This window comes from Carassius gibelio, chromosome B22 (genome assembly GCF_023724105.1).
Source record: "Carassius gibelio isolate Cgi1373 ecotype wild population from Czech Republic chromosome B22, carGib1.2-hapl.c, whole genome shotgun sequence".
Lineage (NCBI taxonomy): Eukaryota > Metazoa > Chordata > Actinopteri > Cypriniformes > Cyprinidae > Carassius > Carassius gibelio.
In genome coordinates, this window is record NC_068417.1 from 27,983,208 (window position 1) to 28,055,110 (window position 71,903).

The 71,903-nt window shown below is 38.2% G+C and overlaps 4 protein-coding genes across 5 annotated transcripts; 2 read left to right on the top strand and 2 right to left on the bottom strand.

Annotated features, from left to right (window-relative positions):
- Window positions 1-17,246: 17,246 nt before the first annotated feature.
- Window positions 17,247-27,461, bottom strand: LOC127988450 (hepatoma-derived growth factor-related protein 2). 2 transcript variants are annotated; one of them, XM_052591211.1, is made up of 16 exons: window positions 27,234-27,461; window positions 26,649-26,725; window positions 25,998-26,136; window positions 25,741-25,911; window positions 24,940-25,062; window positions 24,766-24,831; window positions 24,484-24,673; window positions 24,204-24,288; window positions 21,836-22,127; window positions 21,617-21,747; window positions 19,865-19,932; window positions 19,693-19,763; window positions 19,171-19,272; window positions 18,245-18,398; window positions 18,043-18,166; window positions 17,247-17,957 (listed from the first exon to the last, which is right to left on the bottom strand). In XM_052591211.1, exons 1-16 carry the CDS (start codon window positions 27,303-27,305, stop codon window positions 17,828-17,830), a joined length of 1,995 nt encoding a protein of 664 aa, XP_052447171.1. In that variant the 5' UTR covers window positions 27,306-27,461; the 3' UTR covers window positions 17,247-17,827. The 2 variants fall into 2 exon arrangements, with proteins under 2 accessions (XP_052447171.1, XP_052447170.1); XM_052591210.1 differs by having other exon boundaries at window positions 21,836-22,133.
- A 1,145-nt stretch (window positions 27,462-28,606) lies between these two features.
- LOC127987447 (UBX domain-containing protein 6-like) lies at window positions 28,607-37,837 on the top strand. The gene is made up of 11 exons (XM_052589779.1): window positions 28,607-28,846; window positions 29,635-29,792; window positions 29,872-29,936; window positions 31,701-31,829; window positions 31,900-31,997; window positions 32,637-32,712; window positions 32,787-32,871; window positions 32,960-33,179; window positions 33,263-33,393; window positions 35,958-36,106; window positions 36,193-37,837. Exons 1-11 carry the CDS (start codon window positions 28,764-28,766, stop codon window positions 36,316-36,318), a joined length of 1,320 nt encoding a protein of 439 aa, XP_052445739.1. The 5' UTR covers window positions 28,607-28,763; the 3' UTR covers window positions 36,319-37,837.
- A 74-nt stretch (window positions 37,838-37,911) lies between these two features.
- Window positions 37,912-50,388, bottom strand: LOC127987446 (chromatin assembly factor 1 subunit A). Its single transcript, XM_052589778.1, has 16 exons — window positions 50,053-50,388; window positions 49,163-49,210; window positions 47,033-47,595; window positions 46,898-46,936; window positions 46,441-46,685; window positions 46,301-46,361; window positions 46,142-46,210; window positions 45,630-45,844; window positions 45,355-45,526; window positions 42,341-42,421; window positions 42,140-42,241; window positions 41,821-42,067; window positions 41,294-41,426; window positions 38,991-39,288; window positions 38,813-38,897; window positions 37,912-38,733 (listed from the first exon to the last, which is right to left on the bottom strand). Exons 1-16 carry the CDS (start codon window positions 50,105-50,107, stop codon window positions 38,609-38,611), a joined length of 2,538 nt encoding a protein of 845 aa, XP_052445738.1. The 5' UTR covers window positions 50,108-50,388; the 3' UTR covers window positions 37,912-38,608.
- Window positions 50,389-50,966: 578 nt separating this feature from the next.
- On the top strand, window positions 50,967-57,543 carry LOC127987448 (secretory carrier-associated membrane protein 4). Its single transcript, XM_052589780.1, has 7 exons — window positions 50,967-51,098; window positions 51,450-51,538; window positions 52,378-52,506; window positions 52,608-52,764; window positions 52,841-52,942; window positions 55,864-55,981; window positions 56,075-57,543. The coding sequence occupies exons 2-7, from the start codon at window positions 51,532-51,534 to the stop codon at window positions 56,255-56,257; spliced, it is 696 nt and encodes a 231-aa protein (XP_052445740.1). The 5' UTR covers window positions 50,967-51,098; window positions 51,450-51,531; the 3' UTR covers window positions 56,258-57,543.
- Window positions 57,544-71,903: the final 14,360 nt, after the last annotated feature.

Genomic DNA, 71,903 nt, shown 5'->3' on the forward strand with positions numbered 1-71,903 from the left:
GACAACTGGCTCCATTATATGGAGATACTTCAGTTTTAAGGCGTAGGGCGAACGGCAGGCAGATGTCTACTGTAGGGCCCAATGAAACGCGGACGGAATCGCGGAATCCAGTCATAAAAATGGAATTTACAGTTTAACGCGGAATGTCACGGAATTGGTCAATTTTTTTTTTGCACTTACATCAAATCGCGAAATGGACTAATATCTGCAAATATTAACCCGGAAAAGTCTATTTAAATATGAATCCTGCATGTTCTGCGTGTCTGTGTCAACGAATGGAGCAGAAGCGCGTCTTCATTCATTAAACACGGAAGCTCGCATAACGCTCGCGCTGATTACATTGTCTTTCCTCTCTCTAAATAAAGACGTGAACACATGAGGAACATCTCCAGAACTGCACTGAGAGTCACTTCATGAGCATCTGACCGTTTGATTTGAGTAAGACTAGCTCATATCACATCATAGACTGTGGTATCACATACACAGAACTGTAAAGGTAAACCCGTCAAAATAAAAGTATTTGACAGAAATCTATTACTATTGTACAGCAGAATGTAGATAGCCCACTACTACTACTATTAAAATGAAACGAACATAATTTTATAAGGAATAATCACACAACATTTCTCCCATGTTTTATTTTTAATAGTAAATCCCCTTTAAATAATTAAAAGATAAATTAAATGAATGTTTTATGCCTTCATTTGATAATCAGTAAAATGTAAATACACAGAATTTCTGAAGGGAAAAAAACATTTCACATAAGGCTATTTTAAGAATTGTTTTTAACTAATTAAGTTGTTTTTATGCATTTATGCACACAGAATTAGGTAACAATAAAACATATGGTGAAGAAAAAAATAAAATGTTTCATAGGCCCCTTAACATGTAATATTTGCCATATTTGTTTTTGCAGTAGTTTTTTGGGGGTTATTTTTCCTGTAAAGATATCGAGATATATATCGTATATCGAGATATAGCAAAATATATCGAGATATATTTTTTGCTCCATATCGCCCAGCCCTAGGATGGATGGATGGATGGATGGATGGATGGATGGATGGATGGATGGATGGATGGATGGATGGATGGATGGATGGATGGATGGATGGATGGATGGATGGATGGATGGATGGATGGATAGATAGATAGATAGATAGATAGATAGATAGATAGATAGATAGATAGATAGATGGAATAGTGCTAATGTTGATCTGAACACTTAGGTCCCCTGTTAAATGGTAAACTGCGACATCTCTTTGGTTGCTTTGACATTTCTTGAAGATTTCATGTTGACTTTGAAAATATTCAATTGGCTAAATTTCTAAATCAATGTTACAATCAACATATATTGTAACATTATATTATCATCCTTGCCATAGCATTCAGAGATGGTGAGAATGTGAAATATTGTTAAATGTAAGTTCAGCCAATCAGGCGTCACACTTCACCATCTAACAGGGGACCAGTGTGCTTTTTTTTTTTTAATGCAACAATCAATATATAATTTTGAAAAACTGACATATTATAACCAAAAATTCCTCATAAAGTAATCTACCAGTAAATTTGATAAAAATTATTCTGACAATAGACCTGACCATTTTTTGCTTAAGTGCTATCTGATATTATCAAGATGAATTTGTTCTGACAGGTTAAATCTGAGTTCTTGTCATCTTTTATTACCATTATCTAAACTATAGCAAATAAACTGTGATAGCGTTTGAAATGTTCAAGGTGTCTGAATTAATGTAGTTTTTACTGTATACATACACAATATACGTATATGTACTTATAATACTGACACATTGAGAAGTGTCATTATAGTTAGTTTGTTAGTACTTAGTTTCTTTATTTTTCAAATAATAATAATAGTAATAAAAAGTAGTAATATAATTAGAGTCAGCCAGCTGTCAACATTTCAAGGGCAGAGGTAATGCCTCTTATAATTAACTATATATATATATATATATATATATAATTATTATTTTTTTTTTTACATTTATTTGACATTTTCTTGGCTTAACCCAATACACTTCTCAACGTATGAATGCAATCAAAACCCATTCCTGAGAAGGTCCTATCAGTGATGATAATTTGATCAGACAGATAGACAGATGGATGGATGGATGGATGGATGGATGGATAGATAGAACAGATAGATGGAATAATGCTAATGTTGATCTGAACACTTAGGTCCCCTGTTAAATGGTAAACTGCGACATCTCTTTGGTTGCTTTGACATTTCTTGCCAATTTCATGTTAACTTTGAAAATATTCAATTGGCTAAATTTCTAAATCAATGTTACAATCAACATATATTGTAACATTATATTACCATCCTTGCCATAACATTCAGAGATGGTGAGAATGTGAATTATTACAGCCAATCAGGCGTCACACTTCACCATCTAACAGGGGACCAGTGTGCTTTACTCTAGAGAAATCACCACTACATGCACAGACCTGTTGCTGTGTACGTTTAGCATGTACAGTTTAGTCTGTGTAGAAATGACCATGCAGTAGTGAACAAAATGGTGACCTAAACATGGAAACATTGAAATTAACTGATTTTGTTCAAGTGAAAAAAATTATTGAACATCATTGAACCAAATTTACACTTCAGATTTCACCAACAAATCTTTTGACATTGTATGGGTAAAAACAGCAGAAAGAGCTCTTTAAGGTAACAATTGCAGGTCAGTACGTTTAATAGTAAAGAGTGCATGTGTTAGATAAAATGAGTTTGGTCCCCAGTTAGATGGTGATGTGCGATACATGTCTGGCTGATTTGCCCTTTCTCGAATAACAAACGCACTTTAAAGATTCTGGAGCTTAAAACTCAACAATTCTATTACTGACGAAAACTGTTCAATTTAAAGGGTTTATCGTGGACTACGGTGTTTTTAGTTTTTATTCGTTTAATACGCAAATTTTACATTATTTAGAGTTTAATGAAACACAACTTCTTTCTGTCAAAAACAATTGTGTTTGACATGAGTAGCATATTTTACTAACTATTCAGCAGATGTTGTAAAAAATGCTTGAAAAAAATCTTACAGGACAGAGACATTTATTACGTCAGTTTTGATGTCTTTTATCTCAAACACAAATTCAGCTGTATTTTATGATGACTGTGTTTATGGAGTGGAATTTTTTCAGTAATTAATCCCTCAATGTTGAAACTTTTCACATAAACTTATTGTATGACTTCAGAAGACTTTGAATACAACACAAATAGTTTTTAATACTTTTATAATCTTTCTTGCACTAAATGTCCATGAGTATGTGTACCCCAATATACTATTTCATCAGGAAATAACATTTGTCCATAGATTCTGCATATTGATGCTAAATGTTTCTCATTCAAAGCCATGGAGTACCTGCATGTGGAGAAACAGTGTTTTCTGTCAATATGTGACGCTTGAGAGTTTAAGCAGTGTGGAAATAGACACACAAGAGATTCTGTTAGAATGAGTTTGGTCCCCAGTTAGATGGTGAACTGTGACGTCTATTTGGCTGATTTTGCCATGAGAAGCCTACTAAGCTTAATTCTATTTAGCCATTTTTTTACATTATTTCTGAATGCAATAATGACATATGAGTTACACATATTATCTGTCTTTATACACAATTTTGACTATAATGTATATTAGTATATTACTTATATTACTAAAAATTACTTAAATTACTTTTGATTGTTCACTAGCAGTATTAATATGGTTTTATTTTTTTACCTTAAAATCTTTTTACAGTGTTTGTTGAATGGGTATTTTAGTGTTATGATCAACATTGGCGTTGCATGCACAGATAGTGAAGATGCTAAATGTAAGGTCAACCAGCATCAGACTTGACCATCTAACAGGGGACCAGTGTGCTTTAGTTTAGTCACATCACTTCTACACTCTAAAAACCCATAAGTTCTAAATACTCAATTTTTTTGTGGACACCAATTATCTAAAAAAAAAAAGAATAATTAAGCAACTCAAATAATGTATAAATTACAAATACTAACTAAAAAAAGAATCAAAAACTCAAAAAAATATTCAGCCTTTTTTAAACCGCACGATCTGTGTATTTCTGAATGTGAAACACTGGAAGATCATCTCATCACAGCTGCAGTGTTGCAGGACATTTTATTGTCCATGATAACACAATCAGCAGGAGAGGGGCTTGTGTCAGTCATGTCTCGCTCAATTCCTCCGTCAGAGACTAAAGTAGACATTTATATGTAATGCCAACAGAGTGGGGGGAACTTTAACATCAGAACCCAGAAGAGTAATTCACCATGGGATCGTTCTAGAGCTGGGCGATATGGCCTACAAAACAAACAAACAAAAAACTAATTTTTTCATAAAAAAATCTGATTTACAATTTTAATTGATTTTCCCCCTACTTAAAATCAATATTCAGATGACAAAGAAGTAGTTCAAAAGAAGTTAAAATTTCATTCTTTATAATTTAACAGTCAAATTTAAAACTGAGACAAGATTATATATATATATCATGCATCTAACCATCCACTCAGATTTCAGATTAAACTGCAGCGCCGCAGTGAGACAGTGTCATGGACGGAGGACAGAGCAAGTGGAAATATATTTTCTAGGCTATATTTTCCGTCTTGTAATGCCACAGGTTTAGGTTATTTATTGATTGATTTAAATATAAATTATTTGTAATAGAGCAGACACTGTCTAACAGTGTCTACACCGAACGTGAGAGTTGTGCCATGCCCCGCTGAGCTGAAAGTGTGTCTAGACTTGATGACATCACACTATAGTGTCACATCATCTGAACGTAGTGTCAGTAAATTTGATCATAAACAGAACGAGCATCAGTTCACTGATGGGGATCGTGTCACATCCAGTGTAGACAACATCAGACACAAATATTGAAGCAGTTATGTTCATTTTTGAAAAACCATGTTTTTAATAAATAGCTAAATAAGCAAAAAATAATAAAAATAAGCAAGCAAGCGCAAGTTTGGGGGTTTGATTCCCCGGGAACACATGATATGTAAATATTGATAGCCTGAATGCACTGTAAGTCGCTTTGGATAAAAGCTTCTGCTAAATGCATAAATTCAATTTTTAATTTATTTTAATTTAAATTAGAAAGTTTTAGGCTGTGAGTGTGTGCAGTTTACACTGTAGAAAATAAATAGAAGCATCGTCAAGTTATTTTTACCACAGGCATTATTTTATTCATAAATTGAAAAACTCCATTAAAAAAACATATGAAAATCTCAATGCAACGGACCGCTCTGACGTCATAATTCCACCACTCTTATTTCAGATCTATAATGGCACTTAATTCTTACATTTTATGTCCTAAAGAACATTTATTCTCACACATGTACACTGGGAAAGCATGAAGGGCTCCTTAATGTTGACATCATGTAAAAAAAAAAATATAATAATAAAAAAACGGTGATGGAGGCAGTTAGTGTTTGTGATTTGCCCTCACATGAAGATCAGACGTTTAGACTGTCATGAATGTCTGTGAAATCCTGCAGGTCTCTGATATGGTGAAACCTAGAAAACCACAAAAACGTAAAGTGTTTAACCGACATTGGAAAAGAGAAAGCCAAGTCTGTGTCCTGTTATGTTAGGTTTGCTCTTCAGCTCAACAGAAGTTACCTGAAGTGTTGAGGCTCACTCTGTTATATTCAGCATCCAGCTCAGCCTGCAGTTTCAGAAAGATTTGTAAAGGTTTACTACAAGTTTGTACATTTCTTTTGTAATTTTAATATATTACAATATTCATGTCTGTGTATAAGCTTAAACCTAATTTTGGATTAGTACTCTTGGAAGCTAGTTGTTTAAAAACAGACCAAAAAACAAACAAACACACGTTTATCAGGGCATTTCCCCAAAAGAGCACTGTATGGCTAAGATGAGCGTAGAAACATTTGACACCAAATGGTCTCAACAATCGACTTGTTCATAATGCTTTTGAGAAATGCAGCCCTGAACATCACAGTTAACATCAGTGACATTCAAATCGTTTGGTGATGAAATGCCAGCTAACGTTAAGATTAGTGTCCTTCTTTGACGTTAACATCATACTGTAAGCATTGATGCTAAAATAGAATCCAAATCAATGCGCATTCAAAAGCGCTTGGGCGCTGTGTAAAAACAGCATTTCCCAAAAATAAAAACATCCCTTTATCGTGATATTCAATAAGACATTTTCACAATTGTTTTGATGTACTTACAAGTTGTTCCATAAGTTTGCTCCAGTCGCTTGTGATTACCCGCCGTGTTGAATGGATTCTTCTGAACGTCGATTAGAACAACAACGTGACGTCACTCAGTAAACTTAAAATTAATAATTTCAATAGAAAACTCTACTCAAAACCCGACGTTAAGCCACACAAAAAATAAAACAATTCCTCATTCAGAAAATGTAATTTTTATAAGTTGCATCAATGATTTAAAAGACTTTAAATGCGGTGTTCTTAATCTTTTTACGTTAGTAGTACAGTTCAGGTTCAGATCTGTTGCTGTGTAAGTTTAGCATGTTCAGTTTAGTCTGTGTAGAAATGACCATGCAGTAGTGAACAAAATGGTGACCTAAACATTGAAACATACATACATATATATATATATCAGTATCTACAATGTGTATGATGGTCTTTCCTGGCTAGTGCATTATGAAAAAGTAAAATAAAATCGGATTATTTGTCAAGCTACATAATCTTGAAGCAGATCAATCTGAATCAAAGTGACTTGTTTTAAAGAATCCCCACACCCCCAGTTCCCCCAGCAGTGTCTGGTAAACTGATGGTCTCCTCTCTTCATATGCTAATAACACTAATGCCTCCACATTATCACCTGGCCTCTCACAGCGAGCAGGTATTTGGACATACAAGCAAAGCCCAGAAAAGAAAGCAGGTCTATTTAGGTGTATTTTATAAATGAAATGATACAAATAGTATTTAATTATACCAGATATTAATTTATTATTATAAAATTTAGGTTGAAACTCAACATTTTTGCAAAGAAGCTGTTTATATTTTAGGCATTGTATATTATTTTATTTTTAAATGCTAGATAAATAAAATAAGATCATAGCAGTAAGTCCGGGGAATACTTTTATTAAGTCAGGCATTTGTTGAACACACTGCTGGGTACTTTTAAAAAATACAGGAGACCTTCTTTCCCATAACATGCACCAGTCCAGCATCAGGTTTATGGTCTCTGGTCTCTCAAACACTGGATAATATCAGTTAAAAAATATATATCATTTCCCTTAGGGCTTAAATGAACCTCCTCATTTAAATATAGCTCAGGTTTGTCAAACACTATGTGTAGATGATGGACAATGCTCCATTAACACAGAGAACAAACTTGGCCATCACATTGTTCACAAACTTCCTGACTCTGTCCACCTTTCCTCCAGTGGTGCCTCTGGTCGATTGAAGAAAGCATAATCTTCATTTGTTCAGTTTCTTTCTTTAAGACACTGTTGGAAGAAAGGAAGGAGGTCACCCCAAACACTGGACATGGGAGGACACACTGAGATTGGTGCCCATGGTTTCCCTTGCTGCTTTCCACCACATCCAATGTAACAGTCCCAACAATCCAGATTCTGCATGCAGCTGATAGAAAATATACAATACAAATTATTAATTATGGCTCAAATCTTTGGAGGTTCCATAATTGCTGAAAAATGTGTTTATAGGATGTTTATTTTATTGTTACATTTCCAGTCTTTAACATGGACAGCCAAAACTCACAGGTTTAAACGTTAAAGCTGGTCCCTGAAACTGAAAGATATTCAAATGACTATACACTAACACTAAGAGGTTTACTTGTCTTGAAATGAGATTGACATCTATTATTCTTGTTGATTGTGGCAATTCCATTTTTGGGAGTATATATTTTTGTATTCAGAACATTTTATTCAAAATATGTTGAGTAGCAACATACCTTTTTTCTTGAGGACTGAACTTTCTGATGAAGTGAAATTCTTGTTTAGAGTGAACAATGTGAACTGTTGACTTGACTTTTCTTAAAAGAAAAAAGGAAAGACAGTTTTGTTAAACATGTTTAAACATAGGTGCAACATTTGTAGAATAAGTGATTAGAAAATGTAGAACTTACTCATGTTGTAGGATATGTTCTCCTTTCTAGCAGCCAGAATCACTTTAATAGTGAGTGAAGGTTCTGTGATTATAAAGCAGCACTTCCTCCAGCTGGAGAGCGATGGGTTACATCAGGATGTGATCACTGTGTGTACGATGCGGTCTGTATGACCGGTCATCTGTATGATCAGCTTCTGTATGACCAGTCATCAGCATGCTGGCCATTCTCTTATGCATTGCATCTCGACCTGACGAGTCACTCTATGTCTTATGTTTTTACTTAAGTTTAACTATTTCTGATGGAAAGAGTGGCTGTTTTAGTGTTATTATCAACATTGTTGTTTTATAGATAAACAGAATATGAAATATTGATAAATGTAAAGGCAACCAAACAGGCGTCACAATTCACAGTCTGATTGGGGACCGTCTTTTACACTTTCTCAATCCTTGACTCTTGGTCAGGAGCCCTTGGCGTAAATGTTTAGTTTGTCCATTTAGTGCAGGTTTTCCATGTGCAGGGTATTTCACTGGTTTCATTGAGATACCTTTGCATCAACAGATGCTGTGGACAGGGACATTTATTACATCAGTTTTGATGTCTTTTATCTCAAACTCAAATTCAGCTGTATTTTATGATGACTGTGTTTATGGAGTGGAATCATTTTCAGTTATTAATACCTCAATGTTGAAACTTTTCACATAAACTTATTGTATGACTTCAGAAGACTTTGAATACAACACAAATAGTTTTTAATACTTTTATAATCTTTCTAGCACTAAATGCCCTTGAGTGTAAAAAAAAAAAAAAAAAATTCCCTGATTATTTTTCAAGCTACATAATCTAAAAGCAAACCAATCCCAGTCAAAGTGACTTGTTTTAAAGAATCCCCACATCCCCCAGTTCCCCCAGCAGCGTCTGGTAAACTGATTGTGCTCTCTTCTTATGCTAATAACACTAATGTCTCCACATTATCACCTGGCTCTTCACAGCAACAGTACCAACAGTATCTGGACTAACTGAGTCTCATCCAATCACGCTCCAGATATCTGGGTTGGGTTGTATATATACTCTTTTCCTGACAGAATCTACATTGAATTTTTTAGTTTTTTTGTGAAATACAATTCCAAAACCTTAAAGGACAAACTGCTTTTTGAGATTCCTACATTGCCTACAAGGGACCACATACAACAAAGCCTACTAAGGCCATTTCTCATCTCTTTTTTCCATTCAACACTGAAAAGGTAAGTTATATATTCTGAATTTAGATTCTGATAACATGTAAATGGTAGCCTTAAAAAATAAATGTCTGCCAAAAATGCAAGCAGACTGTTAAAATTTGTATGTAGTCTCTTAGTAAATGTTAGTGCTGTTTAATCTCTATTTACTGAATATATTTGTTCATTTGTTGATAGATTTTTTTTGTGGTTGTTTCTAAATATTGTTTTTCATTTTGGCAAATGCAGTGTAGCCTACCCTAAAAAAATCTTGAATATTTCACAGGAAAATGAGACCCAGAAGAGTCTGTCCTGAAAAGGACGCTTTGAAATTCATCGCATCTGGGAAAGATAAAGACATATTTCAGTCAAGAGTCAAGAGAAAGGTAAGTTATCATTTAAGACTCGGTCTCCAATACTGTATGACTGCAAATATTAATTAAATACTTGGCGTAGTAGCTTATGAATTTCAAGAAGTGCACTGTGCAATGTTATTAATAGTTCATAGTGTGCAGTGGGAAAAAATAACAACAGAAATTATAGATAATCAGAGGCTTGAATATTATGTGTATTTTAATTTTGATGCACAGTTATAAAGATTGTAATGTACTGATAATCATACTTGATAAAATATAAAATATTGATAATCATTGGAACTCGAAAACAACTGGCACACATATTAAACTTGTATCATAAATGTATGTATTCTCTAAAGCTAATATGTGCGTGTGTATGTGTTTGTGACCAACAGATGGTTGATGAACAGAAAAGAGCACATTTGTGTGCATTTGGGACCACAAACATCACTACAGGAGAAGAAATGATGTTGGACTGCGGAGATCCTGACTGCCCATGGAGACAGGTACATTTCTTTTTCAATTAGCTCATATTTCTGAGTTATTTCATGAATTGTTATTTATTTGTAGTAGTCAAACTTCCTTTGAGTTTTAATGTAAAATATTGGAATTAACCTGGCAAACTTGTTACAAACAATCTTAAATCAGTTTGGGATCAGTAAGATTTTTTAAATGTCTTTAAAAGAATATTCTGCTCACCAAGTCTTCATTTATTTAATAATAAAAAGTACAGTGAAAACTATATAATAGTGATATATTATCACAGTTTAAAGTAACAGTTCTCTCTCTCTCTCTCTCTCTCTCTCTCTCTCTCTCTCTCTCTCTCTATACGTATACTGTATATATAGACAATATATCTATAGATATCTCTATATAGGTCTATTCAGTTTATTTTAAATAAATGCTGTAATTTTGAACTTTATTTTCATTAAATAATCCTAAAAAGTACTATATATCACAGTTTCCACAAAACTATGAAGACGGAAAAGATGCTTTCAACACTGATAATATAAGAATCCTTATTAATGATTGAGAACCAATAATAATTGATCATAAAACAACATCAATTCAGCTAATTCAAATTATTTCTGAAGATCATTTGACACTGAAGACTAGAGTAATGATGCTGAAAATACAGCTGCACTTCACAGAAATACATTACAGTTTAAAGAACATTCGATAAGAAAACAGTTATTTCAAATTGTAATACTATTTCACAATTTTAAATTCATTTTACAATATTTCTGATCAGGTAAATGCAGCCTTGATTAGCAGAAAAGTCTTCTTTTAAAAACACTAAACCAGTCTTCCTGATCCCAGACTCACTGGTCAGGTGTGTTGATCCTGTGAGAGGTGTGAATGTTTGTGGGGGAGAGAGAGAGAGCGTTAACAGGGCTGATAGCACTACAACACAATAGAGATTACTGATCAAAGTGAAGAAAAAACAATCCGCATTGGTATGGTCTTTACTATATTTCATAAAATAGTACCACTTTCCCATAAGATGTCATTGGTTAACACTAGTTAACATGAAAATCACTTTTAAAGTGTTTATTAATGTTAGTAAACATTACTTTCATCATTAACAAATACAATGTTTGATTTTAATAATGTGTTAATAAATATTATTTAATGTAGTTGAGCTAACATTAACAAAAAATAAACAGTTGTATTTTTTTTAATGTTAACAAAGCTTAAATATTTAAACAAATGTATTTCTCATTGTTAGTTAATGTGTCCTGTCCATCACTCAGTGTTTTTAAATCAAACTTAAAGACTCATTTTTACACCCTTGCATTTGAGTGATGCTGTGAACAGTTCTTTTGATGTATGTTTTTAATTTTTTTAAATGTGTATATATACATATTTTTATTTTAATTTTTGATCTCTGTTGCTTTTAAAGTAACCTTTTCTTGTAAAGCACGTCGGATCAATGATGGTTGTGTTAATGTTGTGCTCTATAAATAGAAATTGAATTGACCTGACTTATTGTAAAGTGAAACTTTACACTTAACAAAAAACACTTTATTTTAAGGGAATAATGCATTGGTAATCCAGAATAATGCATTAGTTAATCAATAATTATTGGCTTATTCTGGTCAATAAACTTGAATATCACTTAGTAAGTGCCACTCAATAATTGTGAAAAAGTTAATAATTAATTACTGGTTTCTTTATTCTTAACTAATGCACAATTCTGGATCCTTAAAATGTTAGGTTAATCACTAATTACTAGTGTGTTATTACATGAATTACATCTTTTAATTTGGGTCTGGGTTTGAGTATAAAAGGGGATGCAAGTCAAAAAGTTTAATGTATGCAATAATAAAATTTTAGTCTGTAACAAATATGATTAAAATAATCAATTAAAGCATTAATTAAAATCAGTTTTACAAAAAAGAGCACTTGTTGAAATGTTCTGCATGTCACTTTCAGCGTTCATAACAATATCATTATTAATTCTGTACAGCTTAGTCAGGTGGCCATTACTAGAGATTGATATAAATGAATCTTCTATATTACAGGTAGCAGGATGCTTGGTCCATTACAGACGGATGGACAACACCCTGATCAGACAACTACACCCTACACCCAGGATCCACTTGGTCTGTCTCTACATGTCAGAACGAGTAACTTCAGTCTTCAATGGGATGAAAGACAAACAATATCTTAAGCAGAATGCTGAGCAAATCAGTGGAAGAGCGTCCTACTATTGAGGAAAGCCTTCAGGAAGCCAAAACTATGTGCAAAGACTTATTGTAGAGTTTACAATAAGCATTCAAATGATTAGATATAAATACTGGTGTGAATTTGATCACTGGTCTTATCAAATATGAACCAAAAACAGCTACAGCAATGTCCATATGGTTTCAGGAAATAGTGACACAAATGATGATCTTTCTGAAATAAGGGCTGCCAGCTCAGAAAAGACTTCAGTCTTCAGTCTCGGATACATCAGTAAATCACTAGTGCCATTAAATCAAAACGGTATGATCCATTCACCATAAACAATACTGAAGAGCTGAAGATCATTGTCTTTTCATGTTTTCAACTTTGTAAAGTATGTATTACTGACATTACATTTTTTTCATTCATTCATATATTTATTCACTATATATATTTTTTATCTTTTAATTTTGTTAAATAGCAAAACCCAGAAAGCCCTGGTCAGAAACAGAGAGGAAAGTCATGGAACACTGTTTCAAGATCTACTTTGAGGAAATGAAGGCTCCTGGAAAAGTGGACAGTGAAAGATGCATAAATGCAAACAGGATTCTAAAGGATAATGGAAGAGACTGGAAAACAGTTAAATACTTTGTGCTCAACAGAATAATTTCAGTTAAGAGAAGTTTGGGTCAACAGTACTGAGCCCATAAACCCTGAGAGCTATTTTTAGAGAGATTATGAGAATAAAGTTTGACTTGATTTCATTCAAAATGCTGTTTTGTTTTTTCACAATATCCTTTTCAATGCAGGAAGTCTGCATATATATATATATATATATATGTATGTATGTATGTATATGTATGTATGTATTACCTCCAAAGATCCAAATGGTTATCTGTTTTCTTGCCTTTACATTTAACAATTTACATTTCACATGAATGTTTAGAATATTCTGCCTATTTCTGAATGTAATGGCAATGTTGATAATAAAAATGGAGCCCCTAAATCAAGTGCTGCTCTGAAAAATGGTAGTGTGTTAAACGACTAAAGTGCCAATGCTTAAAGTATTTTATTGTAGCTGTCCATACAACACCTGACACTAATACACACATGGAGGTCAAAACTGAAAATTATTTATTGATTGTTGCATTGAGAATTTTCAGTTGGATCTACAAATGTGCAAATGTTAAAAGACATTCAGTTCATTTAATTTACTGGAGCCAACTGAAGATTTTAATGCAGTAAATAAAAAAATAAAATAAAAACACTGGTCCCCTGTTAGATGGTGAAGTGTGACGCCTGATTGGCTGACCTTACATTTATCAATATTTCACATTCTCACCATCTCTGAATGCTATGGCAAGGATGATAATATAATGTTACAATATATGTTGATTGTAACATTGATTTAGAAATTTAGCCAATTGAATATTTTCAAAGTCAACATGAAATTCTGAAGAAATGTCAAAGCAACCAAAGAGATGTCGCAGTTTACCATTTAACAGGGGACCTAAGTGTTCAGATCAACATTAGCACTATCTATCTATCTATCTATCTATCTATCTATCTATCTATCTATCTATCTATCTATCTATCTATCTATCTATCTATCTATCCATCTATCCATCCATCCATCCATCCATCCATCCATCGATCTATCTATCTATTAAAAAAATGCACAAATTGGCCTCCAAGATCAAACCGGTCCCCAGTTAGATGGTGAAGTATGACGTGATCTGTTTGGTTGCCTTTACATTTAACACATTACATTTATTTATTTATTTATTTCTGAATATAATGGCAATGTTGATAATACCCTAAAAATGGAGCCTCTGAAAAATGTCAGTGTTAAACAGCTAAAGTGGCATAGTTAAAAGGTGTTTTACTGAACTCAATTGAAATTTTTCAATGCAGCAAGCTAACATATAATATTGTTTCTTAAGTTAACATATAATATTGTTTCTTAAGTTAACATATAATGTAGTTTCTTAAGTTAACATATAATGTAGTTTCTTAAGTTAACATATAATATTGTTTCTTAATTTAACATATAATGTTAATGTGTCTGTGATGTAAGAAGAGGTGATTCAGTCTAACAGGCGTCACACATCACCATCTAACTGGGGACCAAACTCATTTTATCTAACACATGCACTCTTTACTGACAGAAGTATTGACATGCAATTGTTATCTTAAAGAGCTCTTTCTGCTCTTTTTAACCCATAAATTTGTTTTGTTGATGTAAATTAAACAAACTAATAATGCTTTACTTGAGAAATTAATGTAATTATTTTTCTTATCGCCTTTTATTGTTTGATTAGCATTAATGCCAACACTTAACTCGAGCCACAAGACAAGATTTTTACAGATACAAAAAAAAGGAATCTTAATGACCAACTTCTGGTCTAAAAATGTTTGACTGGAAAAATCATCTTGTAATCAATATAATTTCAGTTCTACTTTCTGAGTATGAATTATCATATGCAGTAAAAACAACAACACTCAAGCTCTGTAAAAGGTTTTGTTCAACTGCCTGGATTCTCTCCTGCATGATTTTATCTGAGTCTCTTTAGACATTGGAACCGTACATGAATTATGAGCTTCTAGAAGTAGGATCACAATTTGTCAGTCATCACCGATGAGACGTTGAGAGTGACTGACTGAAAGTGAACTCCTTTTCACAAACTGAACATACAAATAAACACATAACAAATAACATAATAGTCGTATTAAGTAGAAACAATAAGTGCTCTCTATATATTCAAAGTTCAAATAGAGAAAGATAACAGATCTATAAATAACTACAAAACCTGTTATAGCCTACATACTAATAACAGTCTAGATATGTTATCAAACCTAACTTGCGAGCATCAGGGAGTCACTCTCAAAATGCGAGGTATTAAAATTGCTTTTAAATACGCGTACATGTTTCGATTTAATGATCGCGGGAACACTCGGCGGTGCTGAGCGTACATTATAGATTACAAGACATTCATTTTGTCAGACACTCTACAACGAATCCTCCTTTGATGTTTCTAATCGGCCATTGAGGGTCATTTTTGTTTGTGTTGAACAGAAAAAAGTCAAATAATAAAAACAATTCCACACAGACTAAACTGTACATGCTAAACGTACACAGCAACAGGTCTGTGCATGTAGTGGTGATTTCTCTAGAGTAAAGCACACTGGTCCCCTGTTAGATGGTGAAGTGTGACGCCTGATTGGCTGTAATAATTCACATTCTCACCATCTCTGAATGTTATGGCAAGGATGGTAATATAATGTTACAATATATGTTGATTGTAACATTGATTTAGAAATTTAGCCAATTGAATATTTTCAAAGTTAACATGAAATTGGCAAGAAATGTCAAAGCAACCAAAGAGATGTCGCAGTTTACCATTTAACAGGGGACCTAAGTGTTCAGATCAACATTAGCACTATTCCATCTATCCATCCATCCATCCATCCATCCATCTATCTATATATCTATCTATCTATCAAAAAAAAAGAAATAAAAAAAAAAATTGGCCTCCAAGATCAAACCGGTCCCCAGTTAGATGGTGAAGTATGACGTGATCTGTTTGGTTGCCTTTACATTTAACACATTACATTTATTTATTTATTTATTTTTGAATATAATGGCAATGTTGATAATACCATAAAACAATTGAGCCTCTGGAAAATGTCAGTGTTAAACAGCTAAAGTGGCATAGTTAAAAGGTGTTTTACTGAACTCAACTGAAATTTTTCAATGCAGCAAGCTAACATATAATATTGTTTAAGTTAACATATAATGTTGTTTCTTAAGTTAACATATAATATTGTTTCTTAAGTTAACATATAATATTGTTTCTTAAGTTAACATATAATGTAGTTTCTTAAGTTAACATAATATTGTTTCTTAATTTAACATATAATGTTAATGTGTCTGTGATGTAAGAAGAGGTGATTCAGTCTAACAGGCGTCACACGTCACCATCTAACTGGGGACCAAACTCATTTTATCTAACACATGCACTCTTTACTGACAAAAGTATTGACATGCAATTGTTACCTTAAAGAGCTCTTTATTTTAGCTATCCTCAAATTAACTATAGTGTCTTGCTTGTTTTGTCTTATTATCTGTGTGATTGCATTCATATATTGAGAAGTGTATTTGTATTAGTCTCAAGCCCCGAAAATATCTGCATGTCATACTAATTTATTAAACATTTTGGATTTCTATTAGAATATTTCTTCAATGGAGATATAGTGTGAATGTTTCAAAGTTTAGAGTTGCATTTAAATACAGTTAGATTGTAAAGAAACACTTGGTACAATTGCCCTAATGTTTCCACACACAGTTGCATTGCAGTCTATGGAGGTCCCCTGTTGGATAGGTAGATGTCACTCAGGTCACCACTTGGCATGTTTTTTAAAAAAAATTAAAAATGCATTTTTTCAGTTATATTATGAAAAAAGACCTCAAATGAAAATTTTGTATGTAATTTTTGTTTCTTAAAAATGACCAGAAACACTGGTCCCCTCCTGGTCAGTGTAGAGCGATAGTCCCCTCTTAGTAACATAGACGTGTATGTGTGTGTGTGTGTGTGTGTACCGTAAAAAGCAGTCTATACTATGAAATATGTACTAGGCAGTACGTTATTATCATATTCTGAACAATATAAAACATGGTCCTTCTATGAAAACATTCAAAGTTGTGGCCATCATGCGGAATTTTTTATTTATTCCTTCACGGATACTAAAAAAAAAAAAAAAAAAATCTCAGACCAAGTTACACAGCACTAGAAACAGGTTTATAATAAGAAAGAGAAGCGTGTTTTATGACATACAAATAAAGAATAGCATTATTATGGGTCAACCTATGCAGATGTAAGCTGTTATAATCAGAATACCAAAACAACGGACAACAAACGGTCTACGGTTTGTTAGTTTAGTGAAAGTCCAAAGACACTGAAGGTTATGAAATCCATACCAGACAGATCAGATGTAGATTGTAGATGTAGTAATAATAATAATGATGATGTTGAAGCCTCATGATCTCTTGCTGTATGGCGTAGTGGGTCAAAGAACACAAAACCAGACTGCTCTGCTTTTTTTTTTTTTTTTTTTTAAAGCATTTTCCTTAATTTTTCATTAAAAAGACCCCCCCCCCCCCAAAAAAAAAAAAGAAAAGGTTTTACTCATAAAAAGCAGCTACATAGTACAAGCAAAGTCTTCAAATACAATAGGGCTTGGGTGTTCTTCCTCCAAGACGTCAGCGTGGTTCTGAAATAAAACGCTCGCCCTCGATGGACCAAACGTGGGGAGTGCAGAATCATCCACATCCAACATTTAGATGAAGGCGCTTGTTTCGCCTCATGACGTCCCGGTTCAAAAGTGCTAACGATGTTCATATCACGTTTTATGTACAACACGAAAAACTCATGTAAGTCACAAAGGTGGGCAGACACAAGTAACACGAATGAACGGAGGAAGTTAAAGTGTGTCTGTGAAGCGTTCAGCTCTCAGAAGACATCTGCTCGTCCTGCGCTCTGCTGTCCTCTTTTACCTCTGTGTCTTCTGCCAGATCGGCCGCTGGGGAGTCAGCTGGGAGCGTCTGCTGATCTGCTGGCTCATCTGGATTGGGCCTGGAAGACGAATACTAAATTAATTGGCAAGTGGTGTGATTATTTTGCTTAAGGACCAAGAAGGCGAAAGGTGGCCGCTCTTCACCTGATGCCGTTCGGGGATTGGTGCTCATCGCGTTTCTCTTGGTCTGTGGGTTGGGGGTTGTTTTCCGATTCAGAAACGTCTTTTTTCTCATTTTCTGATTCACCGTTCACTGGTTTGGAGTCGTCTGGAAGGAACAAGCATGGTTTAAAACAAAATTTGAATACTGCACGTGAAAACGTATTTAAAAAAATGACCCGTTTACCTGTGTTTTGCGCGTCTTGTTCGTTGGCTTCTTGGTTCTTTTCATCTGGTTTTGGTTTAGTGGTCTCAATCTTGCCAATGAACTGGAGCTTTAGTTTATTGTAGACCGCAGTGGCCTTCTCCATAACAGCACTGCTAGCTTTGTATCGCCGAATCTAAAAGACAGAAGACAGTCAGAAGCATCGAGGAACGATGGCTTCGTCTATCGGCCCAACCCTAGTTCAGATCCAAGCGTAAACGACGCATCTGCGTGCATAACGTTACGTTGTATACATGCGCTATAGGGTGACTCACAGAAAACATAACTGTTGAATAAAGTCGTTGTTTTTGTTTTCTTTGAGCACAAAAACTATTTTCGTAGCTTTGTAAAATTACGGTTGAACCCCTGATGTCACATGGACTATTTTAAGTGAAGTGACATTCAGCCAAGTATGGTGACCCATACTCAGAATTTGTGCTCTGCATTTAACCCATCCGAAATGCACACACACAGAGCAGTGAACACACACAAACACACTCTGTGAACACACACCCGGAGCAGTGGGCAGCCATTTATGCTGCGGCACCCGGGGAGCAGTTGGGGGTTCAGTGCCTTGCTCAAGGACACCTAAGTCGTGGTATTGAAGGTGGAGAGAGAGCTGTTCATGCACTCCCCCCACCCACAATTCCGTCCAGCCCGAGACTAGAACCCACAACCCTTCGATTGGGAGCCCAACCCTCTAACCATTAGGCCACAACTTCCCCTAACAATGTCCTTGCTATGTTTCTGCTCTTGTAACTCATTAGAAATATCTAAATTTGTGTTCTGAAGACGAACAAAGGACTTACGGGTTTGGAACGACATGCGGGTGAGTTATTAAATGACAGAATTTTCATTTTTGGGTGAACTATCCCTTTAAACGGATTCTAAATGGCAAATGTTTGTACCTTTTTGAGTGTAGCTATAACATCTGCATTCTTCTGCAAGATTTGAGTGGTTACTTGTACTGAGCTGATGTCGTCCAGGGCCTGCAGACACTTCTCAATGTCCTACAGATCGAAAGGAAGCAGAAGACAAGATGCAGAATGATACCAGGGAATTCACACATCATCTCATTTTCACACGTACAGCCTCTGATATATATATATATATATATATATATATATATATATATATATATATATATATATATATATATATATATATATATATATATATATATATATATGACTAAATTCAACAGCATTTTGAAAGTTTAGAGGGTCATGTGTGGTTCATTAAATACCACTGAACCATATGAACAGGTTTGAATCAACTGATTCAATGAATCAACATCCTAGGAGAGTATGACCAAACTCGTTGCTTGTTTGTACACTAGACTTTGCAGTAAAATTGGTAGAATAATGTTTCCAGTCATTTTAATTTTGTGTTTTAAGTGACATGGGTAGGCTGATGATGTCAGTACTTACTGGGTTGTCAACTTTCAGGGCAAACTTGATTTCTGTGTGGAGCTTCTGGAGTTTCTCTTCTGGAGAGGGTTCTGGATTTATAGACAGGGCGACAGAAACAAGAGTTAAAGTCTGACGGCCTGTGAAATGACTCGAAAGGACTGAACAGCCATGAGAACATGTTTCAATTGACCTTTTTTCTTCTCGACTTTCTTCTCGGATAGACGCGTTGGCTTCCGTTTCGGCTTCTCGGCCTTAGGCCTTGAGGGAAACAGTGGTGTTATTTTCAGTGTTATTATAGTTAACTAAAAGAAAATTATTATAAAAAAAAAAAACAACAACACATTTTTGTTACTTGAAAAAAATACACATGAAAAAAAAAATATATAATATTTTTTTCTTCTGCTTATCTAGAAGCCTATGCAACATTTCTTATTTTAATTTAGTAAACTAATAATAAACTAAAACTGAAAATAACATCATAAAAATGAAACTTATTTTAAAAAGGGAAAAAAACATTAACTAACATTAAGGGGGGGGGGGGGGGGGGGTTTGGGTGAAATGCTATTTCATGCGTACTGAGTTTTTTACACTGTTAAAGAGTTGGATTCCCATGCTAAACATGGACAAAGTTTCAAAAATTAAGTTGTACGTTTGAAGGAGTATTTTTGTTCCAAAAAAACCTCTTCCGGTTTGTCACAAGTTTCGGAAAGTTTTTTTCGAGTATGGCTCTGTGTGACGTTAGATGGAGCGGAATTTCCTTATATGGGTCCTAATATGGGTCTACCGGAAGAGCGCGCGCTCCCGTATAGCAGAGCAGAGAGAGCACAGACATTCACTGATCAGAGCGAGAGCGTCGCGAAATGTCACAAAAGACGTGTGTTTTTGGTTGCCAGGGCAAGACAACCCTACACAGATAACCAAAAGAGAAACAGCATTAAGGCACCAGTGGACGGAGTTTATTTTAACAGAGCATCAACGGAGTTATGCAAGTGTTTTTGTTTGTTCCCTGCATTTCGGATTGCACATCGTTTATTTCTTAAGGATAATGCAGTCCCAACGGAAAAGGGTCACGATCGTGTGCTGGAACCGCATGCGGTGAGTAAAACTGCTTCAAATATCTCTGTGTTGTTAACTTAGCTATCGGCGCGTAAGAACATCAAGTAAACAACATGCGATGTTGTCATCAAACTGCACTTTCCACATGTACAGCTTAAAAAAAAAAAAGACGACATAAAGTGGAACTTAGTCATTTTCCAAAACCGCTAAGCAAATATATACAGTTTCAGTACATACCACATAGCATAGCGCCTTTGCTGATGCTGCTCTTGTTAAATTTCAGCATCTGGATCTGTGTCACAGCTTCCACATGCTCTCAACTCAAAATCCTACTGGCGCTCGTGATTCTTTAGCTCCGCCCACACGTCACGCCTCTAGGCGCTCGTGTTTTTCCGGGAAAAATCGGTACAGACTATCTTTCTCTTATAAATATAATAAAAATAAAGACTTTTTGGAGTTATGAAGGATGCAGTACTACTCTATAGGTACTCAAGATTAACAGGATATTGAGTGAAAACGAGCATTTCACCCCCCCTTTAAACTATTATAGTATCTCAATTATACTGGTTTTTCTTAATTTAAACTACTAAACTAAATTCTTTAAAATAAACGAAAATCTTTTTTTTATTAATTGAAATACAAATAAAACCGTAATAATAAAAATAATATAAAAATATAAGATGTAACACTTTACAAAGAAAAAACTTAAAATAAAAAAACGTTATAGATACAAAAATAAGTTGCATTGGCAACTTATTGAAATAAAAGTAAATTAAAAGGTAAAACAAAATACAAAAAATTATAAGTGACAAAAACACACAATCAAATTACCAATGTAAAACTAAAGGCTAATTCAGAACACTAATAAATATTCCCAAATACATGCCTGGTTTTGTCTTTCTCCTCTGATCTCTGATGCTTCTTTTCTTTGATCTTCCTCTCTTTTTTCTCTTTCACCTCCTTCTCCTTCTTCTGCCGCCCTTTCTGGCTGTCTCGACGTTTGGCGGATTTCTTCCCCTGAAGAGGAAACACAACAACCCACAGTGTCAACATTTTGAGCGGCGACACTAGTAGAAAGAGTCTGGGTGAAGTTCTGCTGACTGGCCTCTGCAGGTGCTGGCGAGTCGGAGTCTGAAGGTGCGGGGATGGGGGGAGGCGGAGGCTTCTTGGATTTTTTGAGAGGGTGATCATCCACTTCATCGTCCGAGCTGCTGCTGCCACTGCTGCTTCCTTTCTTGGCCTTGTTCTCCTTCTCCTTTTTTCTTTGCTCTTCCTCCTCTTTCTCTCGCTCCCGAAGCCGACGGAGCTCTTCAGCCTCCTCTTTCTTCCTTCGCTCCTCCAGTTCCTTCCGCCGTTCCTCGTCTCTCTTCTTCCACTCGCTGACACGGTCTGTCTCACTGTCACTTTGAATAAAAAAATTTAAACTCAATCATCCATGTGTTCCTCAGAAATTCACAGAATACTTGTTATAACTATGTTCTTTCAAGTCATAATCATGTGAATTGTATTTTTGACGTCAAATTAAAGGGATAGTTCCCGGACGAGCCCCCAATTTCCAAGCGTGTACCATCAACTTCTTTTGAATTTTATTTGGTAATCCACTTTCAGGAGCTGACAGTGCCAAAATAATAAACAAATTGTGCTAAATATTAAACCCTGTAAATTACCTATCCAAAATAAAGAAGCAAAAACAAAAAAAAAAAAAAATTACAATTCTCTTAACCTAACTACCTAATCCAAAAACAGAGATCCAAACATTACAAAAACAAAAGGTGGCGTCTAGCTCCCTACTTTCCCAAAACTATTAACAATATTCACAATAAAGATTTACAAAGAATTCTGTCATTAATTACTCACCCTCATGTCGTTCCAAACCTGTAATGGTGCGTTCACACCAGACGCGAATTAAGCGTTAAGCGCGATTTACATCTTGCTTGGAAGAAATAGATTAATTGAATAAAGACCAAAAGACCAAATATTACCTGTTAGATTTACCCAAAACAAATTATATTTAATGTTGAACTACTAAAGAGACATCAGTGTCAGCGGCAAATGTCAGAAGGACTAGCCGAGTCGAGGCTGCTCTTGGCATATACATGAGCACTGAGCTCCCGTCTTCATAAATAAACAGATTTGACACCATAACAATAATATTTTGAAAATAATCAGAATAAATGGTGGTTGAAATCACATTGTTACGTGAACTCAACTGGCAGAAGCCCCTCCCATAATGCGAATTCACGTCGTTAAGTGAAGTTGCAAAGTTAATTTCATGCAAGAATTAAGCGAATAAACTCAAAACGTTCAAACGTCCAACTACACGCAAATAAATCAATCTATTCACGCAATTCGCGTCTTGTGTGAACGCACAGTTAGACACCAAATTAAGATATTTTTGATGAGTTACAAGAGCTCTCTGACCCTGCATTGACAGCAAGGATCTTACAAGATCAAGGCTCAGAAACATAGCAAGGACATCATTAAAATAGTGCTTAAGATACAGTTTAGAAGATTTTCTTACACAACCATCAATTCACTTTAGAAGGCCCTTGTTAACCCACTGGAGCTAAGTAGAGCACTTTTTATGATGGATGCATGCACTTTTTTTGGGCTTCAAAATCTCGGCCCCCATTATAAAGTATTATAGAGCCAGGACATTTTAAATATAACTGATTGTATTCCTCTGAAAGAAGAAAGTCATATAGAGCTAGGATGGCTTGAGGGTGAGTAAATCATGAGGTAATTTTCATTTTTGGGTGAACTATCCCTTTAACTGATTTATGACGGAAAGTAAATACTAGGGCTGCACGATATTGGGAAAAAATAACATTGCGATATTTTATTTTTCTGCGATATATATTGCGATATGAAATCGAATCAATTTTTTTTCTTACAAACAAAAATGGAGTGAGCACACTAACATTCTCATTTTAAATGATTTAAACATCGACAACATTGTGTCAGTTGAATAATATGCGCGAGGGAGAGAGCAAGACAGCGCTCGTGTTGTTTGAAGACTGTGAGCGTGTGGCCGGGGCTGGCTGGCTCTCTCTCTCTGTCTGTCCCTCTGTCACTCTCTTGCGCTCTCTCTCTCTCTCTCTGTCTCTCTCATGCGCGCGCTCTCGCGCTCTCTCTCGTGCGTGCTTTCTCTCTCTTTTCTCTCTGTTTCTCTCGCTCTCTCTCTCTGCCCTGTTAAACTGACAGGACTTAAAAACACGTGCATAATGTGTTGGATAAACATGATAAAGTTTCACTCTACGATGGTTAAGCTGTGCAATTAATCCGCGAATCACATTCGTCAAGAGCCGGGGAGCGGCTGGCCAGTACAGTTAATGAATAAAGGATCAACTACGACAGCCTACATCGCACATCCTGCGATGTGACTATCGTGGATTCGTACATCGCGATATCAATGCTTAAAGGACACATCGTGCAGCCCTAGTGAATACTATATTCATCATATTGAAACTCACCTGTCGCTGTCTGATGAAGAAGAAGGAGCCCTCTCTGGAGCTGGTTTGGATTTCCTTCCTCGTGGCTTTGGTGGAGGTTTCTCCGCTTGGAGAATGACGCCAAAAAAAAAAAAAAGTGTCCTTTAGTATTCTGATGTACTTGTCTAGGATTCCTGATATCCGAGGACAACGGTCTCAGGTAATGTTTCCATCCACTGTGCTGCCATTAAACGCAACTACTCAACCGTTGAAACTAATTATAATATGTGCTGGATTCACCTTGCAAAGCGCATGTTCTCACCTTTCTTACGCCCTTGTGTGCCTTTCCTTGCAGGAGGAGGAGGTGGCTCTGAATCGGAGTCGGATTTGGATCCAGACTGCGATTCGGATCCAGAGACGGCCGGGCGGGGCTTCTCGTCTTCTGAATCGCTCCTGACTGCCCTCTGATCTGACCGGGAGCCCGATTCTGAATCAGAGCCAGATGATGCCTTCTACAATAATACAAAAAAAAAAAAAAAACAGTGTAAGATCCAGGAAGCATGTAATTATAGATGGCCACATGAGATCAATGAGGTGGTCTCACCTTCTTCCTGCCTCTGCTTGCTGGCTTTTTGCCGCCTCGACCGCCCGACTCCTGAGGTGTGAAGTCCTGGAGAACACATCAGTAACTCGTTTACATGATTTCAATGGGCATTTTATTAACTACACATCATTTTTTGGTAGTAATGAAGCTATGAGATGTTTGAGGCGGGAATACCTGATCGCTGTTTTTGCCGGAGTCAGAGTCCGAGCTGGGTGATGGTTCAGGTTCTGAGGGAGATCCACTCTCCTCTCCATCTCGATCACTAGATGATGCCCGTGTTCTCTTCACTGGCGGCCGCTGCAAAGTTTTAGATAAAACATGTTTTTTAGGCTAGATAAGACCCTTATTCCTTGGCTGGGATTGTGTAGTGCTCTTTGAAGCTGCAATAAAACTGCAATTTGGACCTTCAACCCACTGATTCCACTAGATGGAGAAAAATCCAGGAATGTTTTCCTCAAAAACCTTAATTTCTTGTCGACTGAAGAAAGACAGACATGAACATCTTTGATTACATGGGTGAAAATTGATTAAATTTTAATTCTGGAGTGAACTAATCCCGTAAGGCCTGTTCACACCTACAACGAAATCTATATTAGCATCCACATCAATGGACAATATGTTTTTTTTAATTATTATTATAAGCACACTGCAGTTTAGTTCTCAGCCACTTTAAATTCTCAAGTTCTTTAAAGAGGATGTGTACAACAGAATGTAAACATAAAAAAAACCCATATACTTTAGGCATAGCTATGAATACATTCATAACACAGAATGACTTCACTGCTTAAATAAATACTACTTCATTTTACCACTAGTGAATGTGTAACTAACTAAAGCCGACATTAAAAGCTTTGAAAAGAGAAATTCAGAGCACCTGAAAGTATAACGCATAAAACAGCAAGAGAAGAGAGAAACAATGACAGATGAGCTGTGGATATACAATCAGTCACGTTGGCTTGTTTCGAGTCTGGATACCTTTGCAGCGGGAGCTTTCCGCTTCACTGCCGTCTTCCTTTGATCCTCACTTCCAGAGTCAGAATCATCACTTCCTGTTTCAGCTTTCCTTGGCACCACCGCTTCCTCGTCATCTTCCGCATCACTTCCCGGCGCAGGCGGGTCGTCCTCGCTCTCCGATGACGACGCAGGCTAAACAAATACAAGGAAGATGTAACAAATCAGCATGTGCGGTCATGAAACAACAGACGATTACAGCCAGAGAAACGAAGTCTCACTGCAGGTGTGCTATAGGAGGCGTGAGGGTTGTTCTGGATTTCCCACAAGCCTTCATTGAACCCTTTCCTCTTGTTGGGCTTCCCATACTGGTCTTGGTACTTTTCATACGCAAAAAGGTCCTTGGGTGCAAGGAAGGCTCTGAAAGGAGAGTTAAAATCAGGACTATAAAAGTTGAGATGAAACAGAAGTGGCAACAGATAAACAAAAAATGTAGGGTGTAAATTTGGTTCTATGCATTTTTGTAAAATTGTCAACATCACGCTCATTTTTATGTCATTTTAATTAAACATCATGAATTTAAAACTCTCTTTTACCAAATGAAACTGTACAGATGAAGTGTTTATGATCAGATCTGCAACATGCATTTACATTTAATCATTTAGCAGACGCTTTTATCCAAACGGAAACTTACAAGTGAGAACAATACATTGGGTGGTTTTTCATTTCATGCCGACTTTAATATACGAAGGTGTCTACAAAGCTCTCCGATTGAAAAAAGAGAAAACAAATCTGGTCTTAAAAGGTTCTTCATACTTTTAAAAACACTGAGAAGACATTAAGGCAATGCACACAGCTCATAACAAATAATATGCATCCATTTATCAACATTAATAACCTGTTGCTCATTCAAATCCAGGAAATATACGTACGTTTCATGAGTCCCAAAGAAAAAAATGGGGACTTTATTAGGAGGAGGTTTGACAGCCCCTTCTGCAACATCTTCAATCTGGAGGAGAAATATTAAAAGGAGATGATCAGATGTTCTTCAGACCTTCAGTAGTGGAAGTTTATAGAATTAAGTACACATTAATGAACGAGTTTTCTCCTTTGCACCGATTAAGTCACGTGCAAGAAAGTCTTTTCATGTGTAAACATAACTACTCAACCCCCTCACTGCATTTTACATGTTTTTAAACCAAAGGAATATAAAAGCCCCAAGTCTAAATTTAGTAGTTATTCAGATTTTACCTCATCAGGCATCTAAAGATGGTTCCTAATATATAAAACACACAAATAAACAGCACTTTGAGGACACGCGACCTTTGCTGCTGCTCCTGTGAGCCTCATACATTCATAACTAGAGGTAATAATATGAAATAAACACATGATTCAGATGTTTAGACTCTTAATTAATATATAATTGGAGTTGGTTTGCAGAAGCTGTACATGTATACATATGCTGCGTGAATGGCTGGGCGCTGAGGTGAGGCTGGTGGGGGTGTGTGATCTCTCACCCGGGCCGGCCAGTGGGGGTAGCCCTTCATTTTAGCAAAGACAAGATCCCCGGGCCGGAAGTTGTGAGGCATCTTGTCGTCCCTCTGTGCACCTGCTCCTCGTCCTGCTCGTTTGTGTTCGTCCGCGGTCCGTTTCTCAGGCCGACAGACACTGAAACCTGCTCCAGATACAGCACGCGAGGAAAGGCGGTTGGTTTTCTGCAGCGGTTTCCGCTCATTCCATGTTTTGTCAACGGAAGTCCCGCCTCTCTTTAGATCGATGATTGGAGGAACGGACTGTCATTCTAAGCGTCCACCAATAGGAATGTACAATGTGTACTCCGATAAAGACTTCAATTTATTATTATATTTACATTCGCTCCGACTTCATTATGAAACGACGGGGGTGAAAATGAAACGGAGAACATAAAAATAAATTCATAAGTGTGTATTAAAATATCTACTCAAAATGCATTCACTGGAATGTAAATGCACTTTTATGAATGTATTTTTCATCTAAAAAATAATATCTACATTAATTCCCGAACGATTATTTTAGTAGTTTTGACGAATAAATATTTGCCATATACTCAGTCTTAAGATTTTGAAATGAAACAGTAAATATTAAAGATATGTATTTATTTCTTAAAAAGCGTTTGTTTCACAGACTGTATATATATATATATATATATATATATATATATATATATATATATATATATATATATATATACAGTCTTGTATATTATATTCATTCTTTAAACACAGACCGATATATTTCAAATGTTTATTTCTTTTAATTTTGATGATTGTAACTGACAACTAAGGAAAATCCAAAATTCAGTATCTCAGGAAATTAGAATAGAATATTGGAATGATGATATTCTAATTATATGACCAGCACACACACACACACACACACACACATATATATATATATATATTTTATTTGTTATATATATTATTTTATTTTTTTTTTACAATTTGACAGCATAAGAACCTTCTCGAACCTTCCACTACATACTTCAAAATTTATATAAAAAAATGGAGAACAGAACATTATTTTATTTTTTTTATTAATGAAACAGAAATAACACTACATTCAGAAGATAAGAAAGCCAAAAAGATTCCCATGTAACAAAGAAGAAAAACATGCATACAAAAAAAGGTAACCAGAAGCAAAGTAAACAAATGAATGAATAAAATAAACGAAAATAAAATAAATACGTTAAATATGATTTTACATAAAATTAGAGAGACAGACATACAATGAGAGAAAAGAACCTTATAATAATAATATTAATAATCATCACTAAATTCTCGTAATAATTGTTTTTAGTATCTGTCACTCCCCTCCGCTTGACGTCGCTAAAACCCAAGATCTGCGTCACGATCGATGCGCGTGCTTCCGGTGGAGAATCTCTGTCCTCTTCCAGTTGTAAACAAATCGTTTGAGTGGTGGCGTCTCTGACAGTCACAACAAATTCAAAACAACTCCTCTTTCTTTTTTGAAAAAACTTTTTTTCCCCCGCGCACAGCGTATCGATAAGAATGAAGAAGTTTTTCGACGACATTAAGAAGGATATAAAATTCAAGTCCGCAGGGCCTGGAAATAAACTGACAGAAGACAGCAGGTAACCGTTAAAAACCGTAGATCAGATGTTCTCGAGACATCAACCTCAACCTTAATTAAAAACATTTTTTATCATCAGATCACGAGGTTTTCTTATTATATATGGCTGCGCATTTGAAACTGTTAAAAGTGAAAGTTAGATATTATATTTCACATGAAATCTGTTGTGATTATGTTACAGAAATCTGAACAGAGTCCATCTAAACTAGTCTAACTGCATTTCTAACATAATCATATCTGCAGATGACATATAGAAACGTGTAGTGTGTGCTAAATGCATCAGTGCATCAGACTTTATCGCTATAATCACTGAGAGGGTAAAGGTCTCGAGCTAGTCACGTGGGAGTGGTTTAGACACGGCTGCTTCAGTCATGTTATTGGTTACAACAACAGATTTAACTTTTAATATATGAGTGGGATATTTATGACCACAAAACAAGTCATAATGGTCAGTTTAAATTTTATTTTATTTTTTTTAGATTTATACAATCTGAAAGCTGAATGAATATGCTTTCTATTGATGTGTGGGTTTGTTAGGATAGGCTGAGATACAACTATGTGAAAATCTGGAATCTGAGGGGGAAAAAGGTTGTCTAAATGCATTCTTAGCAATGCATTTTACTAATAAAAAAAATTGGATTTGATATTTATGGTAGGAAATCTACAAAATATCTTCATGGAATATGATCTGTGTTTAATATCCTTAAGATTTTTGGCATAAAATAAAAATTGATTATTTTGACCCATACTGTGTATTGATGGGTCACATGTCTGGTCTCTCTCCTGCAGCTCTAAACCTCAAGCCCCACAGGTTCCTCGTGGAGCGCCCAGAAAAGCGCCCACTGATGGCGCGCACAGAGCCGGGGCCGCGGCCCTCGCCAGGATCGAGCAACAGCAACAGCACCGGCCGAAGGTGCAGACGTCCCAGGATGCCATAAGGAATCAGGGTAGATCATTAGATTTCTCTGAACTCAGAAATCAGAAAATATTAGTGGATTTTGGTCACATCTTGTGGTTGTGTTTCAGTGAAGCGAGAACTTGAAGCAGAGGCGGCTGCCACAGCGGCCAGTCTGAAGAACACCGATGTAGAGGCAAGTCCGGCCGATTTAACTTTACTCTGATCCAGAATCACACTAAATCAAATGTTTTTGCTGATATGTGGACTGAAAGATGTTGATGTTGGTCATGCAATCTAAACATGGTAGCCACCTTGAGAGAAGAATGCTTCGTTAAAACTCTTTTGCACTTGACTACCTTGTTTTCCCTGTATTTGGGGTCAAGTGTTCAAGTGAGGGTGAAGACCACAAGTGTGTGTAGAACTTTTCACACTCCTATAGTGTTTACATAGCTTTGATTTGAAATACGTTGCATTTTAAAGTCAACTTCTGAATGTCTGTTCGGTAGTCCCTATAAGAGGGCACATTTTAATTTGTGGTGTTTTTAATTAAGTGATAAAAAGCAGTTGAAAAATGTTATACAAAATAAATATCTACTCATCTAAATAGTTACTCATCTTTGCACCAGTAAAATGCTCAATACTTTGTTTTACTTCCAAATTATATGTAATATCTAATTATTATATTAATATTTAACTTACACTGGAAAGGTTTCTGTGATCTCTCACGAGATCTCATCAAAAATAAAACATTTTTATTTCAAAACATTATGCATGATGGGATTTACTAAGGCCATTTAAAGGCTTTTGCAGGTGTTTTGAGTTAATTAGCTGATTAGAGTGTGGCACCAGGTATCTTCAATATTGAACCTTTTCACAATATTCACATTTTCTGAGATACTGAATTTGGGATTTTCCTTAGTTGTCAGTTATAATCATCAAAATTAAAATAAACAAATATTTGAAATATATCAGTCTGTATGTAATGAATGAATATAATATACAAGTTTCACTTTTTGAATGGAATTAGTGAAATCAACTTTTTGATGATATTCTAATTATATGACCAGCACATGTAATCTAATATAAGATGCATTGGGATATTGACATTAACATGCATATTACCAACGTTTAGTTTCATGCTCAAATGCAATGCCTGATATTGACCAGAGTTATTTGAGACGTTCATATTGCTTTAAGATGTTTCTTAATACTGATGTTATAATGCAATAGTGCCTTTTTTGTGATATTTGTTCAACAGCAGGCATACTTCAATCAAAATAGTTTGTATGGCTTCGAAAACATGCAGGCGATTTCAGGGATCACTTGATAATGTAGATGAAAATATAGTACAAATCTGCCATAAACAGCATTACAATGAGAACGTTATAAAATGTGAAATTCTGTCTTTCCTTGCCGCTGTTCCATAAGCGCCACCTGCTGGCTGAGAGTGAATTTGTTTCTTGCAGATATATTTTGTGTGTCACACAAATCTGACTTTGCTTCATATATCAGTCTAATTTAGGTTAAAAACATGTATGCACATCTTTGTGTGGATCACGATGAAATTGCAGGGGTTGCCTCTAATTTTAAATGCAAAGCCTTAGTTTGATTATAGAGATTTGTTATTTTTGTTATTTGATTTGGGGTTTGTTTTAAAATTGAATATTTCAATTTCACAAAGTGTGTAGGATTTGATCAAATATGTTATAAAATCAATATCATGAATCATAACAGCCCTAATAAGAGCCTTTTTGGAGGCCACTGCATCCTTCAAAATGGTTCTCTTTGTGTTCCTTGGGGAAATTAAACTAATATGGGGTTGGAATGAACTGTAAACAAATGATATAATTGTAAGTTTTGAGTGACCTGTCCCTTTGAGATTTCAGATCCAGTACAAGCTCATTTGAACAGCAGCATAACTCTTTTAACCAACTGTATTTATTTGTACCTTTTCAAGGGGGCCTGTGTTCCACAAAAGGATCCATCCTGTTTCTCAGTGCCGGGTGTTTTCTTCATCTGTCCTCTCACTGGAAAAACCTTAACAAAGACTGAAAAAGAGATGCACATAAAGGAAGCCATTCTAATGGTGAGCTGATTACAGACACAATCTGGGAAGAGATTCCATTTGGAAGTTACTGAACATTCTTTTTTCACAGAGGTTCTCAGAGGATGCGATTGAGGCCTCCATTATGATGATTCACACCTTTAATAAAGACAAAGAGAGAGTAAAGGCTGCCGTTGACATCATTAGCAAGTAAGGACTATTTTCTTCAAATTTTACACAACAGTATCTCAGAGAGTTTGTATGATGTTCAACTGAGGTTACGTTTACACGACAACGGTGTAGTAAAAAACAGAAAAGTTTTCCCTTGCGTTTTTAAAAAGTCACTTATACACAACGTTTTCAAATCGATCTGTGAAAACGTCCAAAAAGGCTGTATTACTTATACCAGGCCAGTAGTTGGCGCTGTCACCTTGTTAGTAATCAGTACCTGTTGTACAGTACACTGTCGTTTTTTGAGAAAATTAAAGGCTTTTAAGTGCGCCTCATAGTGTGGAAAATACGGTAGTATTGCTGAAATAAATCCACACTTTGCTGAAAAAGCGTTAATCAACAACACTACCATGTATTCCACCATATGTTTGTCAACATGTACTGTGCATGTCTACATACCTAACACATACTATGTATGCATGACATCACAGTTTAAAAAAATGACCGTATTTGATGGTTGCACGGAAACGGTGACCTTGACGTTTTCAAAAATGTGTTTTCAGTCCCCAAAAACGCCGTTGCTTTGTAAACAAACAGACAAAACCCATAATATTTACCTTTTTTTGGCTGAAAACGTTGTCGCGTAAACAGCCCCTGAATTTCAATGTGTGGACACAGGTACATCGAAAACATCTGTAAGAATCCGACTGAGGAAAAGTACAGGAAGATCAAACTTAGCAACAAAGTGTTTCAGGTATGAGCATTTTCAATGTCAGGATTGAGAGAGAAAAGCAAATTCACTTGTACGTTGATGTTTTACTCAAAAAGGAGAAGGTCAGTGGGATTGAAGGATCTCGCGAGTATCTTCAGGCGTTGGGATTTGAACGCACCACGCTGCCGGTGGACGCCGAAGGTAGTATATGAATAGCATTATATTTAAATGTAAAATGTGCAATATCTTTTGACGCCAAGTCCTCACATGGATGAATGATGTCTCTCAGACAGGACTGAGGAGTTCCTGGTGCTGCCGGCGCAGGAATCAGAGACTCTGGAGCAGATGAAGGCTCATGTGGAGCAGCTGCAGAAGGGCGAGCCGCTCAGAGCGAAGCTGGACCGTCAGCCGCAGGTCTTCAGACCCTCACAGCACGCCACAGACTTCCAGCTTCCTCCAGACTTCTACAATCTGACCGCAGAGGAACTGAAAAGAGAACAGCAACAGAAGTAAAGAATCAACAACAGTAGCGGTCATGCTGTCTAAGACAATAAAAGTCTTACCGTGTTTTTCTGATCTTCCTTCATGGCAGGAGTGAAGTCGTGGAGAGAAATGCAATGCTGCGAACGAAAGCCATGCGTGAGAAAGATGAGGAGAGGGAGAGAAGAAAGCACAACTATGCGCTCCTGAGAGTGCGCTTACCGGATGGAAATATACTCCAGGGTTAGTAGTTTAAGTGTATATTAGGGCTGTCAAAATGAACGCGTAAAAACGCATTAACACAAGTACATTTTAAGTGCACTCATTTTATTAACGCAGCACAAATTTCCTGTTTGAGCCGTGGCCAAGCCCTTAGTTGGAGAAATGGAGATGCACAGTGTTGCTAAATAGATTTAGCGAATTTTTAGTTGAAAATTTAGCATTTTCAGTTAAAACAGATATTATGTTGCTTCTCTTATTTTATATGCAAGTATAGCCAAAATCACAGCACAGCTATTGGGTCTCATTCATGAAACATTCGTAAATATACGAGTAAATATCTGAGTGATTTGCGCGTAAAGAGAACTTCCCGAAAACTCTTCTCCTGATTCACAAAAACTTCATAAACGTCAGATGTGATAGTGAACTGTGTGTGTGTGTTAATGAATTCCAATCAGTCGTAAATGGGACGCGCGTGCACGCTCACTCTCAATTACCATAAATCCCGCCTATTAAATCCGACTGACAACTATATATGAGCATCATATTATGACGCCAAACGAAGGATTTCAACATGTCTTCTCAAAAGCGACTGAAAAAGAAACATTTCTCAGCTGCAGAAATTGAAGTTTTATTATCAGAAGTTCATTCAAAACGCCACATTTTATTTTCAAGCGTACTAGTGGCGTATCAGGTCCTAAAAAAGGAAGTTTGGCAGCATATTACAGATCCTATTACTGGCTCTCATAATAAAAGTTAAAAGAAAAACCGTATGTAATTAATATATATAATATTTTTTTCAAAATGCTGTGTAAATATGTACCCGATTAAGGTGAATTAAAATGCAGCCGTATTAATGAGCAAAACGTTCAGACGTTAAATGCACTATTTACGCGTGGCTGGGAGCAGGTGTAGATTTCTTTCGTACCAACTAACATTTGGAAAATACGGACGTTTTAATGAATCCGAAAATTTACGCCAAAACCACTTTACACGCGATTTACACAAAAATTCGTTCTGCTCGTGTTTCATGAATGAGACCCATTGTCTTTATCTTATGTGTAGTCTGTTTGATTTTATCACACGACGGATCGATTATAAGTCAGGAAGGGAGAGCTGGATTTGTAGTCTTAATGGGTCGCGTTTCAGTCACTATTTCATATGCATTCCATTGTATGAGAACAGAAACAGTCAAATAAATCAATGAAAACATTTTATTGAGAATTGGGGGGCATCAAAATACAGTTTGTGGGCACAGAGAGGCAAACTAATGTAATAATAAATAATAAATGTAGTGTGTTCCTGAGCTGCCCTGTCATGTGAAAATGTAAACAGATAGTGTAAGTAAATTGATCAGTCAAAGTGAGAGAAGTAATGGGAACTAGGTATTTCTATATTTTTATGTGTCTAATAGACATGAACAGTTTCTTAAAAAAAAAAAAACATCTATGACCTTTGAAACATGTCTAGTGTTCATGCTCTGTGTTGAGTTTGGTTTTACTAATAAGAAAAAATTTGAATAAGGCATCCACATTTGTCCATGCCCATGTTGATTAGAGTATTAAAAACTTGATGATTAGAATATTAAAAACTTAAAAAGTATTAAAGTACATTTTGAACAGATAAAAATGTGCTATTAATCATGAGTTAACTCATGACAGTCATGCAGTTAATCACAATTAAATATTTTAATCAAATGACAGCCTTGGTATATGTATGTAAAATGTTTTAAATTAATTCTATTTTATTCTAACCAATTATTTTCCCAAAATATTTAACACAACTTTATATTTTTATAAATGATTTTTTTTTTATATTTTGTATTGTAATTTATTATAATATAGTAAACGGCAAAGAAATTGTGTAAAAGTAAATAAAATAAGAAATATATAAAATGTATAAGATTTGACTTTATAAAATGGTATTAAAACAATTATTGTACTCCATAGTTTAACCAAATATTTTCCCTACACCATTTAACACACATTTTTATTTATATATTTATTATTTTGTATTCTAGTAGTACATATTAAAATTGAAGAAAAATGGAAACTGAATATATCAAATTAAAATGTTTTATTCATTTGGCAGCCAGAAGCATATTTTTTTATGGTATTTAACACGTCTTAATGTCTGTATAATGTCTAAAGACATCTTACATTTTATATAGTCTTATATTATAATACAGTATTAAACAGAAAAGGAAAAAAGTTTTTAAAAACAGTTGTCAAAAATAGCAATCCTGAATATAAAATTAGATTAATCTCAATTATTCTATTCACAGCCATTGTTCTCAAAATAAATAACACAAATAATATTTTCTTTCTAAATTAAGAAATGGACTAAGTTTTGTAGTTATATTGGATTGTATCTTATTTATAGATTGATTTTTAGGAAAGGGGGTCTTACACAGAAGCTCCTGGCATAAAAAGTTTGAATGGTCTCAAATAAAATTTTTGGTCAAATGTGTCTCACAAAAGTTGCACATTGAAGCATTTAAACACTCCAGAATGCTTTGCCCCATAGAAGTCTATTGTCCTTTGACAAACTTGTTCTTCAGCTTACCTTCAATTTGAAATACTCTGCAGGCACTTTCTTGGCGTGGGAGAGGGTGGCAGCGTTGTACCAGTTTGTGCGCGATTCTCTGGAGAACGGATGGCAACCCTTTGAGCTGATGGCACCCGGAGGACAAAAACTAAAGGATGATGAGGAATTGGCTCTGAATGAGTGCAACCTGGTAAGTCCAGTACAAAACAGTCCACAATGTTTGATTCAACACAAAATGATCAATACTTGAATCAAACATTTGTTTTCACCTTCCAGGCCCCAGCAGCTCTGCTGACCTTCTCATGGGACGCCGCAGTGCAGGCAGACATCGCCGCCGCTGGAGGAAAGACTGCTGTTCTGCTTAAATCTGCACTGTTCGAGAACATCAAGACCCTGAGCTGAACATGTAGTGTCCCCCAGTCACTGCTGTCCCCGCCTGCACTCTCTCATGAGTTACTCTCCCATCGTCCACCACCAGAGTCCCACACGGTTTCACAGGATGAGCCTGATGCATTGATTGTGTCCTCAGCTTGTGTGCTAGGGGGGGATCATATGGTGCTAAACGCAGGAGTTTTTCCTGTCAGTGATGTTGTGAGAAGCGTTAGCACCTTATGGGCCAATTTCCAAGCAGTCCTATTATAATGCATTGTTGTTTGAGGTAGCATGACCAGTCATTATATGATGAGGGAAGACGCTCCGTTCGTTTGGAAATGGTCTGTGAGAGGATCTGTTGTAATATAAAGCACTTTTTAGCTACCGCTGAAAGAGAGGAATCTTGATGTACCATGAAATCTCACTGTGGCAACTGATCTAACATGAGCTCTACCAAGTTGTCTTTTGTTGTATCAATGTTTTGTTTCCTGCGTAACATAAATGAATCTATGCTACTTAAATTAGACAAAAAGCTCTGGTCTCCAGCAACAATCTACCTCCTAATGCAGATAAATGTCCACTTGTTACCATGTCAGTTTATTGACTTGTATGATTAAGCCCAAAGTATACTTAAGTTTTTATGCAGCATAAATTTCATCCAGATTTTCCCTCTAAAATCAAACAATTTTTTGCACTAATTATTTACTCTGACCCGGCCTATTGGTTCATAGTTAAATAGAAACTCGTAGCATGGAACGTTTTGCAGTTCTGAAGCCGTTTTCTGTAAATGTGTGTAAACTAGAATAACAACAAAGTGCAGTAAAAGGTAAAACTATTTGCGCTACAAACCAGTGTGTTTTATGGTTAATATTACAATAATATGATTTGGAATAGTTTGAAATATTAAGCAGCATAATGCAGTGTAAAATAACTGTTAGTGATTGACATTGAAAGTCTTGCATATTTACAAATGTCCTTGCACACATGCACTTACATTAAAAATAAGATGGATAACTTCTGGAGAGGACACTAGGTAAGTTTTAGTCCTTCTAGTCTGTGTTCACACACACTAACAAACGCTAATAAATTAAATGTACCATAAAAGGCTACGTGATTGCGTCAAAGGTCCACCTTATTTTTAAATGCAAAAACCATTTACTATGAATGTGCAAGACTTCTGCTTCATTATCAACTGTTGGTAAATAGCTGTAATATAGTGCAGTGTAAAAAAAGCTACAAACCAGTATTTAAAATTACGATAATAAAATGTAACAATATTATAACAAATACCCATTTGCAATATTTTTTTTAAAGTGGCTGACACCGGAAACCTTGCAGAAGTTTAAAATGCACCCAATTTTAAGTTAAAAACAAGGTGAACACTTTGGGTATTAGTTTGATTTAGTTGCAGAAGATCATGGTCACATGCTTGTTTCTTTATTAAATCATGCTATTAAAAAAAATGATCAGTGCTTTTATTTGACACTATTTTTGTAAAGTATTAAAATTTCTGTTGCATGTGATGTATGAAATAAAATGCATTGTCAGATGAGATGTGTGTATGTGCAAGAAACCAAATGTCATGTGATCACTTGGAAGGAAAATGTTTGTTAACATTAAAAGTTGTTCATTTTTAAATAATGCTTTATTTAAACAAGCTTTGTAAGAAACCCATTACAACTGCAAACTACGGCGCAGTTTCAGACAATTAAGAAAACACGTCGCAAAAAGAAACGTCAATGCTGCTGTTTTTTCCCCATATTGGACGGCCATCTACTATTTCAGTTTCTACACCATTTTTCAAAAAACCACAAATAGTATTTACACCGCACATGGCAGCCTGGTCAATGCAAAGCTGTTTTTATACAAAGCCTCTTGGAAAAGAATACAAGGGAAAGACATCAGGTGGGCTAAACAAGTTACGATGGGGGTAGAAGAAAGAAAGAAAGACAGAAATGGAATATAAAAGTGCAATATATTTCAATTGTCATTATTTTTTAAAGACATACACCAGTTCAAGTATTCTGAATGGAAAAAAAAAAATAATAAAGGATTTAAAACAAGGTGCCGAGCACTGAGCCCAGCAGAGAGCATCAACCTCCTAAATGGTGTCAGTCTTGAAGAATGTACCAGCAGAGCTTTCAAAAACTGGGACCTCACCTAGGAAGAATGGTACACCATCTAACAGTCCTCCACTTAGAGAAGAGGAGACAAATGATTCATTCTGGGGACCTTTAATACGGTGTGATCCATCAAACTGTAGATCAGATTGGGAGCGTCTGGTTCACGGTTCACGTGCCCAACAGGAAGGGGTCAGATCTCAGGCGGTGGCAGGGGTGAGGCAGGGTAGGGCAAGAGCAGCAGTTTCGGATGCATTCGTGTCCATGGGCTCTGTTTCTCTCTCGGTTTGTTGCAAGGATGTGTTGGCATCCTGTTCAGAGGATCCTGAGAGAAAAAACACCTTTATCAAGCTTTTTCTGGCAGATTTGTTTGTTGTCGAGCTTTATTAGCAACATATACCAACCAGATTGTTCCCCGATGATGATACAATCATCGTCTTCATCATCTTCAGTGTCCGCTTGGAAGCCATCGGTCTCCATGGCCTCAGTCTGGATTTGTGGTGTAAAAAAAAAAACATCAAAGTTAGCAGAAGACAAGTAAACGGAGCAAAAAAAAAACCCAACAGGTTTTTGACACTGCACCTGTTCGGAGTCGCCACATTTCTTCATGTACTTCGTGATGGAGTGGCTGCTGGCGCTCTTCCTCTTGTTGGAGGGTGTGGTGGAGCTGGACGCGGTGGGCGAGTTGCCCTGTGAGCCGGCGTGCTCGTCGCGGGTGATCTGAGCGCCGGAGGTGAGGTAGGTCCACTGGCAGGGAACGGGCAAGGCCTCCTGAGAATGACGGGCCAGAACTTCTGGATGCACGTACCAGCAGCATCTTCTGTAAGTGGAGCGCTTTTCGTACACGGCGTTCTCCTTTATGATACGCCTGATGTGGATCCTTTTGGCAAACCAAGAAAACATGCTTAGAAATCTGCTTTTTGTTGCTTTGTTATATTCTGACATTGTCAAATGTCAAAACTGGAAGCCAATGACATGTTTTCCAGGCATTAGGCAAACGACTCATTGATTTACACAGAAATATGCACCAAAATAGCCATTTATTTCCATGTATAATACCTGTGTTTGCAGGAATGATGAAAACTGAACCCCAGTTTTGCATCAGTAATACCCAACTGTTTTTTTTTAAGCCTGTATATGCCTTTCAATGGGCGGTTGCTAACTAGTGACTAAAGGGGACTGCTGATGTTAGGGGAACATTAAACATCATCACACAAAACAGGAAAACTTGTCTACTCACTTTTACATAGTCTAGTCCATTTTTACAGCTTCATTGTTTACAATCACACTCTTGCAAACTACTCAAACTTTCCAACTTGTCTTTAAATAAAGGCTGAAAGTGTCAGAAGCTTAAAGGATCAGTTCACTTCCAGAATCAAATTTCCTGATAATTAGTGATGGCCAAGGGGTTGAAGGTCCAAATAGATGAGCTTTTGTGGTTAAGAGTATATTATTTTTTTTTTTTAGAAAATGACCGACGTTTTTCTAGATAAGACCCTTATTCTCAGCCCTGTGAATCTGCACTGATACCGCAATTTGGACCTTCAACCCACGACTCGTCGACAGCAACATAACTGATATTGGTGAACATGGTAAGCAAGCTCTGCTTTGTTTACGTTTCTTATATGCGTATATCCTTGTTTCAGTTTCTCCTTTTGAATGACGAATAATTATAATACGAACACCGATAAATCATATTGTCATAGCCCTGTGTTTATTATCTACGTTGAATCTATGAAAGCAGTTAAATCTTCGGTTTATTCATCTGCAGTGATGGGTATTTCCTGGGTTTCTTCGGGGTGTATTTGGAGTTTCAGCACAAGAGCGCCTTCTGGCCTTCAGATGGAGATTTACTGCTGATCAAAGAACTGTGCTTCACTGAAAGATACGCATGAAAATTGCAGCTTCTCCCTTATCGTGATTGCGATTTCATTTCGATTTATTGTGCAGCCCTAACATATTTACATTATTGATAGCTGCCGATATAGACGGCTAACTCCTCTCACACAGGCGCAGAATGCACATGTTTGTTTGTAGTCGGCTGCAGTGTGTTCAAGTGCAGCTTTTTGTCCAGACTCTGCTGACGCGAGGTGACAACACTGAAGGCTTTCTTCGCTGCTAGTTCTTTGAAGTCAGCTTGGTGTATCCCAGCCTTTACAATGCGGTTCAATGCGTTAACAACAGTTAACTACATTTGTTAAACTAATAATGAAAAATTGTTCCAAAGCATTTATTAATCTTAGCTGATGTTGATTCCAACACTTACTAATACATTATTTAAAATCAAAAGTTAATGTTATTAAATTGAACTTGAGCAAGCAGACCAACAATAAACAGTTGTATTTTTAATGATAAAGATTAATACAGTAACAAATGTATTGCTCATTGTTAGTTAAGAGCCCCTTTCACACAGTAATACCAGTAAATTGCTGTAAAATTTCTGCCCCATTCACACATCAGTTTCAAAATACAGTGATGTAACTGGAATTAACCTCTTAACTTCTGTATTAGACGACTTCAGAAGGAACTACACAGCACGGTGTAAATGTGTCATCTGCGTCAGATTGTTATGATTGGCCCACAGTATAGACGCCTTATGTCAGCGTGCTCATACCAGTAATCTCATTTTGTTCACACAGAGCACATTAACGGTGATGGTACAACTTTTCTTACTGGTAAATTGGCAGAATGAATTTACCGATATTTTTGAAAAGGACCAGTTAACACATGATCACTTAATGGTAATTAACTGGTAACTTTTCAGCAAAGACTGTATATGTGAAAGGGACTAATGTTAGTGTATGAAATAAAGTTGGATCCAGGCTTTTTGTCAAGAGAATCATTCAGATGCTAACTTTCAGTATGGCACTGCAAGGCTGGGTTACCTGGCTGGGACGTTGTCAGTAAAGCTTCCTGTGGGCGAGGATGCTTGCTGGCGACAGAACTCCAGGAACTCATTGATTATGACCTTACTGCTGTTCACATTCCCATGCAGCAAGGGCAGCAGCTGTGACAGCACTGAAGAGAAGTGAAAATGCATTATCAGCACAGCAAAACATGTAAGAGGTTTTGCGGTGCGACTATTTAAAGCATATAGTGAAAACAGTTCCAGATTTGTGCAAACATGAAAATATTCATGTGTGCCCATTTTTGGGTGTGAATTTTTGCTGGTGATTCACACTAACTCCGTTGCACCACTCAAGGTGTGTGTGAATAGGCTGAAAACGGCCTATAATAGAGTGTGCAATTTTCATCACAAAGCAAATTCCATCCTTGTATGATCTTTTGCAAGGCTAATTGTAACAATAGAGTTTCATAAAGCAAAACAGACTGCAGATAAGAAAACTTTAGCTTCTAAACATGTCTATAATCTCCCAAGCATATAACAGACAAGCTCACTAGCTGTACTCACGTTTCTCATTCCTCTGTTGGCGTGAGAGGTCCTGTTCAGGGGTGCGTGGCTCGTCTCTGGGTAAAGGCTCAAGCATGCAGATAGCGTACGGTTGAAGGAGGTCCAGCGCAGGCTCTTCCCCGTCCCACAGGCAGCCGCGGACCACCGCCTCCAACACCCTCACCTTCCCTTTAGACATCAGCTCATTCTCCCATTCACGCGCCTTCATCCTCTGACGCACCTTCTGCTTCTCTGGATCTCCACCCTCCTGCAAGAGCAGCCCGTTAGCATCATGACATGACTGAATGGGGCGACTGAAGAAGCAGGGCGTCTAAAATACCTCATCTTCCTCAAGTGCTCCTTCCCCTTCAGACAGATAACCGTGGGGCACAAAGAACCCATCATCGTCATCGTCATCATCTCCTCCTTCATCGTCATCATCCTGGATGGAAAAGCCCGGTTGAAGTCAACATCATATTCTCACATACAGGCAACAGTGGCTAATCTGTCACTACAGAAACAGTGAGGTCATGTGACTCACCCCCTCACTGTGTGACAGAGATTCTCCTGGCTCCTCTTCCTCCCACTCTTCATCACTGTCCACCTCATAATCCAGCAACTCCTGACAAGACAAAAACGTTAAAGTTAAACGTTAAAAGTTTAGGTCAATAATATAGTTACATTTCGTCACAGTTAGATAGACAATTGACTGTTCGCAAAGACCTGCCCCTCCTTAGTTACAGCTGTCATCCCTGACAAACAATGCAGCTCTCACAATACACGTTCTCACGCTAGTGTTTTCAAATCGTCATATCGTCAGCCCGTGAGATTGACGATACACGATATTATCGTGAGTGGGTGGAGCAAGAGAGAGACTCTTTGTTCTTGTCAAATAATAGCTGGGCAGTTTGATAGCTGAATTATAATAGGCCGACAAATAAAAATAATAATAATTATTATAATTTAATACATTAATAGGAGAATGAGCCTAATATTGTCTTGACTATCGACAGAGAAATCTATTATCGATATAAAATATTATCGTACATCGGCAGAACCCTATCTCACGATGTGCAAAATACATCGCAGAGCAGAGGAAACTGAAAACGTGCCGACAGACAATACAGAGCAGGTTACTTCTGGTAAGAAACAAGGTCTCAGGACTCTTTTAAATTTGGTCATTTTTAAAGATATTTAAAACGATATACCATTTTGCGGCTCTGTAATGTGTTGTGACAGAACACTGTATTGCCTAAGTTAAAACACATGAACAGATTGTCTTTTCATATTTATGTAAAGCACACATAATTTTTTAGGTTTAAGTGCACCAAAGTTAATCTAATCTCCTGTCTGAATCGTGGTTAAGGCTAGAAGGGATACAGCTGCGGCTACTGGGCATGCGCATTTAGATATTTTCCGAGTCAACAAATCACATGGGGCCATAGTTTCATAGTTTCAGTGTCACAATGACGGTCTTTTTGCAGTAAAGCAGTCCTTCCAGCATTTCACTGAACAGACTTTTGAGCCCTAAAATTATTGATTTTGCTGCGGCTTTTCTCAAATTTTGTGGTGATATTTGCGGCATGTCTTATTGTTTCGCAGTGAAAATATACCACAGAGTAGGGGTGGGATGATACAGGTACCTCACGATTCAATTCTGTGGCGATATGTGGTCCACGATATGATAATATCATGATTTGCGATATCTACGATATTGAATATATTGGAAGAAATTTCATCAACGATATATGTGACAGAAAAGAAAAAGAAGGAATAAGGAAATAAGGAAATTTTATGCATTTAATGCCAACATTTCCAACATTGTGCAAAGAAATATGCATTGGCATAATAACTCACTGCCTCCTAGTCTTAAATGTAAACACTGTACATCTAGACAGATAGAAGTGCATGAACATTACAAAACAACATTAACATGTGTAAACCGTAATACTGAAACGTCAGTAGTAAGTTACTGTAAACAGTGGACACATCAATGCATATTCTTCTTGAGGAACAAAGATGAAGAGATCAGCTGATCAGCATGCTCAGATGTAAGAGCACACCTCTGAGCAGAGATTATGTCAAATAAATTCGGCGATGGACTAAAGCTTTGCTTTAAACGCAGTAGTGATTGTCGGCTGACTTGGTTTGCCCTCATTATCACCTGAGAGTAGCTCACCGTGATAGCGAACGAGGTGCATTTGCAGATTGGTAGTGTTGCTGTTATATTTGATCTTTGCAAAGCAGTTCTTGCAGATTGCATAGTCTTTATCCAGTGCCTTTCCCTCGACTGTCTCGTAAAACCCGAAGTGTCTCCACACTTTAGAGTGGAAACTAGCGGGTGGGTCTTTGATTAGTTTTTTATTGTTTTCCGCCATTCTTCTCGCTTCTCTTTTTTTCTGCAATTCTCTGTTGTTGTTAGTTAAGTTGTGTTCTTCATCGGCCGCTGTTTGCGCCACTTTACCCCTATTTACTCGAACAGCGCCCCCCGCAAACAGAATGGTAGATATTGGGTAGTGACAGTGACACTGACAACGGGTAAATTAATCATTTTGTGTTGTAATAAAATATAGATATTGGGCGTTAGTGTATCGATTATTTATTGGGACAGAGAGCACAACAATATATTGCAATATCGATTTTTTCCCCACCCCTACCACAGAGAACATTCTTCAAACACTGTTATGACTTTTCTGACTTGGAGAACCACTGTAGGGCTCCAGACTAGCCTTTGAGGACACCAGCTCTAGTGCCATTTAGTTCTAGAGGAGTCTCCAGCACCTGACAGGAAAGCACTCACCCTAATCACACATGTACATCTCAGAGACAGCTAATGTCTGTATTTACATATGCAAGATGTATTTTTAAGCATGCTTGATCATCTGTAGTACGTCTCTAAGATGTTTCCTGTCAGATAGACATTTATTAGAATGCAAGTAAAACTGCTTCTGAGACGTTTATCAGAGTAGCTACACAGCAGATGATTCCCGGATCTTTAGCAGACGTCTTACACATGTAATAAATAAATTACGTCTGATAAAATGTTTTGTGGGGTCACGCCATGCCGCATCCAGTGTAGACAGCATCACTGATTATACTGAGTTCTATTGACTGCTCTATATATAATGAATCTCTATTATAGATTTTTTTAATGGTTTTTTTTTTGTATTTTGTCGCATTGCACCGTGCCACTCGCATCTAGTGTAGACACGGTGTTAGGAACCACTAGTTGTTTTCCCTTATAAGGATTCACGTTTCGGGCATTTAGTTAAGTGGACTCTCGAGCCCTTGACAGTGACCAATGAACTTCTTTGAATGCTAAAAAACTGACAGGCCACTTTCCTGATCAGATCTCATTCCAAACTTTTCCTAAGTAAACAAAGCCACAGACCTTATCCATGGATTATCTTATAAGAAAACAAATTTTCCTTGATATTTTAAAAAAAATGACCTCTTTCAAGAAGAACAGAAACAACAAGTCTATTTAGACAGTAATCACAAGCACAAAACTGTTGCCACAACAACAGTAAAGTTTAAGGTGGCTCTGTTTTTTACCTTGTCCAGTCTAAGTGGGCAGCGCGGAGAGATGTGAGTGCTCTTTTTGCAGCAGGTCCCCCAGTAAGCTGGACGGTAGTTGTCATGGAACTGCAGGAGTTTCATGCGCCCATAACGGTGACGGTCTGGGACGTCATCTGCCTTTTGGCTGTCAGTTATGACCACGCAATCTCTAATAACAGAGAACAAACAAAGAATAAGCCTTCTCCTCTTATATAAACTGCAACTGGTGTTTCCCGCACAATATCTCAGCAACAGGTTCAATGTGGCTTTACCTTACTGCACTGTGACTGGGCCTGGTTGGACCTGAACTGCGAGGTTTGTGCCCAGTCCAGTCCTTCAGTCCATTAAGAGTGCTGTCAGGTTGGGCAAGATAATGGTCCAGTTCCTCTAGAACAGCGTCTTCACATTGCACTCGAGTCAGTGGAGCTAGAGACATGTTCGCTTTAATCTCAAAGGGAGCAAACTTCCCACAAGCAGACGCCAGAGTCTGAAACACAGAACAATAGTGACAAAACATGAATGGAGAAGAAAAGCAAGACAGTCATCACACTGGGAAAGATTTCGATCATTTTTTTAAATCTCATCGGTTTGTCCAACAAAGACTCATTCTCAATGTGTGTCATCAGTAAATTATTTGAAAGGAAAGGTTTGACAAGCTAGGTTTATTTCAGTTAGTAAGTTTAAATAAGCCAGACTAACTGAAATAAGCCTGGCTTGTTGGGTAAACTTACTTTATGAAACAGGCCTCTGGTCTTTATTCCACACTGTATAATGTGAATCTTACCTTTGGTGCCAACTGGGTCTTGGGCTTCTGTAGAAACCGTGTTATCTCAGCCTTCTCAGCTTTGATTCGCTGAACACATGCACAAACACAATGAGGACCTGAACCGTTTGCAAATCAGATTTGAAGCTCTCAGGAAAAAAGGCTGATAAAACCACTCACTTCCTTCTCTTCCTTCAACCGTTTTTCCTCGTCTTTCTTCCTCTTCTCTTCCAGTTTGGCTCTAAATAGGATTTACACCAGATTTTAAAACTCATATCCTTTATGAAATTAAGACAAACATCAGTACTACTAACACTCACTCGATTTTCATTTGCCGCTGCTCTTCTTTAGCTTTTAGTTTCTCTGCCTTTTCTTTCTCCTCTCTCTCCTTTTTCTCCCGCCGCTCTTTTTCATCTTTCTCCTTCTTTTCCCTCTTCTCCCTCTCCTTCTCCTCTTTTAGTTTGCGGGCCTCCTCTTTCTTCCTCTCCTTGGCAGCTTTGGCCTCCTCTTTCTGGCGCTCTTTCTCTTCCTTTCGTTGCCGCTTCTCTTCCTGCTCTTGGACACTCTGAAGGACAAGAAGACAAAGAGCTATTCAAATGAAGTGCAGAATTCCACAGTGACAAGACTTTAAAACGAAACAATCAATCCTTCTTGAACCCTTAAAGGGCAAACATTCCCATTGTGATAAAACTTGGTTTGAGACTTTAGGAAGAAAATTACCCACAAAAACCTAACTCAAAACCTGATTAACACTACACTAAAAGTATGTGATTTTACCTTAAGGGATCTTCTTTTCATTTTACTAACTGCATCAATCTATGACGTTGGCAGAAAGAAAAGAGACCGATCAATAGGACAAACTTTTTAGCAACAGAAGAGAAAACGATAAAGAATTAATTCATGACTACTCACAGAGGGCGGGGTGGTGGGTGCACTCTTGCTGGGCTCTGGCGAGCTCTCTACCGCTGAGAGTGAGCTGGTAGACTCGGTCGACAGCACAGACTCATTCCCGTGACTGACTTCAGCCTCCTTCTGCTCCTCTTCCTCAGTGTCAGAATCCTGAGTGATGTCCAGCAGCGGAAGGGCATCTTCATCCTCCTCCATCTCGTTGTTTTTCAGTGGCACGGTTGGTTCTGTGGCATTATTTGTTGTTACTTCACTAAGGGGGCAGGTGTTAGCAACTGGAGGAGCAGGCTGCTGTGTGACAGCATCGTTTGAGTCTTCAGTGAGGTCGACTGTGGCTTCAGGGCCAGAGTGGTCCGGGGAATGCTTCTGTCTGCTCATGAAGCAATCAAGTGGTCCGCGGCCATTAACCAGCGCTGGGCCATGATGCAGTGGGGTGGAGGATCTGTCCGTTTCATTTTCTCCATCTGACACACTGGGTTCAGAAGACTTGGGGGCAACTGGAACTTTGGTTCTTTTGGGCTCATTGCATTCCTTGGGTTCTGGGTTGAGCCTTTTGAAAGGTAAACGTGCTGTAGGGAGGCAAAACTATTAGCTAATCTGTGCCTGTGCTCAATGAATCTCTTATTTACATTATGTCTACACTTTCTTTGTTTTAGTGAATGTTCCCAGTGTCTTGTCACAACTCTGCATTAATGAAATCATCAGATATGTCTGTGATTGGCTATATTGCTCAACACTGCAAAACCACGATGAAAAGTCCCGAACCTACGGTATGTTTTGCCGCGGATCGTACATGCAGCGCTCCAGTCTATCTGTACAGCATGTCGACATGTTACTTAAAAAACTAGACCGGTTGAACACTGAGCTAGGCCTGCTTTATTTATTTATTTTTTATTTAACGGGAAGAACAAGACCAGTACCATCCTTCAAAGCACACAGAAGTATTCAGTGCATGTTTTAGTTTTTTCATGCTATTAAGAGAATTATTTAATTTCATATGGATGTATATTAAGGCTGCACGATTATGAAAAAAAATCATGATTGTCGATTATTCCCTTGAAATTGTAATTGCGATTATTAATTACGATACCATAGTTCGATGCAACTACATGCAGTATTTTTATATGAAAATAAACAAGCTAAAAACCAAGCTATTTAAACCTCAAATGTCAACTATACATCCGATTGGCTTTTTTAAATTATAAAAAAGTAAAAATATGAATGGTATTATGTTATACTAAAACTACAATTGAAAATAATGAGAGACACCCATAAGATAACATGTAGAATGAAAAAAAACGTAAAATCTTAAGTGTGCAGAATAACAAGTGGACTTTGAACGATTACGTAATCGTTCAATCACGTTTAGAAATTTGATTAATTGTGCAGCCCTAATGTATATATGAAGTGTAGGGTAGGCCGATTTATTTTATTCAGAAGTTCTCTGCTCTCAGAAGCTCTGCTGGTGCGTGATCATTTGAGGATGTGTGAATGCAGATTTTGTTGTGGCTCTGTATGCTGCTGTTTGCATGTTAAAATATTTGTTTGTATTTTTTTATATGCATCATGGATGCTTGTCCAATATATTTTTATTCAATACTAATTTATTATTCCAATTTTCTCAGTTAACGGTTAATATTCGGATAACGAGCAGTGGTTCTCGGTCATTAACTGAAATAAATCACACATCCCTTCTGGATGGATCTACCTGTTTAATCACCATCATCCAACAGTACAGTTATATAAACATAATCAACATGAGAAAATAAAGCTATAAATAAACAAATGTGAAAATCCTTCAGTCACTAAGTGTTTTAAAAAGCTAATAAAGACAGTGACACTATAAGAATAACTTTGTAAAACATATTTGGAAATGGTTTAGTGTATTCTTCTCTTCAGCAGTAATGGTCATTGATAGCTCATGAAAAAGTTTGCTTACATCTCATTACAATCATTTCCTACCTTATTTAACAAACACATACATATACATACATATATATACACATATATATATATATATATATATATATATATATAATAACCTCACAAAAAAGAAACCATGTAATAAACTAGGTCATCAAAGTACGAGTACACGTAACGTTATACCAATATGATGCGTTTCTGATTGGTACTTACCTTGAACAAGCTTCTTGTTGGCATTAGCTTTACCCACACAGTTCATGCCTAAAATACCAGAAGAGTTTAAGGTCAAATATTTTATCAGAAATACATATACAGGCAATACACAAAAAATAAATAAAAAGGCACTAGGTAACGCAAAACAATACTCGTTGTCATAGTAACGTTACGTCTCGTCAAAACAAAGGTAACGTAACTGAACTGCTACCACTGCACGCTAACTATTAGTTGACAGTCACGTCGAGCCCAAATATTTGATTTTCGAGGGTAAGTAGTAACTTTAAACTATTTAAATGTCAAAAAGTCCCAACATGAAACGCAGAGCGCGCACAAACTCCCAAAGAAAAACTGGAGGCCGAATGTAAGTTATATGTTTAGTTCTGATCTCCCGCCATTCGGTGAATGATGGTCTGTAGAGGCCTGTGGCCACTGAACCTGTGTCTAGGAGCCATAGTTCATCAATTAACATAAGTCTGAGCAACAAAGACCTCGACTGAGCTCAGAACAACACAAACGGGGCTTATTTCGAGAAACCCGCTCGAATACAGAAAAAAAAATCAACATTACAAGTAGTTAATGAAGTCACTTTTTGAGCGAGTAGAAATCAAGATTGTCAACAACAAATCTGAGCTCACCTGCTAACATGCTATTGGTGATCCCAAAACCCTCGACAACCCCAAATGCTGCTTTGAAAGCCATTGAAGTTACATTTTTATAATCTCTCCGAAATACTAAACCCGTTTCAGAAGTAATATCCGGTAAAATAGGGAGTTTTTCCACTCTTTTCTGTTGTTAGCCACCTAAATGAGTTTTATTTACTGTATTATTCTATATACATCGAGTTTAATCATGCATTAAAGCGGTTTTATTTCACATTAAGCACAGACCTCTTCGTGGTGTGGAGGCCAGAGGCTCTTCGGCCGCGAGCATCACGACCACCATCCGCGCTCGCGCTGGAAACGTTAAACGGAAACGAGGAGCGCTGGTTTTGACTCCGTTCGCAGCTCCTTAAGGCTAGTCATCGACTCCACGTCTTTTCCAGGTGTGACATTAACGTGTCAACGGCAAACTCGCTGGATTTCTGTTAGTTTTGCAGTTGTAGGTTGTAGTTTTTTCGCGTGTAATCCCGGTCCCGTCGATCCCGTCTCTTCCCCGGTCAGACTCCCTCGCGTTCCCCGCTCAGAATTGGCGGGAGCATGTTGCGGGACTGGATCGCAGGCTGCGATTGGTCAGCGGCGTTTTGCGTAACATCAACGAAGAGTAACGTTATTGGATGTCACGGTTGGTTCTGCCTCGCAACACGTGCCTTTTGCGCTTACGAAGCCTGTGATTGGACAGTGAGTATGATTCTCGAATAGGATTGGTTAAATAAAAATAATAAGTCGAAAAGTTATTCTGTGTAACTAATTTGACTTGGAAATTTGGTTTAGGGGTTCAGTTAACCGAAAAGTTGAAAAGTTGAAAAGTTTTTTTTTTCTAAATAAAACTTCAAATTAGTTCGTGTTTTTTTTTTTTCAAGATGGTTTTTAGAAGCTTGACACATTTCAAGATTTATATTTTTATAGCAAATGTACATACGTCATTAATTCTGCAAATGTCATTGAAAGATCCATAAGATACACTTAAATCCAAAAGCAGGAAAATGTTCACAAGCTTCTGCCAAAAACAACAGAAAGGTGTCGTATTCAAACATTGCCTCAAGGCAGGGAAACTGATAAATTATCTAGTCACAAGCACCGAGACCACACCTTTGATCATCTTGTAGTGGGTCTTGTAGTCTTCAACAGTTGCAACTTCCGTCCGCTACACGCAAAACAGGCCACTTTAGAACTACAATTCCCATAATGCACCCGAATGCTTGTCCACCACGGGATTTCTAGGATTCAATGCGGATTGCAGTCGCATCTACATCAAGCTATTTAGCGGTTCACAGGTATCGTATGATTAAGAATATAGACCTGAGCTTTTATTGTATTGTTAAAGCAGTTGTTTTTCTCTTAAGCATATGAAATAGTATTTCTGATAGTATAGTTTGGCTATCGCTCTTCAGTTGTGTTGGACGTGGTTAGCTGTTGGCCTGTACTATGTTTTCAAATGCCACTAATACTGTGAAATATCGATAATATAGATATATTAAATACAAAATAAGCATTTATGTTATTTAAAGACAACTTTTCTGTTCATATTTGGCTTGTAGTGTTCAACAGTTATGTATCATTTTGCTAAATGTGATCACAAGTGTGATCATTTTTGCCTGTTTTTACGATTTTTGTTTTTCTTTTAGCACTGGAAACTTCAAATCGTCAGTCCAGAGAGGGAAAAGTTCACTAGCACAAGAAACATAAACATTTTTCTCAAAATTGAGAATGACAGGTGGGTGAATGAATGTCACTGTTTTCATTTTCATTTTAATGGAAGACGCCATGGAATAAAAAAAAAAGTATAAAGTTTTAATTAAACGCGCATCTATTCTGAGTTTTTATCTTGCAATTCTGACTTTTTTCCTTGAATTCTGAATTTACATCTCACAATAATTTTTTTTCTGTTTTTGCCACAAAATACAAAATGAAAAAGTAACTGGGACTTTTTCTTGCAATTGCGAGTTAAATCACAACTTTTCTTTTTAGAATTGTGAGTTTCCCATGTTTCTCTTAGAATTTCTCGCAATTCCATGTTTATATCTTGCAATTCCATGTTTATATCTCTGATTATATCTCACAATTCCATTTTTATCTCTTTCCATGTTTATATCTCGCAGTTTCATGTTTATATCTCGCAGTTTCATGTTTATATCTCGCAGTTCCATGTTTATATCTCACAATTCCATGTTTTTATCACACAATTCCATGTTTATATCTCGCAGTTCCATTTTTTATCTCACAATTACATTTTTATATCTCGCAGTTCCATGTTGTTATCTCACAATTCCATGTTTATATCTCACAGTTCCATGTTGTTATCTCACAATTCCATTCTCGCAGTTCCATGTTTATATCTCACAGTTCCATGTTGTTATCTCACAATTCCATTCTCGCAGTTCCATGTTGTTATCTCACAATTCCATTTTTATATCTCGCAGTTCTAAGGAAAAAAAGTTCAGAATTGTGAGATATTAAAAAAAAAAAAAATTCTGTTGAAGACAATAGTTCATACTTTTCGGAATCCTGTTATTGCTTTGATTAAAATGAATAATTTCCATTTCTGCCTGACAGATCGAGCAAACAACTTCCCCCCTCTGCCAAAGTTTTTTCGCATAAAGCCATGTTTTTACCAGAACGTGGCTGAGGAAATTCCACAACCCCACCAGCAGCTTGTGCGTCGTGTTTACAATCTTTGGATGTGTGAGTAAAGAAATGTAGCCTAATCTTTACTGTGAATAGTTCGATTTCAGATTTCCAAAGTTTGACTGAAGCATCTACTGACTGACTTTTCTGTTTTTCAGTGTACTGTATCACACTGTGTGTCAATGTGGTGGCCTGCATTGCTTGGTGGGCCGGTGGGGGTGGAGCGATCAACTTTGGGTTTGCGCTCCTCTGGCTGCTGCTTTTCAGCCCATGTAGCTACACCTGCTGGTTCAGGCCACTCTATAAAGCATTTCGGTAAGGAGACCATTTTGGGAAAGAACAAATGATTCTGAGGTTTTCACTTCGATTTAACTGGTTTTGTCTTTTTTAGGGCTGATAGTTCCTTCAACTTCATGGCATTCTTCTTCATTTTCTTTTTGCAATGTGTTCTTGCCTTCATCCAGAGTCTTGGAATATCAGGTTGGGGTGCTTGGTGAGTAACATTTCATTGTTAGGATATTCAGTATTTGAAGAGATAGTCCACCAAAAAATGAAAATTCTGTCATTAAAGGGTTAGTTCACCCAAAAATGAAAATTATGTCATTAATAACTTTACCCTCATGTCGTTCCAAACCAGTAAGACAACCGTTCATCTTCAGAACACAGTTTAAGATATTTTAGATTTAGTCCAAGAGCTCTCAGTCCCTCCAATGAAACTGTGTGTACGGTATACTATCCATGTCCAGAAAGGTAAGAAAAACATCATCAAAGTAGTCCATGGGACATCAGAGGGTCAGTTAGAATTTGTTGAAGCATCGAAAATACATTTTGGTCCAAAAATGACAACTTTATTCAGCATTGTCTTCTCTTCCGTGTCTGTTGTGAGCACGTTCACAGCGAAGCTGACGTGTTTTCTGGTGCACCCAATAACAAAGATAACATGTCAGCAGCGTCGTACGTCAACAGACCCGGAAGAGAAGACAATGCTGAATAAAGTTGTCATTTTTGGACCAAAATGTATTTTCGATGCTTCAACAAACTTAACCGACCCTCTGATGTCACATGGACTACTTTGAAGATGTTTTTCTTACCTTTCTGGACATGGATAGTATACCGTACACACAGCTTCAATGGAGGGACTGAGAGCTCTCGGACTAAATCTAAAATATCTTAAACTGTGTTCTGAAGATGAACGGTTGTCTTACTGGTTTGGAACGACATGAGGGTGAGTCATTAATGACATAATTTAGATTTTTGGGTGAACTATCCCTTTAATTACTCACCCACATGTCGTTCTAAAGCACTAAGACTTTCTTTCATCTTCAGAACACAAATTAAGATATTTTTGATGAAATCTCAGAGCTTTCTGACTCTGCATAGACAGCAACGCAACTGAAACGTTTCCAGATCCAGAAACATTGTAGGTACATTGAAAAAAAAAATTGCCCATGGTACATCAGTGGTTCAACCATAATTTTACAAAGCTACGAGAATACTTTGTCTTAAATTTTGTTTATTTGGATGTTACAGTTCGGTCAAAAATTAAAATTCTGTCTTAACAGTTACCGTTAGCCATTGATTTCCATAGTATGAAAAAAAAAAATACTATGGAACTCAGTGGCTACCGTCAACCATTTGGTTATCAACATTCTTCAAAATATCTTCTTCTGTGCTCAACAGAAGAAATTCATACAGATTGTCCTTATTTTTCAATTTGTGCCGTTTCAAAACTTTTCAGCGCACAATTTTTCACATTTATTTTTAAGGTGAATTTTTGTCTGTATGGTGACTAGATGTTGGTCCGTCGCCTTGAATTTGAGAATAGAACATGTCTGGTTTGCCACATACAGTGGCATGCGAAAAGTTTGGGAAACCCTTGTAGAATCTGTGAAAATGAAAATATTTTAACAAAATAAGAGAGATCATACTAAATGCCTGTTATTTTTTTTATTTAGTACTGTCCTGAGTAAGATATTGTACATGAAAGATGTTTACATTTAGTTCACAACACAAAAAATTGCTGAAATTATTAAAATAACCCCCTCAAAAGTTTGGGAACCCTTGGTTCTTAATACTGTGTGCTGTTACCTGGATGATTCACGACTGTCTTTCTGTTTTGTGATGGTTGTTCATGAGTCTCTTGTTTGTTCTGAACAGTTAAACTGAGAACTGTTCTTCAGAAAAAAATTTAAGGTCCTACAGATTCTTCAGTTTTTGAAATACATCTTTTCACACTGAGGACATTTGAGGGACTCAAACACAACTATTAAAAAGATTCAAACATTCACTGATGCTCCAGAAGGAAAAAAAGATACATTAAGAGCTGGGGGGTGAAAACTTTTGAACACGATTGAAGATGTCCAAATTTTTCTTATTTTGTAGAAAATAGTATTTTTCCATTTAGTTCTGCCCTTCGTAAGCAACAGAAGATACATGTATGTTTCCCGGAACACAAATTAAGTACAATTGACCTTTATCTTCAAATTCCAAAAGTTTTCACCCCCTAGCTCTTAGTGCATCTTCTTTTCTTCTGGAGCATCAGTGAACGTTTGAACCTTTTTTAATAGTTGTGTTTGAGTCCCTCAATTGTCCTCAGTGTGAAAACAAAAAAGATCTCAAAATCATACAGTCACTGCTGGAAAGGGTTCAAAAATGCAAAGATGCTGGGAAACTGAAGAATCTGCAGGACCTTAAAGATTTTTCTGAAGAACAGTTCTCAGTTTAACTGTTCAGAACAAACAAGGGACTCATGCACAAACATCACAAAACAAAGACAGTCGAGGATCATCAGGTAACAGCACACAGTATTAAGAACCAAGGGTTCCCAAACTTTTGAATGGCGTTATTTTTTATCATTTCAGGGTTTTTTTTATTTTGTTTGTGGACTATATGCAAACATGTTTTATGTACAATATCTTACTTAGGACAGTACTAAAAAAATAAAAATAACATGCATTTAGTATGATCTCTCTTATTTTTTGAAAATTATTCACATTTTCACAGATTCTGCAAGGGGTTCCAAAACTTTTGCATGCCACTGTATTGTCCAAAGCCTATTTGAAGTGAGTGGGTTACCATCAGGTTTAGGTTTCCTGAACAATGAAAGCTAAGACACCGTTTAAGTTAACTTTAGACCTTTTGTCCAATACAGTTAACCACATTAGAAAGCGACCGTATCTTTCCAAATTGTCGCAAGTATAGTACAGTGTAGGAATGTTCAGCGAATGTGCCATGTTAAAGAGCTTATGGTTAGGTGATTCATCACTTCTATCTCTTATCACCAATCATTGGATTCATAGTCTTAATTCATAATCTTGTTGATTGAGCTTAATTGATTCAATGATTTCAATCTTTGAGTGGGAATATCAGTTGCTTCCATTGATGTTAACTCACCATATTTTTCTCTTTTTACAGTGGTTGGATTGCCACAGTGATGTTTTTCGGCACAAATGTAGTCTCGGCTATATTCATGCTCATCTGTACTCTGCTCTTTACCATAGATACAGTTCTAATGGTGTTCATTCTTATCAAGGTATGATTTGCGCATATATATACACACACCCCACCCTTAATGAGTAAACCCTTAAACCAAAATGAAAGTGACAACAGTTTTGTTTCCTAAAAGGTTCATCGACTGTATCGCGGTGGAGGAGGCAGTTTTCAGCAGGCTCAGGAAGAATGGAGCACTGGGGTGTGGAAAAGCGCCCCTGTGAGGCAAGCTGGATTCAATGCCATCTCTGAAACCGGCCCCAGCCTGCCCCAGTATCCAGCCGCAGTGCCCAGTTACCCAGAGAGCGGGCCCTGGTGATACCTCTTCTGATCTACAGATGGGGCCAGAGCACTACTTACTGCTTGTCTTAACATTAAAGGGCACATTGAAGTGGGACCCCAAGAAAACACTTCGGCCAGATCACAAACTTGTGAATATTTCCATTGTTTTTGAACAATGTAGCAAAAAGATCTTATGTTAAATCACTCCTTAAAGAATGAGCATAAACCTAATTATTTTTTTTTTTTTTTTGCCTTAAAATAATCAATTTTATGTGAATGACGATCTAAAATGTGTCAAACCACTTTCCTGGGTGCAAATTCTGCTAAAACGCTAATAACCAAGCCAAATCAGCAAACTGCTCCTTTAAAAACTCTCTCAACACATACTACTCTCAAACAGATGGCAAAATGGTGGACCGTAAACAGCAAAAAAATTACGCTTTACATTTACGAATTCATCTCAATTCATCTTAGCCTTGATTTTTCTTAGCATTGTTTGAGAAAGAAATCAAAATATTTGCATATCAAATCACTGAACTGTGTAGAATACAAATGCAGATTGCATCACGTACAATCACATTAGTGTTTCAGGGAAAGTGAATTTTAAAAGAGTAAAAAGCATGTCAGAATTTCTTTTCTCAAACATGGCAGCTTTTCTATTTACTTCATGAAATTAGCTCTCACATTTCCACATCAATTCACTTCAAACTTTGGTTAATTATTCCCTCACTTTTAAGACTCACAAGCATGTCTTTGTAAATAGTATGATTTGCATGACACCTTTTGTATATTGCTACTAAGCATTGCAGATTTTATAAGATCTATGACAGAGAATGTTTCTTGCAAACATATTGTGCCTGCTTTCTTTTCTGTTCAAAGCTTTCCACATCTTCTAAATGAAGACCGCCTTAATTGTTCATGCAAATGAAGCATGTGTGAACCAATATCTTTCGAGTTTCCCTTAAGTGCTACAACTTAATTGGTCGATGTGGCTACATCCTCTGCTATTTTTAATACTGGCTTCTGAGTATGTATTACTTTGCAATTATTTCTGGTTTTACTACAGTAATCATTGTGCTTCGTATTGGAGCATTGTGATTACAAATGCGTTGGGAAGGGGGCACTCATTATGAACATGTGACTTAATCTTTTTTACTTCTCATTTAAAATCTCCCTCTACCGAGCCAAAGGAGGCTGAGTTTAAAATGTTCCATGACTGGCCTTGTGTAGCCAAAGTATTTAACAGTCCTGTATCTAAACTGTGACCACAATGACTCTCTAACTAACTTTATTTCAATAAAAACATTCCTTTTCAGACTGAAAGTTGCCTTTATTGTTGTCACTCCCTGGTGTCAATCCTACATACAGCACCTTTAAATGTTAATCAAATGATATAACATCTCGGTTACGTATGTAACCACGGTTCCCTGAATAGGGAACGAGATGCTGCGGTGACGTCACCGGCTATGGGAACACCCCTCGGTGTGACGAATGTCTGAAGCCCTATAGAGCCTTTTACAGTTGGTAAACAAGGTGACGTATTTGTGTGGGCGGGGCTTAGCTGGAGGCAGAAAGATTCCCCTCAACACTTGAACAAACGGTAGTTAGCGAGTTTTCTTAGCTTGTTTTTTTTAACAATGCCTGGAGAAAATCTGAATATATCTGCTTTATCTGAATATTTAAGGTCACTCACTGTCCGGGACCGCGATAGTTATTTGAAGAAATTAACTTTAACGGACGGAACCAGATTGGTCGACCCGTACACAATCACTCATTGGATGGACGATCTGACAGGATTAACGTTACCTCCGATTGAGTGGCCTGACATCTACACTTACCTGATAGAGAAACCGAGCGTATAAAACCTTAGACGCGTATAACTACGTACTGAATGGTCACGTACAAGACTTAAAATACAAAGATATAACAGACGAGTTTTGTGTTGTACGATCCGAAGTTCTGCCTAGCCAGCGCCAAGGACAGAAGACGACCATGTAACGTTATCAGGCTTGGGTCATTGTAAACAGAGAAAACAACTACATCTTGACGGCGAACTGCACTTGCATGGCTGGTTGTGTAGCTAATATCAGATTAGAAAGATCACATTTCATATTTAATTAAAATGGAAAAAGCACTTTTGTTGTTAACAGTTATGCTATCTAACATGATGTTGTGTTAGTGATGTTGTTGTGTTAGCTATGATATGAGATAAGCAACAAGATATCAATTAGTTTCATTTTTAAATTTCAAATTGCCTGTTCTCCATCGATTCTGGCAACCAACAACACAACAAGACGACATTTTAAGCTCCTTGTGTAGCCGAGCCTGTGTTGGTTTGTATTAGGCGCCTCCAGTGTTCCGTTTGTTTTGCCTCCAGCTAGCGCCATGACGTACCTGTGACGTCCGCGCAAAAGGGGTCTATACCATCCCGCCAATCCTATTGGCCAAATAGCGCTTGGCCCCGCCCTACGCATGCGTATGCATCGTATACCTGAGTGCCGTGCTATTTTGCTCAGATTTCATGAACTGAAGAAATGCTATCAAGGTACGGAACGGCCGGGACCGCAGCATCTCATTCCCTATTCAGGGAACCGTGGTTACATACGTAACCGAGATGTTCCTGTCATGACATACATTTGTTTTTTATTCGCTAGGACCATCTTGTGGCAGTTTGGTGTTATTACAAAGAAACTGATTATGGTAAACCATTTTCTTAGTGGTTGGTTTAGGTCATGTGACTCTTGGGTTAGAGGTTAACAAGGAAATAGCCGCTGTGTTCCAGTTTCTTTCTGTGCAGTGGGCCAACAAGTCATCTCTCTGTTTTCTTTACGTTTTTGTGCCTCAGAAAGGCTTTGCCTGTAAGTTTGTTATCTTTTTTCAGTGTTTGCATTAACGTGCATATAAATATTTGTAATTCATTAGTTTGAGTTTAAAAACGAACTATTCAACATTGATGGCAATTTGTTTATAATTACACTAAGAAGAACTGATTGTAGCCTTTTAATATGTGCTCAGAGAATATTTGTCAACAGCGGAAATTAATTTGTGTTTATTTAGAGAATATTTTGTAACAAGACATTTGTAATCTTTGTATATTTCAGTTTAACAAAAAAGAGAAAGAAGAGGAAAGAACACAACAGTAAAACTTTCAACTTTACTACTGCATCTGCGCTTTTCTGACTCCTGTTAGATATCTGTCAATGTTGCGTAGATGGAACACGCATCTAGGACAGAATAGTAAAAAGGCAACCGCTCAGTAGGTACTGAAGTTCAAGGAAAGCAAGCTTCAACTCCATCATTCCTCGTTCATCATCACGCCCTGTACTCCTAGACAGTATTAGCAATTCATGATGGCGGAGAAATCTACGGAGGCTGAGAAAGCTACGGAAGCTGAGAAAGCTATGGAGGCTGGGGAAGCTACAGAGCGAAGTCAAGCATTTGAAACCAGATCTATAGCTTCTGCTTCAACTAATAGATCTAGAAGCTCATCGGCTAGCACAGCTGCTTCCAGGGCTCGCGCTTAACTGGAAGTTGCACGGGCCAGGACTGAATTCCTTAAAAAAAGAATCAGAAATCTTGATTGAGAAAGCTCAACTGAAAGTTACAGAGGCATGCATGGAAGCGTCTCTGGCAGCTATAAAGCATGAAAGTGAGGTGGCAGCAGCAATTGCTGAGATGAAGGTTTTGGAGGCAGCAGCAGATAGTGAACTTGGAGAAAGGATTTCTGATGTGAGAGAAGTTTCTGATCGCACTCGTGATTACGTCATGAATCAGTCTCAACTGAGGTTATTGTCTCCAGCTGGAGATGAGCCATGTCAACTACCTCTAAAGCCCATTGTCCATGTGGTGAGGCCTGAGACACCTCCAAGGCATCATCGCTTAGCATCTTGGGATGTCAGAGATTCTTACAATAAACCTGATACTGAGAGTATAATGCAGCATCCTCAGAAGTCAGTGCAAACAACTAGTAAAAAATACCAAATTCCACCGTTCACATCTTCTCCATATAAGACAACACCACAAACATCGTTCAACAACGACACTAATGTGAGTGAGGTCGCCAGGTACTTAGCACGCCGAGAGCTTGTTAATTCAGGTCTCTTTAAGTTTGATGATCGTCCTGAGAACTATTGGGCGTGGAAGTCCTCTTTCATCAACGCAATTGAAGGTTTGCACCTGTCAGCTGCTGAGCAGTTATACCTTCTGTCTAAATGGTTGGTCTTCACATCATGTGCGAAGGATCAGAGCTGTGCACACAGGTTATCCAAACACAGGCTTGGGAAAAGCATGGGAGCGCTTGGAAGATTGCTATGGCTCTCCAGAGATTATTGAGAAATCCCTCTTTGACAGGATAGATAGCTTTCCAAAAATCAGCAACAAAGATGCGAAAAAGCTTAGAGAACTTGGAGATCTTCTACAGGAAGTGGAATCTGCGAAACATGAAGGCTACCTACCCGGACTTACTTATCTTGACACCGCACGTGGTGTTGCTCCCATCGTAGATAAGTTACCTTACAGTCTTCAGGAGAGGTGGATGGCTCAAGGTTCTCAGTACAAATCAGCACATCAAGTCGCCTTTCCTCCATTCTCATTCTTCTGTGATTTCATCTGCAGAGAGGCTCGAACACGCAACGATCCAAGTTTTGCTCTGTCTTCAGGAATCCATAGTGTGTTGAAACCAGAGCAGCAATTCAAGAGACAAATGAAAAGCTCAGTCTATACTCACAAGAAGGAAGTGTCAGCAGTGACTGTGAGTCAGACACACAGCTCAAACTATGAGTTGGATGATGTGGACAAGATCTGCCCGATTCATAAAAAGCCCCACCCTCTCAATCGTTGCAGAGGTTTTAGGATCAAACCTCTGGATGAGCGCAAGACTTTTCTAAAGGAGAAAGGTGTTTGCTACAGGTGCTGTGCAACAACCACTCATCTGGCCAGGGACTGTAAGGCAGCTATTAAATGTAAGGAATGTGGCAGTGATGCTCATATCGCAGCGCTTCATCCAGGACCACCGCCTTCAAACTTATTTGATCATGGCGGGGAGGGAGAGATAGACACGCCTCAACCTGCTATAACTTCCAAGTGTACAGAAGTCTGTGGTTACGGTGAATGTTCACGGTCATGCTCTAAGATTTGCCTGGCTAAGGTTTACCCAGAAGGCCACCCAGAAGGAGCAATCAAGCTTCATGTGATCCTGGATGACCAGAGCAATAGATCGCTCGCTAGAACCAAGTTCTTCGACTTGCTGCATGTCAAAAGAGAGAAGTCAACATATACTCTACGTACCTGTGCAGGTGTGACAGAGACTGTGGGAAGAAGAGCTACTTGTTTCATTATAGAGTCTTTAGATGGAGTAATGAAGGAGAAATTGCCAACGTTGATCGAATGCAACAATATGCCAGACGACAGAGCCGAGATACCAACACCTGATGCAGCACGTTGGCACACTCACCTAAAGCCCATCGCTCATTGCATTCCTCCTTTGGATCCAGAAGCCCAAATTCTTCTCCTTTTGGGTCGTGACATCCTTCAGTTTCATAAAGTACGGGAGCAACATAATGGTCCTAATAACGCACCCTACGCGCAAAGACTAGACCTAGGATGGGTCGTAGTCGGAGACATCTACTTAGGATCTGTCCACAGGTCTGCAGCACTTAGTGCTTACCGTACCCATGTACTTGATAATGGACATCCTTCTCTACTTCTTCCATGTCCCAACAAACTCAGCATCAGGGAGAAGTTTGACATCAAGCCTCCACCTGAGATATCTCTGGCGCACGGCACCTTCATCTTTGATGACTAAGCCATAGGAGATACCATCTTTGAGAGGACAAAGGAGGATAATAAAGTTGGATTGTCTATTGAAGACAGGCGTTTTTTTGGACATCATGGATAAAGAGATGTTCATGGACGAGAGCAATAGTTGGGTCGCACCACTCCCATTCAGAACACCTCGCCAATGACTCCCTAATAATAGAGAACAGGTATTTTCGACTCCAGCGCGCAAAAACAGGGCATCTGCTTGAACGATGTTCTTCTCTCTGGTCCTGACTTAAATAATAGCCTCTTGGGAGTCTTACTACATTTTAGAAGGGAGCTGGTAGCTGTAACTACAGACATCGAACAGATGTTTCACAGCTTCATTGTGAAAGAGGAAGATAGAGACTTCCTTCGTTTTCTCTGGTTCAAGGATAATGACACCAGCAAAGGGATTATTGAATACCGCATGAGGGTGCACGTGTTTGGTAATAGTCCATCCCCTGCTGTAGCCATTTATGGTCTTCGACGAGCAGCGGCTTATGGTGAGGAGGAATATGGTTCAGACGCCAGACACTTTGTAGAGAGAGAATTCTACGTCGATGATGGACTTTTGTCAACACCCACAGCTGCGGGAACAATCGATCTGTTGACACGAACAAAGAAAATGCTGGCCACTTCAAATTTAAAAATGCACAAGTTTGCTTCTAATAGCAAGGGAATAATGAATGCATTTCCGACCAAAGATCATGCGAAGGGACTCAAAGATAATAATAATAATAATAATATATTTTTATTTGTAAAGCACTTTTCATAGTTAAAAACAATCCCAAAGTACTACACATAAAGAAAATTAAAAACCGGAAAGAACACTTAAAAAATTAGCAAAAAGTAAAAAAAATTTGTAGACTTTTGCTAGGAATCCCAAAAAGGAGAGCGTTGCTGTAGTCCAGCCTGGAGGATACAAAAGCATGGACAAGTTTTTCCGCATCTGACAGACCAAGTGTGGGACGGAGTTTAGCAATGTTCCTGAGATGATAGAAGGAGATCTTACACAGATGTTGTATGTGGGCGACAAATGTGAGTTGAGCATCAAATCTTACTCCAAGGTTGGTGACTGTCGATGATAGTGGAATGTTTTGACCAGAGAAGGTGATGTGCGTTATAGGTGATGACTTGAGCTGGTGTGGTGTACCAACTAAAATAGCTTGTTTTGGAGCTATTTAGCTGTAGGAAGTTTGCCTTCATCCATGCCTCAATCTCCTCAAGACAGGAGCTCAGAGATGACAGAGTGGCTGTAGATGAAGTGAGGTTGGTTTTTATATATAGCTGAGTGTCATCGGCATAGCAATGCAATGATATTCCATGCCTGTTGATTATGTGGCCAAGGGGAAGAGTATAAATGGTGAACAGAATCGGGCCGAGAACCGACCCTTGTGGGACACCACAAGTGACTGTATGCTTCTGAGACTTTACACCTCCCAAGGAAACATACTCTGTTCTTCCAGACAGGTAGGACTGGAACCAGCTCAAAGCAGTGTCAGAGAGTCGGATAGAATGATGGAGACGCTGAAGGAGGATATTGTGATCAACCGTGTCAAAAGCTGGAGATAGATCCAGTAGGATGAGGAGCGATGGTGTGCCGGTATCAGCCGCCATCAACAGGTCATTTGTGACTCTGATCAGGGCTGTTTCAGAACTGTGAGCGGAACGGAAACCAGACTGAAATTTTTCAAAAAGGGAGTTTGAATTTAGATGATCCTGAAGATGGGCAGCAACAACTTTTTCTAGAACTTTGGACAAGAATGGAAGGTTGGAAATAGGCCTGTAGTTTGCAAGAACTTCAGGGTCTGAAGTGGGTTTTTTTAGAAGGGGTTTGCAGACTGCAGACTGGAACTTGACCAGTGTGTAGAGAATGGTTATTAAGGGACTAAGAGAACTGATGTGTGTTTTCCCCAAAGCTGTAGGAAAAGGGCCCAGCGTACAGGTGGAAGCTTTCATCCGGTTGATGATGTCCTCAACTTGTTGCTTAGAGATTTCAGGAAAACAACAGAGAGGTTGGATGGTCCCAGGCTGTGGGTCGGCGGTGGGGACAGACAGAGCAGGAGTGCTGGAAAGGAGAGAGCGGATTGTCTCAACTTTTTTCCTGAAAAAGGTGATGAAGCTGTTGCATTTCTCTTCTGATGTGTCATTGTGTGAAGTAGTTTGTGGCTTGATGAGATGATTTATTGTGGAGAAAAGCTGCTTGGAGTTTCCCTGATTTTCACTAATGATGTTTGAGTAGAACTGTGTCCATGCTTTTTTTAGTGACATTGAGTAGGCCTTCTGATGTTCTTGATAGGATATTTTGTGAACAGTAAGTCCAGTTTTTGAAACACGCCGCTCAAGTACACGCCCCGCTGTTTTCATTTTCCATAGTTCTAAAGTGAACCAGGGGGATGTATGAGAGAAAGTGACTATTCGTGTTTTTTCAGGTGCATGGAGGTCCAAAATACTGCTCAGAGTGCTATTATAAAAGTCCACTGATTCATTTACAGATGTGAAATTTGCTGATGGGATTTTCAGGAGGTCCAAAGCCAAAGTGTCTGGGTTGATATTTTTTATGTTTCTGAAATGGATTTGACATTTTGGTTTGATGTAATGAGAAAAGTTCACCTCCATTGAGATGACTTTGTGATCGGACACTCCAAGATCATATACCAGTAGATTTTCAATGGGGGCAGAGTCAGTAATGACCAGGTCAAGTGTATGTCCTCTGTTGTGTGTTGGGACATCAACATGCTGTTTGAGATTTAGACCATCCAATAGCTGTAAAAAATCAACTGCTGGATGACAGGAGGTGGTGTCAACGTGAATGTTCAAATCTCCAAGTATAACAATGTTAGCAGATGTGGTACAGAATGAAGTGAGAAATTCATTTATCTCTGACATAAAAGCTGGATTTTGCTTAGGAGGCCGGTAAATGAGAAGAATAGTCACAGTGAGAGGTGGTTTACATCTGAAGGCAAGGCATTCAAAAGTGGACTGTTCAGGCAGAGACAGCGGGGTGAGTTTTAAGTCACTGCGATGTAGTACTGCTAGGCCACCACCGTGACCCGAGTGGCGGTCTTTCTCCAAGTATTGATAACCAGGAGGACATGCTTCATTTAATGCAAAATATCCCTCTGGCTGATGCCAGGTCTCAGTAAGACACATGATATCAATATTCCTGTCCAATATGTGGCTGTGTATAAGACAAGATATATTTGTGAGAGACTGTGTGTTAAACAGTTCTATTTTGATGTTTGATGAGTAGTGTACTGTAGAGAACCAAGTAGACTGAAATCCACTCCACGTTTTACGTTCCGCTCCGTAGTGACGGGTCTTATGCAAGTAGACTTCCCAACTCTATTTGTTCCAGGTAGAGAGGCGTTCTGATGACGTAGATGCCATGCGACAATGCGCTCGCTTGACCAAAGTGATGGAATGGAGTCACCAGATTGAGAGAAAACAAACTTTCTACGGCAGCTTCTATGGATGTAGCTGGTGTTGGCTTTGAAGTTGAAGCTGTTTAATGGCTGGAATATATATTGGACTGATGTTATTCCTTAACCTTAAGCAGTTGTGGGATGGAGTACTTTAGCGTCATGTCGCTTTAAAGAGAAGATCCGAAGATTATCCAGCCGGTCGGCAAGTGGCTGCTCGCTAAGCCGGGGAGATGTTACCTTATCCAGCGAGGGCTAACTTGGCAGTGAAGTGTTGTCCGTTTAGACGCTATTGATGCTGGAGTCGATGAGTGATATCAAGACCACAGGGCCAGTAAGCAGTAATAAAAACTCTGATGCAACGGCTCAGGTACAGGCAGCACGAAAAAGATTGCCAGCAACAACAGGTATGATGCAAAAATCCATACATCCATATAATCCGAAAAAAAAACTACCTGGTAGATAGCAGATAGTGACTTTGTAGAAAGTAGGTTCTAGAGTGCAAAAAATGATACACAAAGATGTTTTCTTAAGGGAGAAGCGGCAACAGACAGTGCCAGCGTCCTCTCGCCTCCTATAATCTAAACTTGGAAGTTGACCCTACTCCCATCCAACGTAGTCTCTGACTTAGCTGGGATGTGAAGGGGGACACATTCACCTTTCATGTAACCGACATTAAGAAGCCCTTTGCTCGAAGAGGGATACTGGCTACTGTCAACAGTCTCTTCGACCCACTTTGGTTCGTTGCCCCTGTCATCATTGAAGGGAAATTCCTGCTACGAGAACTCTCAGATGAGACTTGTGCCTGGGATTCTCCCCTCCCTGAAGACAAGGAAGAAGCATGGAATGCATGGAGGAGATCCCTACAAGATCTCAAACAGCTGGAGATTCCTAGAACATATGTTTATACTACTCTCTCTACAGCTCTGAGGAAGGAACTCCACATTTTCTCTGATGCTTCTGTCAAAGCGATTGCAGCAGTGGCATATCTTCGTGTCATCAATGGTGAAGGTGCATGCCACACTGGGTTCGTATTGGGGAAGGCCAAATTAGCTCCGCAAGCTGCTCATACCATTCCCAGGCTGAAACTAGGAGCTGCGGTTTTAGCTGCAGAGATAGCAGAGATAATCACATACGAGCTGGACTTCACTTTAGATGCTGTGGAGTTTTACACGGATAGTAAAGTCATCCTGGGGTACATCTATAACCAGACAAGACGGTTCTATGTATACGTAGCCAACAGAGTGCAGCGTATCCATAGAGTGTAAAACCAAATGCAATGGCACTATGTGTCTACTAAGCATTACCCTGCAGATCATGCCACCCGCTCCGTTCCTGCAGCTCTGTTGGGCTCCACCACCTGGTTTACAGGACCTGCCTTCCTGTCGCAAATGGATCAGAATCTGTCTCTGGAGGAGAGGGAATTTGACCTCCTCGGGCCAGAGTTGGACACAGAAGTTCGTCCTCTTGCTACAACTGTATCCGATGATTTTCATCTTGAATGTCAATGATTCGAGCGATTCTCTTCTTGGAAGTCATTAGTCAGAGCCATAGCTTTTCTCATACATGTCGCCCAGACTTACAAGTCGTCTGATGATAGAGAAAGAGCCTGCAGCTCATGGCACTACTGTGCTAAGCTCGTACAGTGAAAGAGTTGTTACAAGCAGAGGAAGTTGTAATCAAGAGCGTTCAGAGGGAAGCTTACCAAGAAGAGCTCACCTGCATCGCCAAAAAAGATGACATCCCGAGGCACAGTGCTCTGAAAAAACTGAACCCTTACGTAGATAGTAGAGGTCTTCTCAGGATAGGAGATCGGCTTAAAAATGCAACTTTGGATCTCCAAGAGAAGTTTCCTTTGATTGTTCCAGGACGCAGTCATGCTGCGAAGCTACTTGTGGAGTATCACCATGATCGAGTCGAGCATCAGGGTCGTGTGTTTACTGAATCAGCTATCCGCAATGCAGGGTATTGGATTGTTGGTGTTAGGAAGCTTATCAACAGCATTGTACACAAGTGCATCGTATGCAACAAGCTTCGTGGGAAGGTAACTGAGCAGAAGATGGCGGACTTGCCCATCGATCGCCTGAGCACTGAACCTCCCTTCACGCACGTCTGTCTTGATGTTTTTGGACCTTGGACAGTTGTCGCAAGGCGCACGCGAGGAGGACAAGCTAAGAACAAAAGATGGGCTGTTCTTTTCACTTGTATGAGTATTTGTGCCATTCATATTGAGCTGATTGACAATATGGATTCATCCACCTTTATAAACGCCTTGAGAAGGTTTTTTGCTCTACAAGGTCCTGTCAAACAAATCCGGTCTGATTGAGGGACCAATTTTGTAGGAGCCTGTAAAGAGCTGGAAATTGTGGTAAATGATCCTCAAGAGCCTAGTGTGAGGAAGTACCTGGGTGGAGAGGGTTGTTCATGGGTCTTCAATCCACCTCACGCATCCCACATGGGAGGAGCCTGGGAGCGGATGATAGAAGTCTCCAGGCGCATACTAGATTCCATGCTCCAACAGATCAGTCCTTCCCGCTTGACACATGAAGTGTTGTCTACCTTGATTACAGAGGTTACTGGAATTGTCAATGCAAGACCCCTTGTTCATATTTCAACAGACCCAGAATCATCTTTCTTGTTAACTCCAGTCATGCTCCTAACTCAAAAGGGTCATACGCTCCTCCCACCTCCAGGTGACTTCAAGGAAACCAATCTCCATAGACAGCAATGGAGAAGGGTGCAACATCTTGCTAATACTTTCTGGAATAGATGGAGGCTTGAATACCTCTCAACGCTTCAAAGCCGAAGCAAATTGCAAGAGGAACGACGAAATCTAAGAGAGGGCGATGTTGTCCTTCGGATGCTCAAAGTAAGCGCAATGAATGGCCTATGGCTCTTGTGACCAAGATTTTTCCTAGCAGTGACAAAAGAGTCAGAACGGTTTAACTAAGAGTTGCAAGGAATGGGACAATCAAGACATTCCTCAGACCTATATCGGAAACAGTTCTGCTCATGCCATCGGAGGACTGATATTTGTGAGGTCTTATGTGAACATTCTCAGGTTATATGGTGGTATCTAAACAATACCAGACGGGGAGTGTCATGACATACATTTGTTTTTTATTTGCTATCACCATCTTGTGGCAGTTGGTGTTATAACAAAGAAATTGATTATTATAAACCATTTTCTTAGTGGTTTTCTTAGTGGTTGGTTTAGGTCATGTGACTCTTGGGTTAGAGGTTAACCAGGAAATAGCCGCTGTGTTCCAATTTCTTTCTGTGCAGTGGGCCAACAAGTCATCTCTCTGTTTTCTTTACGTTTTTGTGCCTCAGAAAGGCTTTGCCGTTTTTGCTGTAAGTTTGTTATCTTTTTTCAGTGTTTGCATGAACGTGTATATAAATATTTGTAATTCAGTAGTTTGAGTTTAACCTGTTAACTGTCACCCCGTCCTGTATACGGGACGCCTATGTTGACTATACTATATTACAATCAAATCTAATCTAATCTTGACAAACTATATATCGTTGGAAAGGTCTAAGACTCCCAAATATATATTTTACCAATATTTTTTGTTAAAAATTATGTAGGAAAAGTAATAGATTAATTTATGACAAGAGTGCACCCTCAGAAATCTACATTACAAAAGGAGCTTTGACCTTTGTTTAAAAAAAATACTTCCTCGTTGCTTTTTTCTCTATCACATTTTAGAAATCATCAGAAGCTATATATCACTTGAAAACATAAAATCTCAAAATTCATCCTTTAAAACCCATTTTAAAATCAGACATTGCATTACCATGTAAATGGTACATCAAAATCATGTTACAAAATGTTTTCAGTCATGAATTATAAAAATTTAGGTTTGTATCATGCACATTCAAGTCTTCAAAAACGTGAGTGACAGTTAACAGGTTAAAAACGAACTATTCAACAGTGATGGCAATTTGTTTATAATTACACTAAGAAGAACTGATTGTAGCCTTTTAATATGTGCTCAGAGAATATTTGTAAACAGCGGAAATTCATTTGTATTTATTTTGAGAATATTTTGTAACAAGACGTTTGTAATCTTTGTATATTTCAGTTTTAAAAAAAAGCACAAAAACAACTTTCAACTTTACTACTGCGTCTGCCCTTTTCTGACTCCTGTTAGCTATCTGTCAATGTTGCGTAGATGGAACACGCATCTAGGACAGAATAGTTCCCTTTCATAGGTCACTTCGATGCTGCGGTGACGTCACCGGCTATGGGAACGCTATACCATAACACCTGACGTACCTGATAGTTGGAATCCAAGGAAAGCATCTGCTAAAGCAGACAGAACCCGGGAACCAGGAGCCATCCTCACATCCAGACTGTAAATCTTGACAAAAGTGCTCGGTGAAGAACGTCCTGCCGCAGCACAGACATCATATAGAAGAACCACTGAGAAAGCTTGTGATGAAGCCACTGCTCTCGTGGAATAAGCTCTAATTCCTAAGGGCGAAGCGATTCCGTGCGCCTCATAGGCTAAAGATATAGTCTCCATCAGCCAATGTGACATGCGCTGCTTTGTGACAGCATGACCTCTATTATGTGTCCTAACAGACAAAGCTGGTTGGACTCATGCCATGGAGCTGTTCGATCAACATAAGTCTTCAGCGCTCTGACAGAGCAAAGACTCAGATCTCCTGACCCCACCTCTGCAGGGGGTAAAGCCTCCAAGACCACTTGTTGAAAGTGAAAGGGTTCGAAGCGACCTAGGGACATAATTAGGCCTCGGTCGCAGCAATGCTTCCACAGAGCCTGGTGAAAATCCATGCACGAGGGCGAAACAGAAAAAGCCTGTAAATCCCCAACTTTCTTGAGGGAGGATAAAGCCACAAGAAGAACTGTCTTTTAGTCAGGATTTTATCTGGTATAGTTTCAAAGGGCTAACGAATGCCCTGATAAACCTTGCAACACAATGGATAAATCCCATGAAGGAACTCGCACAGGGCGGAAAGGCCTCAGCCGTCACGCACCTTGTATAAAACGAGAGACCAGCGGATGACGGCCCACTGAAGCACCATCTATATATATATATATATACACGTGGTTAGCTGAAATGGCTGCCACATAAACTTTCAGAGTGGCTGGCGTTACTCTATAGAGAAACGGTCTTGAAGGAACTCAGTACTGAAGCCACTGGGCAGTAAACCAGATCCAATTACGAATTCCACACCAGGTCGTAAACAGTTTCCATTGGAAAGCATATAAGCGTCTCGTAGAAGCTGCCCTAGAATTCATTATAGTCTCGGTGATTTCAACAGAAAGACCGGGACATATTAACTCACTCCGCTCAGAGGCCACGCCCACAGCTTCCATAGATCTGGCCATGGTGCCAAATCATTCCCTGTGGTCGCGAAGGTAAGTCCTGTCTGAGGGGAATCTCCTTTGAGAGCCCGCTAACAGACTGACCACGTCCTCAAACCATGGCTGTGTGGGCCACCACGGAGCTACCAGCAGCAGCTGCTCCACTCTGTCCAGCCGAATCCTTTTGGATAACACCACTGGAATTAACGAATCGGAGAAAAGCATACAAGCTGGTTCTGGGCCAATTGTGAGCTCACACTGTTACCAATTGTGAGCTTCTCGCCAGCCTGCACAAGGGGCGAGAGCGTAATCCTCCTTGATAATACAGATACGACACAACCGCTATGTTGTCTGATCTGAGTAGTACATGACGGCCGATCAGCAGATTCGAGAAAAACTGGAGAGCTAGAAAAACCGCCAGTAATTCCAACCTGTTTATATGCCAACTGCGTTGTGTCGCCATCCAAATTCCGTGAGCTGAGCGCCCTTGACAAACAGCTCCCCAACCGGTCAAAGACGCGTCCGTCGTGACAGTCTCTGGGGAAGCACAAATCCCCAGCCGAACTCCAGCTAGAAGGAATTCGGTTGACATCCATTGTCTTATTGACATAACACACCTCCGTGTCACCGAAATCGTCCGATGCGGAAGACAACGGGGTGAAATGTTCTGGCTTGTCTTCCACCACTGAAAGGGTGCATATGAAGTAAGCCCAGACGGATTACAGGGGATGCCGATACCATTAGACCTAAAAGTCTGAGGCACAAACTCACCGTCACTGTGTGACCAACTTTGAAGTGACGTACGCATGACGCGAGAGACTGAGTGCGCGAGAGAGATAGTCTTGCTGTCATCGCGCGAGAGTCAAGTTTATTCCAGAAGGTTATCCGCTGAGAGGGAATTAAAACACTCTTCTAGAAATTTGTGCATGAGCCCAGGCTGTTTAGATGATTCAGCACAAGATCCCGATGGGAGTGTGCTTGAGTCTGCGATTGTGCTTAACACCAGCCAATCGTCCAGGCAATTCAATACTCGAACGCCCTGGAGCCGCAACAGGGCCAGAATCTTCCTATTATGGTGTACAAATTGACTAAAAGATGTTATTTCCTGGGTGTCAAAATTATAGGAT

Excerpts from the sequence above, each read along its gene's own strand:
- LOC127987447 (XM_052589779.1), top strand. The coding sequence starts at position 28,764 with ATGAAGAAGTTTTTCGACGACATTAAGAAGGATATAAAATTCAAGTCC. Across the intron at positions 29,793-29,871 it reads GGATGCCATAAGGAATCAGG|TGAAGCGAGAACTTGAAGCA; the intron begins GTAGATCATTAG and ends GTTGTGTTTCAG. Across the intron at positions 29,937-31,700 it reads TGAAGAACACCGATGTAGAG|GGGGCCTGTGTTCCACAAAA; the intron begins GCAAGTCCGGCC and ends TACCTTTTCAAG.
- LOC127988450 (XM_052591210.1), bottom strand. The coding sequence starts at position 27,305 with ATGCCTCACAACTTCCGGCCCGGGGATCTTGTCTTTGCTAAAATGAAG. Across the intron at positions 21,748-21,835 it reads ACTCGCCAGCACCTGCAGAG|GGGAAGAAATCCGCCAAACG; the intron begins GCCAGTCAGCAG and ends TTTCCTCTTCAG. Across the intron at positions 18,167-18,244 it reads ACAAGACGCGCAAAACACAG|ACGACTCCAAACCAGTGAAC; the intron begins GTAAACGGGTCA and ends TGTTCCTTCCAG.
- LOC127987446 (XM_052589778.1), bottom strand. The coding sequence starts at position 50,107 with ATGGTGGTCGTGATGCTCGCGGCCGAAGAGCCTCTGGCCTCCACACCA. Across the intron at positions 49,211-50,052 it reads GGCCTCCACACCACGAAGAG|GCATGAACTGTGTGGGTAAA; the intron begins GTCTGTGCTTAA and ends CTGGTATTTTAG. Across the intron at positions 39,289-41,293 it reads ACTGACAACGTCCCAGCCAG|GATCCACATCAGGCGTATCA; the intron begins GTAACCCAGCCT and ends GTTTGCCAAAAG.
- LOC127987448 (XM_052589780.1), top strand. Across the intron at positions 52,507-52,607 it reads TGTTTACAATCTTTGGATGT|TGTACTGTATCACACTGTGT; the intron begins GTGAGTAAAGAA and ends TCTGTTTTTCAG. Across the intron at positions 52,943-55,863 it reads ATATCAGGTTGGGGTGCTTG|TGGTTGGATTGCCACAGTGA; the intron begins GTGAGTAACATT and ends CTCTTTTTACAG.